A 72089-nucleotide genomic window follows, 5' to 3' on the forward strand; every position below is an offset into this window, starting at 1 on the left:
AAGTGATCTTGCCCAGAATTAGTGGAGATATTTCCCAAACTGCCACTTCCATCACTGTGACCTTTCTGGGGTGATCTTGCAGAGGTGACTGGGGACAGATCATGAGTGCTCTGTCAGTGTAATTCCAGGGGCCAAGCTATTACAATGGATTATGGTATGTGGTGGGAGTCTTCAGTCAGGCCTACAGAGCTCTGATCTGAGAATCAGATCCTCACAACTCTACTGAAGGGATTCCATTGACTCTTATATTTTATAATGGTGTTTCTGAACTTCTACCAATCAAAAAAACCCACATAACTTTCTGGATAACAGTCCTGGAGTCATCTTGTGCAGTACTGCCACAGGAGATATCATTCACAGACAGTTTAAAAAACATGTTTCACTTTCAATATTGATTTATGGAAATGATTTGGGAATAGGCAGGAAGAGAGGTGACAATATGTGCTTAGGACAGAGGGGTTCTCAACCTGAGGACAGGGGTTGCTGAGCAGTGGGGAGATGAATTACTTGAGTATTATTTGCAATTGTAATGCTAAAAAGTACAAAGTACGAAGTCCCTGGAAAAGAAACAACTCTAAATCACTATAAACAATAATGGGCTGTAAGTTAGGTTGTGCCACTCCTACGAAAGAAATCTTGGATTAATTATGCAGTTTGTGGAAACAGCTGCCATCTTGATAGTGATCAGAAAGCATGACAAGCCTTCCAGTGTAGTTGCACATTGCATCCAGTAAATCTAAACAGGCTGGCTGCTGAAAGGGCAGCTGCCCCATTCCTCTTGTTGTGAGATCCCTTCCTCTGCCTTGCACCCCCTGATGCTCATCTGCCTCCTCAGCAGCAAACTTACCCAGGAGAAGGAACAGCTGTTTGTGCCACAGGTGTTACAAATTACGCTTTTTAAATGAAATTCTTTTTACAGGAACAAGGTGTCCTCACAGTGCATTTGGGGGCTGCAGTGGGGACATGCCCAACATAGCCAGTACCTAATGTGCATGCTTAAGCCCCTAAAATAATCCTCCTCTCCTGCACCCCGCCTTCACCAGGATCCTGATTTAGTAATCTCCATTGCACTTCAGCCCCTTGCACCACATGCCTGATTGCAGTCCCTGTCCCTGGTTCCCGTCAGCAGGTCTGCACTGCACCATGTGGTGGGGATTTGGGGAGAGGGGTAGAGAAAGTGGGAGACATTGGTTTGCATGTCCAGGGCATGACAGGAGGGCTCAGGCAGCTTGGGGTCTGCCTGCAATGGGACAGCAGCCTGGCAGTTCTTCCTATTTCCTCTGCAACAGGAAGGGCTCAAATTTTGTTGATATCCTTTGGTCCCAACTTGGCATATTCTCACCCAGAATACAGAGCAACATCCTGTCCCACCCTACTTCCCAATCTCCTGGGGAAGCCCCATTGGCCTGGACCCTCTGTGCCTCCCATCTCCTGGTTCATGGCCCTCCTCTCCAGCCTTCTCTGAATCTTTGCACCCTACCAGAGGCTTTCTGACCTTTTCCTTCTGCTAGTACTGCTGTGCCGCACACTGGAGTGGATGCTGACAGATATGGAGCAGGGAATCCAGATCCCAGTCCATAAAGTACAGTTCATTACATGAAGAGCAGAGTCTGAAGTTAGTCAGCAGAAGGTGTGCTGTGCCACAGGGTTACTGCTCCCCTGCATAGAGAAGGCAGCTGCTCTCTTCACCAGATGACTAACCTTCTTGGGATGTTTCAGACTTGAAAAAAATCCAAACCAGATCCTAAAAAGGTTGTTAGGCTTGAGTTGGCCAGACAGCCTCCATTGTGCTGTGAATTACTGCCACACATGCAGGGAAGGTGGGAAAGCAGGTAGGGTGGAAATGTTTTTGGCACCTTTCCCACCTCCAGTGAAAAATTTACTCAACTAATGGTAGTATTACTAATTATTCAGTACTATTAAATATTTTTTTTCATGATCATGTATAACAGCAACATTCTGTACTTCACATGAGGAATTTCATTTTTCTCTTAGAGTGCTGAAAGGGACCTTGAGAGATTGTCTAATCTTTTCTCCTGCCCAGAGCAAGATCAGCTTCATCTAAAACCTTTCTGAGATATGTCATATTAGTTTGTGATTTCACATTCACTTTCCCAGGGTCTGTCCTTCTAAGTTTTGGACCTGAATGATGTCATGGAAAAAGTAATTGTGGATTCTGCCAAGAATTTGATAGTTTGCACCTAGAGGCAGTGCAGTGCCCGTTGTGACATCAGCTATAATCTCTGGCAGTCCTCAGAAAGCTTACCCCCTGCACATCATCTGATTTGAGGGCTGAAAGAGCTGTGTCCCTGGCAGCTATTGGGAACCCACGGAAGTCAAGCTGAACTAAGGAAAGGTATGAATTTGGACAGGCTCAATTAAACTGCATTAAGGTGGATCCACTTTGGGAAGAACAATCCTACTGGAATTCTGTAGCTGCAGACAGCTGTGTGCCCTGGGACAGCTGTGCACCCTGAACCAGCTGTGAGCTCTATAGATAGCTGTGCACCCTGCAGACAGCTGTGCACCTCGAGATAGCTCTGTGTCCGGCAGAGCTGAGCACCCTGCGACAGATACACACCTTGAGACAGCTGTGCCAAGGCAGAACTCTGTGCCATGTGAACACTGGGACAGCCTTCTGACACCTGTGCATCCTGCAGACAGCTGTGTACCATGTGGACAGCTGTGTGCCACATGGACAGCTGTGCTCCTTGCAGACAGCTGTGCACACTGCAGGCAGCTGGGCTGCAGAAGAGCCTTCTGCTCACCACCACCTCACGGTGTGCCACTGCAGGCACACCAGCAAAGCTGCTTGGCAGAATCTTCTCCACCTCATTTCTGTCAGAATGAGTTTGGTTAGAAAGTACCCATTATCAAAGAGCAGAGGAGAGTAATGACAAAAGCTTAATTTGAGGAAAATGGTTTAAGGAGCAGCATCAGAAACTGCTCTGGCTGCAGATCAACAGGATGGTAACATCTGGCAGAGGTGTCCCCATGACACAGTGTTTCTGCACAGCCTGATTAGAACACTTCAGACTCACATCCTCTGGTGTGCAAGGAACATGTTCCACCTGATTAGACAGGGGGAATCCACCCATCAACAGCACCCACTGAAGACTGCAGATGCCCTCACAAGTGCTGCTGCACACATGGTTTTGAATTGTGCATACTTGCTTCTGGTTGCTCTTCTAGCCTTCTCTACTGAGCTCTGGGGTTTGGAAAAGGCTGGAGAGGAAGTGATTAACTTGGTCTTGCTTTCTGTTAAATCTTGTTCTCTACTTGGCTGCCAGAAAAATCTTGTATGTGTTATCTTAGAATCATAGAATATTAGAATCATTTAGATTGGAAAAGACTTTTAAGATCATGGAGCCCAACTTTAAACCTAACTGCCAAGTATACCACTAAATCATGTCCCTAAGTGCCACATCTATATGTAATGCCCATTATCAGGCTGCTGGAACTCTGGCCTAGGCTAGCACCCATAACTGTATTCAAGATGACCCTTCAAGCCAAATTTTATGTGGGATCTCAGTTCATCTTTTACACCAGCCTTCAGAGCTCTCATGGCCCAGCAAATGAAAGGGAAGAGCACAGACCCAACCGCTTGCTAACCAGAGTAATAACTTGAGATGCTTATTTAGATTTATTTTTCTCCCCTTCTATCATTCAGGGTCTTCTTGGCCTCCACAGGAGCTTGAAGATCTGCTATTTACTGATACAATCACTGACTCATCACAAGAGTCTGTGTTGCTGAATACACATAAGGAAATGGCTTGCACAGCAGTCACAGACATGCACACTAGCCAAATGTACTCTGGGTTCATGGCCCTGGAGACTGTGTTTTATAAAAACACTTTAAAAGGAAGAAGATTTGCAATCACTGTAAAATAAATAGCAGATATCCTCTGCTATGAGACAAGACCTTGCATTTATTTACCCCCTGTAGATAGACATTGAGAGAGAAAGCCAGCAATGATGTCAAGAATCTATAAATATCCCTGTTTAATGAACTAAGCAAAAGGAGGGTTGCATAGAAGGGGGATGTCTGATACTTTAAATAGATATACCTGTGGACAGTAGGTATACTTGATATATATATATATACTTGATATATTTTGCCACGCATGTTCTCAAACAGATGTAATATTAGCAGGGCTTCAACAGATCAGGAGGGTGAGATCCACAAATACATTGACCGGCTTAATCCAGCTTCTGCAAGGATGCTGATGACCTCAGACAAACCAATCAGAGTTGATTTTCAATACCAGAATCAAACTGGAGTGCACCAATCCACACATCACTCCTCTCAGTCTCCAAGGAGCTAAAGAATGGTGTAGTTTATAATCTAGCAATGGATCACCGTTTGCAACAGCAAAGCAAACAGGAGCCAAACATTTCCAACTGAAAGAGTAAAATCCACACACCTTTCAGTTTTCATTTTGTAGTTCCTTTCTGTGGAGAAAAAAATACAAAGTTTCTGACATGTTTTGATTGTTCGTGTTCGGTGTGAATTCTCCCTTCATCACAACAGCATCATCTCCCACACAAAACCCATCCGTGACCACTTAAAATGTGGTACTGTCAGTTACCACTTGGTTTTCATCCATTTGTACCTTTTAAGAGTCTTTCATTGTCATGCCTTTACAGCACAGAGGTTTCTCAAGGCACTCTTTTCTTGTGGCTGACAGACACAGTAACATCCCCACACCCCAAATGAGTCACTGCCACAACTTCAGCATCACCAAAAGTGCCACCACTATACTCCATCCAGCTGTAGATGGTCTGTCCACTTATCCTGCTGTTGCTGTCATTGCTTAAAGTCCAAGGTCCCAAAATTATGTAATTACATGTGGAACTCAACTTGCAACTTTTTTTTTTTTCCTGAAGAGTTTTATACAGTCCTTGCATTGCAAAGGAAAAGTTTAGAAAAGTGACTTTAAAAGGTAACAGAAGAGATCATTGTGCACTGCTTAAGGATGGAAAACAGGTAGAAGTCATTCCTTTGCAAGCTTGGTCTGTAATAATCTGCTCTTTGATTTCTTTCTTTTGCATTGGTTACAAATACTGATGGAAGGTATTGTCTCAGAGAGACAGACTCCTCCTTATTCCTACGACTTCTCTGTAGAGATATTAATAGAGGCAAGGAACAGGTTACTATTAGGACAATCATGAAGTCAAAGTGGCAGAAGTGAGGAAGTATCAAATCTTGTCTGACGATGGACTTACTTGTTAGGATACAATCTTTCATTGCCAATTACTTCAGTCACTTTCTCAGCCTTCCCTATCCCCATACACATTCATTATGATTTTAAATATATCCATTTTGAATCTCCCTGAGGTCTGAGTCACCTGAGATGAGCTGACCAGATCGTGATGCTCTGCCCTGTCCCAGGTAAGCATAATAGGGAGAGATCCTCCTCGCAGGCAGCAGCCCACAGTGGTCTGTGCAGCTTGGAGAGACTGAGCTACCCCTCCATGCTCCACATCCATTTGAAAATGGTCTCCCCACTGGATTTTTCACTTTTCAGTTGTTCAAGTCCCTGGCCTTGGAAGGGATGAGGAAGGTGAGATAGGGGAAGGCTCACAATGTCTGCCAAATTTCCGTGAGGAAGGAAAACTTGACCTAGCTGAGATATCCAGCTGTGAGGAGGTGATCACAGCTGTGCTGCTGCTGCTGATGTGAAGTTAAACAAATCTCTGTGCAGGGAAGGCTGATGTTCCCCCTTGCTTCTGCTCAGTAGTTTGGGCAGCTCCCCACATGATGTACCCTCTTCTGTAGTCCTGTCCCCTGGCACCTGGCTTCCCTTGCACTGCTGCTGGGCACTCGGGGCTCCACCTGCACTTGTGGATGCTGCAAGGCAGGGGAGCTCACAGCTCCTCCCTCTCTCTTGCAAGTGTAGCTGGAAGCCTCTAGGCATGGGCTTGCAATGCAATCTCACAGTCCAAAGGCATCTCAGGATCTGGGCTCGTTTTACTCCCTTGATCAAGTGCTTGCTAAATCACTGACATGCCCTTGGGAAGCAGTATCATTAGATGCATTGTAAAGTGCACCTGAATTCACTGTTTGCAGCTTTGCAGTACATATGATGCATTATTTAGCAAATTCAAATGTGTCTGCTTTTTCAGTAGACCCTTCTCAGGGTTATACTTGTGCAAATCTGGAGTAGCTCTTCTAATGTCACTTAAATTACTCTCAGTTTATACAGGGGGATCAAAATTTATTCCACGAGGTTTTGCACTAGATCCAGTTACAAATGATGGAAATTCCGAATGCAAGGAAAAACCCATTAAACATGAGAACAATTTTACAAACAGAGGCCTTTTTAATGGGAAATAAGTGGAATTCTAGATTATTTATTAGGAATGCTTTTGGATGCAGTCAAGATTTTACTGCTCTGGCAGTAAAGGGATTCAAGCACAACATACAAAAGGATTGCAAGTCCAAGAAAAAAATGCAACTTATTAGCAATATATTAGAACGTTTAATGTGAGAAAACTTAATAATATTGGAATCCTTCCCTGTGTACCTTTAAAAATCACACTGGATGACAAATTTCTGCCTACCTGCTGTGTGTGTATGGATAAGAGTGAAAGAAGGGAAAAGGTGCCTGGGAACAATGGGGATACCTGACACATGGGGATAACAAAGTTATGCAAAGGTGAAGCCTAATTCAAGAAGGAGAGATCAGTAAAAAACTTTAAAAATCAAGGTTAGTTATTCATGTCTTGCCACGGACCTGTGGCCAGTGTTATGCTGCCCAGACCACATAAAAGTCACTTTCTGACCTTAAAAGCAGAGGACTAAAAATCTCTCAATATTCCTCCCACCACCATGCTGCTTCACCTTTTCAGTCCCTCTCTACACTCAACCAACTTTTCCTTGCCAGTGTTCACAGCTAAATATCTACACGGTGGTTTCTCCTGCAGAGGTGTTCTACAGAAATATAAACCTAATATTGCAGAAATAAAGCCAGACAGGATCACGGTTCTCCTCCTGTTTTAGTACAGGCAGCCCTTTACAGACTCCGCATTCCCAGCAATCCCTCTGGAATGAGCTGGCTTTTAGCCAAATGCAGCCTGGTGAAATCCTTTGCATATCTTAGGGCTGCTGTGAAAACTGATCCTTCCATCTTTAACTGCCCAGTGCCAAGGTCACCTTTGTCCCCTTGTCTTCCAACTCGAATTTGGAAGCCTGTTTCCCCTAGCCTGAAGGCACATAGTGGGTGCATCCCCCAAATCCTGAGTCTCCAGCTATGACCAAGAAAAATAAGCTGCTCCAGTGTCCCTGAGTTGTGCCAAAATCAAATCTGTGTGTACAGTGTTTTGACTGAGAAATCAACACATTACAAAGTCAAAAATATTTCTCATGACAATAATCTTGTGCTGGAAGGTCCATTCCATCTTCCAGGTTTGGGATAAGCATTATGCTCAGTGTATGCTCTACATGAGAAGATGTTAAAAATATCTCGGTTTAGAAAATTTAAGATTCACAATTTTTTTCCAAAATTAAGCCAGAAAGATCCAAAGAGTTGTTACAAATCCAGAAAAAAAATTAAAAACCTGATCATATTTAAATGCTTTTGGTTCTAAACGCTGAAAAAAGAGTGTCTTGAAGCTTTCTCATTTACTTACCCAAGTTTTTTCTGTAAGTATAATGAGTTTGGAGAGGAAATATTTTGTTTTCCTGCTAAATTCCAGGAATCCCACTTTAATGGCATTTTTCAATTCAGTCAAATATACGTCGTTGTTAGTGTGGCCTCTGTAATCTAATCAAGCCATCTAGCTATCTGACATGATGGATGGAAAGCAGGAATATTATATTTACTTTCCCATTGAAGGATAAGGGCCAAATTTTGCTCCCACTATCAGCACTGCATATTCAGTCTACCCCTTGTTATTTTCCTCTTGCTGTACTTGAGAGTGGAATTTAGCCCTTAGGGTTAACTAATGCCAAAGGCAAATCATTTGCTTTGCTAATGAACCAGTGAGCTTCCCTTCTTCACAGCTACACAAACAGCAATCACTTCATTCATTACACTTTCAGATAGCTGCATTTTTCTAAAGAAAGAAAATATAATTAAGCAGTATGATAGTAATCGTGCCCTGGAATAGCTCAGTGCTTTTCATAGAATTACCTGTATTTGAAGCACTTTTAATCAGATTATTCCATTACTGAATGCTGTATAGATAAAAGGCCTCTACCTAAGATCAGGGTTAAGTCAGAAAGTTTCCTGACAAAGACTACTTTATGTCTGAAAGCCAAATACATTAATTTGTGTGTGCATATATGGTTTTAGATATATATATATATAAAACTGCTTTTGGATATAATTCATCAAAACAAATTTAGCTGAAATATTTCTTCTGGAAACTTACATTTTTCTGTTCTTTCACCTTTGCTATAAATATTACTTTTCCACCCAAAGAAATGTACACATGCAAACAAAAAAAAAGGATCAGTTTCAAATCTCTTGATGCAATATATCTGTATTTTGTTGGGCAAGATATATCCCAGTACACTCAGCTAAATCCAAGGTAGAACTATTCTCAAATACATTTTTAAGATGTAGCATTTGGCAATAAAAGTCTCTTTCAGACACATAAGCCAGTCTTTCTGAATTTCACTGAAGTCTAAGGTTGCTTACCACACATGGTATTAAAATCTGAATTATATTTATGACCAAACATTACTGAGAGCTCCACACTCCAAATCTGTTTTGGGAAGCATCTTAGTTTAAGTGCCTAATCATTATGAATTCCTGAGCCATTGAAAACCTTCATACTGGCCTTGCTAGAGCTGACTGCTTTGCAGTGATCTGTGAAATAAACCCAGCTTTCATGAAGAAGGTTTTCAGAGGTCATTTAAATTCTTTATGAGAGAATTGTTGACTAAGAAAAGGTAGTTGCTTCTAGATGGAAAAATTACAGAAGCTGATTTTAACATTTTGTTTAGGGGGAAACTCCAAAATTAAACATTTCAAAAGTACTGACATCACATATCTAATGAAATCAGTTCAGAGAAAGATTCATGTTGCTTTTTAAAAATAACTTTTCAGAACGCCCCTTTTTTTTAAATATATAAAAAGTATTTTAAGGCTTACAAATGAAAGGCAAAATGAAAAGTTCTAAATCTTTTCATGAACAGTGCTTAAGCAATCCCCAATTTATCTTTATGTGTTTCATTTTAGAATAGAAATGTTTTTGATATCTTATGCTGAATTTCCCACAAGACACAAAAACCAGATTCTAGCTCAGTCACAGACTTAGATCGAACCGTATACGGTTTCTAAAGAATGAAATCTAACTTTTGGCACCTATTCACCAAGAATACTCAAGCGACACAGTGTAATACTAGAAGTTACTTCCCTAAGCTATTTTTTTCTCCTCTAGTATTAGGTATTTTCCTCAAAGAAAACCTCTTTTAACGGAATGCACGTTTGTATGTGTTTAAATGGGAAAAAGCATCTCATTTTCTTAACTAATGAAAGATATTTTTTCCTGACACTTGATCTGGTTTTTGGTAGAGCACTTAAAAAATAACCATAGATTCTTCATAAACAAATCCTGTTGTTTGACAGCTCACCAAAATTTCAGAGGGGGATTCACCCTTCAGACAGGGGAAAAATAAGATACCCAGAGCTGAGCACTCTGCTTTGCACAGCTTCACTGCTGCTGGAGGGGTCCTGGCACAACCCAGCCCTGTGCTAGCAGCACTTGGGGTCTTTCCCCCAGCAAACCCTCCAGGGAGCCTGACTGGGGTCCACCACTACAGATGCAACCTGAAGTACATCCTCACCTCAGATTGGCTGCAGACAACACAACAACCCATGTGACTTGTTCAGGTGACTGAAGCCCTCCTTGCCCTGGGAGTTTAGCAGTGCTCAAGGTGTCAAATCTCATTTCTGGCAGGAGGGGAAAAAATCCACAACGCTGTTGTGAGATACTTTGTTTGGCTGTAATCTGCACATTTGCAAAGAATGAGCAAAACTCCTTTTGCTGGACACGGCAGAACGAAGTGTCTCTGCTCACAGCTCTGGTTCTCTTCCAAGCAGCCCTGTGCATAGGTGGCCCTGCCTTTTCAGCTGTTCTCCAGGCCATGACCCAAAGCTTAGCTATCGTATTCCTTGTTTTGGTCGCTCGCAACTTCTCTCATTCATTCTGTGCTCACATATGTTACAGCCACACAGCTGAAAGGGACAGGAGGACCAAACCACCTTGATAGTAAAGTTACCCACATGTGTAAGTTACATGGGGTTACACCCTTGTGCCAGAAGGCATTGTCAAGCTAAACTCAATAAGCTATCTCCTTCTAGGGGTTAGTGGGACAGCCTTGTTTCATAAAGGCTGCCTGCAGAGCTCTGTTCAGGGATCAGGGGGATGCCTTCACTCCATACATGTGTACATTCAGCCCCCACTGCTGATTACTCCTCTAGTAGGATCATGCTGTACATACTGGCCTTGATCCAGCAAAGTACTTAACCAGGTGCCCAGCTTTAAGCAGACAAGTCACAATTGCTGCCGTTACAATTTCAGGCTAAGTACATGCTTTAGTGTTTTACTGGATTAAAGTCACAGGCATCACTTATGAGACTTTTATATTTGATCTCTGCTGTACCCACTGTAACCCCTGACTCAGGTGCTGACATATGTTCTTCTATTCTGTATGCCTGAAGCTTAGAGGAAGACCATGAAAGGGCTGTATTTGCCCAATGGACTCACGAATGACCGGGTTATTCTTCCCTGGAAATGATCTCTCAGAGGTGAACACAGGAAGGTCAGGAGTGGCTATGAATTTTTCAAGCTAGGTCTATTGCCCTTGCAAAGTTTATGCCTCCTGATTGGCCCTGGTCTCAAGAGAAGCAGCATTTTCCAGGTTGGTATAATGAAATTATCCTCTGTAAAGAATTTCCTCTGTCTAATTACCTTCTTGCAGCTGCCATAGATAGAGCAATAGACATGTCTCATGTCATAAAGAGAAGGGTCCTGGTGACCTTTTTTTTATGGTGTGGCTGAGAGCAAGAGAGAATTGTAATTGCAATTCCATATTCCTGACAACTTCCAGATTTCATGTTGAAAAATACTTTTTATCCATAATTTGTTTTATCTTTGCATCATCCTTGGGAAAGCAAAGCTGTTGGCTCTGCGCTTGGGTTAGTATCACTCTTCTCTGACCTGACCCACCCACGCAAAGTCTATAAATTGAACCCTCATGAGCAGTGTTTGGCTAAGGGGATCTAAAGAACAAAGTCCTCTGGACACCAGGAGAGGCTTGACTCCAGGCAGTAACAAAACTTAATTTTCCATTTACCTCCAGGCATAGTTGGCCCCTGTCAAGAGGCATCTCCAAGACTCCTCCCTGGGTATGTGAGAGCAGCTAAACGCCGTTTGCTCCCTGGAAGCATTTCCCAACAAAGACTGGCAAAGGCAATGGAATACGCCAGTCATACTCTTTCCTAGAAGGGCAGTGGGAAGGATCATGTGTTGACCACATCTGACTGAGAGCCAAGTCCCATATGAATCCAGCTGAGGGATAGAAACTGTTAGACCTATGCAGCTATAGTATGAGATCTCACAAAGTCCAGCTGGTCCTAGTCCTTCATCTGTGTGTCACTATCATCAGTCTAAATGTTACTGGACTCCTGAGCATTAGGATTTTGCCTTCCTGCTTTTTCCCAAGCAGCCCAATATCTCTGTTCTCAAGCTGGCTGATGGACATCGCCTCTGTTTGTCCTGTAATCCTTGTCTACCTAGAAGCGGTGAAGAGTCTTCTACAGATCATGTTCATTACTTAGGTCCTTCCCTTGCTGCTGAAGACAGGAAAGCCAAAGAAGAAAATAATTGCACTCTGTTGCCTCTCAGTATGAAAGCAATCACAGGGCCATTAGCTCCTTTTTTTTCAGAATGATGTTTCTCACACTGGTCCTTGTCTGCACTAAAATCCCAGCCCTTCACCCATGAAATGTTATAAAAGCTTCTGGATTTATTTTAGAGGCAAAAATTTAGATGCTGGCTCCTTGAATGGAAAGGTTGTGCCTATGTAGACCAGCTGCTCAAGTATGTGTATGTGTATGTGTATGGTGTGCACTATAAAGAATTTAGGACTATTTTCAGGTGTGCCTAAACTGGTTACAGCCCTAACCCTGTACCAGCTCTGCAGCCTTGAGATCTGAGTGCAAAACCTGCAGGCACAGTTGGGACCAGCTACATGAGGGGCTGGTGGTAGGGCAGGCACTGCACACAGCCTTAAGCCCAGGAGGCACAAACATACTCAGGAACCTGTGAAAAAAACCCAAACAAATCTTTTTACCCACTTCAGGGGCCACTTTACTGTAAATATACAGAAACCTCCATAAAGTAAAATGCAGGTCATGGACACGTGATTGGGATCTCTAATCCATGTGATATCCTGAATGGAAGCAGTTCTGCCTTAACTCAGGAAATATCATTCTGGTTCTATTCCATGACGGCATGGGCTAGAGCATCATGGATCTGTCTCTGCATAGCTTTGCAGTGCATTATGTGTGAATAAATATATATATAGATGTAGAGATAACGGAGGTATATGCACATCTATGTGTGTCTGTCTCTAGATATGTATGTATGTGTCTATGTAATGAATGGGGAGATTTCACAGCAGGTCTATCTGGAACAAATCTTTCTTCTTCAGGAACTGTTTGTATCTTATCCGCTGTTCTAAATGAAGATAAAAGTGACTTTTTTTTTTTTTTCTTCTCAGAATTGAGGTAGAAGAGGTATTCAGTCCTTAGGGGGAAAAAAAAAGTCCAAAACATGAAATTTAATGGAATTCAAAGGGTGACAGAGAGATGACAGTGAGCATGTAAAAATGAATGATATTGTCCAAGGCCAGGATTGAGGGACAATGGCCAGGAGCCAGCAAGGAGCCACGCAGAGCCTTGCAGGGCTGCTGCACCTCTTCTGGATATGGAGAGAGCTCCAGAGCAGCCACACCAGTACTGGAGATGGCTGTGAAAAGTGTGATTTAAGTTCTGGTACTCATTCCCTTTGTTTACCAATTAAATGAGGTGCAACAGCAAGGCATCATAAAAATACCAATGCTAAGACTCCTAATTTTTCTCCCAAGCAGGCATCTGGATTACCACATGTCTCTGCAGAGTGCAAAGCCATGCTGCCTGTGTGTGGGGACTGGGTAATCCCAATACAACTGGCTAGTGACCAGGAATGATGGGGAATGATTAGAAAACATCTGCTCCCCTGTCATATCCTGCACTATCTGCATTCCATCTGCTTTGGCTGGACATAACTTTTAGTATAAATGTCTTGTGAATCTGTCCCTTCGGGAGTAATTTTATTTTTAAAAGGATATGACAAGTGATGGAGAGAAAACAGCTAAATAAATCTGTTGTGGTGATTGCATTCCATATTACTAGCACTTCTTGAACACTTTTGAGGGAAGACAATTCTTTGTTTAGTTACTTTACTGAATGAAATTATTTCTTCTGCTTGAAGAACAAAAATTTATTTATGTCCAATAATGTAAAAGGTCATTCTTCACTGAGCCTATAAACTGGATCATTGTTTTGGCAGCAGCTGCTGCTAAACTATTAATGTCACTGGTAACATGAGGAAATATACAAATAGAAATGTCTTCAAAAAGCTAGAAGAACTAGACACGGATGTAAATTAACGTGTGTGAACATGTAATCTTGTCTCCTGCACTCTAGGATTTATGCCCCAGTGTGCTCTGTGTCCAAGGGCAGCAATTTGATGTGAAGCTGGTAGGTCTGCTGTTCAAGTGTCAGCAGACCCTTGTGCTGGATCCCAGTGCTGGTCCAAGCCAGCCCGAGCAGCACCCCAGGATGCCCACCTCGCAGTTTGCAAATCCAGGGACTCTAACTTGTGCCTGCAAGAGCCCAGGACTTTCCAAACCCAGTCCGTGGGTCAGGAGTGTGGGGAATAGGGATGGACTGACACCACTGCAAGGCAATTCAAGGTGAGACAGGGGAATAAGCAGGAGGGGAAGAAGGGAGGTTAGAGTGCTGGCCTGGCCATGCTTATGGAGGTCTGGCTCTAAGGACGGAGTGGGGACAGCCCACCAGCAATCAGGGAATGAGGGGGCTGCAGTGCCTCTTATTTTCCCAGCAAAGCAGCTCATCTGCTGTGAGAGTTTTAGCAACAAGCTGTGTTAATCCCCTTAGCACCCTTCCTTTCCCTATCCTCTCCAAAATCATGTGTTTGTAAAGGACAGACCCTGCACTGATCAAGTACTTTCCTGCCTCCCTTGCTGGTAGGTATTTGGGCACAGACATAGCCATATAAACTTCCAGATTTCAGATTTTCACTCTGAGTTATCTGACTAATATTACAGAATATTATTCTGAAATAAACTGCTAGACTGTGTTTCTTCTTCAGTCAGGGAGAGGAAGATGAATCTTTTTCAGATGTCTGGACTTCAAAGTTTTCCTTTGAGAAGTCTGGGCTGAGCCAGGATATGTACCGTAGCCCAAGGTGATTTCTAAAGAGCAATCCAGAAAAGCCATGGGATGTCTTCACTGTTAACTCTTGCCTTAGCCTGCATTATGCCTTCACAGTCAGTTTTTCTTTTTCAAATTCAGACCAAAAATATAGGCAGGCTGAAATAGGTCCTTTTTAGAAAAAAGCTAAGTGAAAATATAAAATGAATAGGGATATTCTGTCCTAAACTTCATATTCGATCCAACCCAAAATTTCCCCATTTGATAAATTTTAAAATGAAATATTTTCAAATAAAAAAGTTAATTGTTATAGAAAAGTGAACAAAGAATACTGCCATATTTTCAAAATTTCCCACGCATTTTTTAATTGGAAACTTTTCCTCAGCAGAATAAAACCCCTGAAACAATTTTGCTCCCTGTGTAAACCTAAAATTTCTGAATTTACCAGGTTCGCCGAAAATCCACTACAGTCCAGCATCTATTTAGAAGCATGTAACTCCTGTCATGTCTTCATTTCTCTTTTAAGTGTCACCATCTGACACACACACTCAGTGCTATTGAGAACTGAAATTCAAGAGACCTACTTCAGCGGTTTACAAGTGATTATCCCAGGCTATCTATGCTCTTCAGAAGTCACCCTTCCTCAGCTCCCTATCTCCCCAGCTGGGCTCTGGTGAGCCCCTTCAAACATCAGCTGTGGGCACAAGCAGCAGCCCCAGTTGCCTGTGCTCTCACAGACAAGAAAACTTTTCTGAATCAACTTTGCTCCTCTCCATGTTATCAGGAAACAGGAATGTTTGTGATTATGTCTGGTGAAAACTAGTGCTGGAGGAATAGTAAGGAGTAGGCAGTCTGGGTTTGTGGCAGATAAGCACAAGGAGTTGTACTGATTAACCAATGTTTATCCAAGTTATTCCAACTTCTACAGTGAGCAAAATGAAGCTGCAAATCTCTCAAAACCCAAGCTTCCTCCAGAGGTTTGGGACTGGTCTGGAAATGCCACAAACCGATTTTTCGCCAAAGACTAAAACAATAAAATCTATATAAAAATATTCTCACAAACATCAGACTTTGCAGTTCAGAGGAAAACGGATGCAAGTTAGAGGACCCTGGTGTGCAAACGCCAGCCCTGTGCAGGAAAGCAGCAGTAGATACTGAGAAAATACAGAGGAGAGAAGACAGAAAACTGAGCATTTTGAACCTTAGCTGACTTACAGGAGGGGAGAACCTCAGGCTTGCCAAATTGCCCGGGACATCTGCACCACCATCCCAGCTTCAGTTATATTCAGAACCAGGTGCTCCTAAGGAAGAGAGAAACTGCCCACTGGAGAAGCTGCTTACTAATTTACTTTATTAGCAGTTTTCTGCCAACACGTTTTATAACGTTCCCCAAATTCTTGTTTAGGAAGCTGCATTAATATAATTGTGAATATTCCCATGGTTTTGAGGAGCATCCTATTTTCCTCTGAACCTTTGTAATCTCCAGGCATCAAATGCAACATGTGGAGAAGACATTCTTTTAGATACATTCAAATATTTGACTCAACTCCACAGAATATCTATGCACATCCAGGATATTCCCGTGTTAGGAGACACAGCAACAGAAGCTTTGTGATGATCTGGCTTCTATAGAGCCCTGATAGTCCTGTCTACTTCCACAACATTCCTAGTTTTTTATCTCTGCTGTAAAGAAAGTCCCGTTATTTTCAGTATCTTCTTGCCCAATATGTTTTCCTATGCTGTAATCTCTCTTCCTGCCTCTAATCACGCTTCTGATTCCAGAGCTTCCTTTTGGGATGGTGTCCCCACTGATACATGTGATAGCTTTATGCTATTGACTGGATTATTCTCCATCCTATCAATAGTGCTGAAAGGAGCAATCCAACAGGCTGTACACATCAAGCAGCCCATTCTTGGCACTGCCTTGGCACTATCTGCTTGATAGCTTTCCTTTCACCATAAGGAAATACTCTTTGGCCTAGTGCTTTTCTGGTGGAACTATATGAGATAGGAGTACGAAGCCAGTGCAGCAAACACCCTGACACAGATAAAATTATAAACTAAATGAGTGCTTTCTTCTTTGGTTCAGAAATGGTTTGAAGGGCTTGGAGGAGACGTCAGAGACTGGGCCCTGATGAGGGAGTCACTTTTTTTAACAAAAGTAACTTGCTTTAAGGCCAGCTCTGTATCTGCACAACACCTTTGGTCAGGAATGTGGTTTTTTTTACTTATGGATAGATGTGCAACCTTCAATGTGAGTGAGATTATATAAAAAGATGTCTTACTTTGGCACAGTGTATGCCCAGATGTCTAGTGGAATGAGCAATCCAGCTTGAAGGTGCATTTCTACAAGGAAAACAAAGTACAACAGTTGTGTGATATGTGTACTACTTCCATGTTCCCTTAAAAGCAACACTGCTGTGTGTAGACAAAGCCTGTGCTAATAAAGGTTTGGTTTGTTTCTGTGTTTGGGAAGGCAATGAGGGACAGATGGATTGATTGCATGATGTTTGCAGTTCAAACTAGATTTTGGCTTTGGACAATTATGAATGTGAGCTTCCTTTTCCCCTGAATCCTCTCTACCCTGTATTTCTTTATTTTTTTATTTTACTTCTTCATGAGTGGGTTTGTTGTTTTGTTTTTTTTTTTAAACTGAAATACAAAACCTGAAACTTTTTATTTAAAATGCTCTTTTTAAAACCCACTCATTTTTCCTTTCATTTCCATGAGTCTTCTTGAAAAATGGAAGAGAGGAAGAAGATTGTAAAATTTCTTTATGAAACCAACTGGTATTTTTATGAAAAAAAATGACTTCTCTCTCCAGATCTCATGGAATATTTCAAAAGCAACAGGCAAGGCAGAGATGGGGGAGCTCTGAAATCTTTTCTGAATGTTTAGCAAAGTAAAGGGTAGGTCTCAGATCACCTCATCCATAAGTCATCTCTGCACGAGTCATCCCTGACCTGAACCTCATCACAGGGACCAGAGGTGGGAGCACAGACCCTGCCAAAGCTGAGTGGTCTCTCTTGTAAATAACTGCATAACTTAACCCTTGCCTTCTGGGATGACCTGCCAGAAATATATGAATAAGTAAAATAAAATTATTTGCAAGGGAAGAAGGAATATCCAAGCAGAGTTTTGCAGTAAGGAAAATAGCAATCCTAGACTGGGAATTGCCATGCTGAAATCAGGCAAAAAAAAGATGAGGTTAAAAACTGGAAGCAGCATTTTTTTTCTAACCTTGGCCGCAGCTTTTGCTGTGGATGGTGAAAACCCTGTGAAGGCTGTTCCCAGTGCCTGGAAAGTGGGCAAGGCACATGCAGAGGGCAGGGGTTTCCCTTCTGCAGGCATCTGGCTCCTTTCAGGCGGTGCAGGAAGCCAGGGGTCCCTGCATGGGCATGGGCGGGGTACAGTCTCCCTGCCAGATGAGAGAAGGGGGTTGCAGAAAAGTTTTGTATCACCCACCCGTTCACTCCACTACCTTCATCTAGCTCTGCTGGAGGGGAAGGCTGCCCTTGGGCACCACAGAGACCGCAACTGCTTTAAAGTCTGGTTAAAGGTAACTGTGTCACCACCTGCTTGATTTCCCCAGGTTGTAAAATGATATGTAAACAGTGCAGATTATTTCCATCTGCTGGGGCTGTGGGGAGCAGGAGGCCTTTATGTTTTATTTACAAGCCTGTGTACTGAGGGAGAACCAAATTGCTGGAGAAGTTCTCCATGAATGGAGATGTTGCTTTGAGTTATAGCTCATTCCCAGACAGATCCGTGTCCATTCTCACAAAGACTGCTTTTTTGCCTGAAAAGTTTTTCCTATCAGAAAATGTGGTTTCAAGTGAAAGTAGTATTTGTGGTGAAGCAAGAGGGACCTGGCCATAGTGACAGATGTTTTTCAATATTCCAGGGAGATGAAATGAAGCAAAAAGAAAACTTTCCTCCACTTGAGCTTTGGAGCAAAATAAAGTTATTTTGTTTCAAAACATTCATTTGAGATGGAAAAAGCTGCTCTCATCAGTTTTGCTGTTGTTTTTTTTCATCTTTGTTGAGAATGCTTCAAAAAATGCTGTTTCCATATCCCTAATTCAATTCCGAAATTCTTTTCCTTTAAAATGGTTTAGTAATTTGGTCTGCTGGTTTTGTTCAAACAGGAAGCAAATCGTAAAGCAATTATGTCTCCTGCAAGAGAACTGGTTGTCCCCTTGGTCACTGCTAGCAGAAGGACACATAGGTGGGTGGCCCAGGCTCTAAGACCCTCCACCTCAAGCTCTGCTGGGGTGCAGCTCTTAGCCCTCAGACAGAAAAGCTAAGAAATACACCGCGTGTTTCATTTAGAGGGCTCAAGACAGCCTGGTTCAAAAGCTCTCATGGTGCTTAACTCTTGCTCCTTTTCACAATAGGAACCAAACCAAGTTTCAAGCCCAGATTCAGACCTGAGCTTCATCTCAGAACTGTTTGGAACTGGCAGTCTGGTTTAGACCTGAATCTAATTTGTAACCTCGCCTGCTTCATCAGAAATGCCTGCACGTCCCTGCAGCCCCAAGGCAGTCCGCTCCTTTCTGCGGCCAGCTAGGAAATCAAACTCAAGACCTTGTCAGGGCTTGATGAATGGGCTTGCTATGTGAAAGATGAAAAAGAGAAGGATCTGGAAGCATGGAAGCTGACAGACAGATGGAAGTTAACACCTGGAGGATGTGGGCAGGACCCTTGGTAACAGGAAGAGTTCTGTCACCTTCACTCCTGAGTTGACTAAGAAAAACTGTTGGAACAGGTGTTGCAGAGGGGAGAAGCTGTCAAGGCACTGTGGGGAAGAACTGGAACCAACTGCAAGGGAAAGGAGATGTTGCTGAGGCTTCTTTGCAAGAGAATCCAGCCCAGCCCCAGCAGGGCAGGGACCGCATCTAGTAGGAGAGCTGCGCAGGGGAAGAGAGGGAAAGATCACCCTGAGAGCAGAGAGGGTGGCACAAAATAACTCCCAGCTTTGCTTCTGCTCTCTTGCAAGCATGTTATGAAGCCTGGAAGCTCACTGAGCAGTTTAGCAGAGTAGGACCTTGGTCTTCTTTTTCTGGGCACTGTGGGGTGGTGACATTAATGTCTGCTTACGCTACCAGCTGCAATCTTGATGAGAAATGCTGCCAGTGACCCTGCTGGTACCCTGCCTTTTACCAGCCATGCAGCAATCTGGATTGCCTGTGTTCCTCACTAGTAAAAATCCTTCTGCCTCATAACCTCTACTCTGAGGCTATGCACAGCTCCATGGGAGGCTCCATGTTTTGGGAAGAGATCCTGAGGGAGGAGAGAGCAGTCAGACTTCTGGTGCCATCCCTCTCAATCTGCACCTGCATCTCCATCATTTACCTGCCTCTGCCCCTCTAATACAATGAATGGAGTGAAGGAAAGGATGGAAAGGAGGAGAAAGCAACCTGGAAGGGATCAGTATGTGTTGCTTGGTTGAGCTGGTTTCACTGATTAGTTGGCTTGAGCAGTTTGGATGTCTGTCCTATGCTGTGGGAAAGTCTGTAGTGGCAGATGGAGGATGCGGTGCTCTGTAGTTGTGTTTCACACCATTCATCAGAAGGGAGCCACTCTGGTCAAAGTAAGTGTTACTGCTGGGGGTAAAGCCCAAACCATTTGCGCCTTCCAGCTTCCATTGCCCATCTCACCTGTGACACTGGATTATCCAGATGAGGTGTATCCAGAATTAGAGAAGCCTTGAAATTAGTCTGCAGCATCTTGTATGTGCTTTTCTTACCTGAACCCTCCCCCATTAAGCACCAGTTTGAAGTCATCGGTAAAAGGTGTTTCCAGCACGTTATTTCACGGGCACTCCAACGAATATTGGCCAACCACCAGAGCTGGCTGCTAAAGGAACTGTGGCTTGTTTTCACCTGCTCCTTTCACAACCAGAATAAAATGAGAAAATGATTGCTCTGAAAGAAGCAGGCAGTGAAAACAGATGCAAGGCTGAAGTGCTAACTCCTCTGTCAAGTTAATTGTCTGCCTCTTGCAACTCAGTGCAGCCCAGTTTTGAAAGCTCTTATAGAAATCCAATTATGTGTTGACTGTGGAATTTTTATTGATAAATAACTTAACAGAGCAATGCAAACTGAGGAGAAGGGAGGGTGGTGAAGGGGTGTTATTCCTACAGAAAGAGTGGGGCCAGGGGGGAAGCTTAAATTCATGATTGATTTTTAGGCTTTCAAAACTACTCCCATGTGGATTTCACTAGTAAACCCTGCCCTGGCAATAAGCCATCAGGAATAAAAGCAGACCCAAGAAAAAGAAAGATATGTGCAGATGCAAGCTTTATGCTGAGCTTACAGAGAGAACCTGCTTCCTTGTGCAGTGAGTTATTCACTTAACAGGCCTCTGGTTACAGGATTTCTTTATTGAGGGCAGTACTAGGCAAAGCTATTACAGCCTGGTGTCTAGCAACTGTGAGCACTATGGCTCAGTCTTCATTTTGTACACTTTTAAAGGTCAGCCTACCTTCCAAACAGCATAGCTGAAATCTGAACCTCATTTTAATTCTGAATTTTGCAGTTTAGTTTCAGTAAAGATGTTGAAATCAGTAGGAATTGTGGATGCTCTGGGAACATATGCTCATCTCTAGGCCAGCAATGGAAATCCCTAGATGGGGAAGAAAGAAAGGAAAAGACAAGGATTTCATCGTAGAAAGTATTCAGGCTGCCTAAGAAGAGTAAAAGAAAGACATTAAATTAAATCACCAACTAGAAACGAAAAAGTAAGCCTAACTCTCATCATTTTATACCAAATAAAAAGTCACAGAAGATATGGCAATTTGGCAATGACTTTTTTTTTTTTTTTCTTTGGCTTTTGCTCCATTTCAGAATGAAGGTTAAACATGCCTTCTGCCCACCTACCCAATACAAGAACCTGTGGACTGGCTGGAGGCTACGGCCACTCTCAGTTAATTTCAGAGGCAATAAGCCACATAAAAACCATGTGCACAGGTTCTCCTGAGCATATTTATTTTCATTCCTTTTTGTTTCAGCCCTAGGAGAGTGTCTTTTTCTGTGATGGAGTAGACCTTATGAGATCAATTTGCATGAAAGACCTAGCAGATTGGATGATCACTGGGAATTGATCCAGATTTGGAGAGTCTGCAAATGAATGCTGGAATTTTTTCAAACACATCTAGACTTTTTAGCTGCTTTCCCTTTTGGTCTGACTGGTGGGAGCTGAAGAATGACCTCCTTTGAAGGATTTCTGCATTTCTTCTTTCATATCTGGCATACAGACAGAAAATTAGTAGTGCATGAAAATTAAAAGTAAAAAAAATAACAAGGTTTTCCCAAGTTCAAGGTCTGGATTTAGTGTGAACCATAACTGGGTCATGCCCTGGGCTATTTGCATCCAAGTATTAGCCTTGAATTCATTTGGTGTTGGGGCAAAGGTCTGGGCTAGTTCTGAGCACTGCATTTGCATTTAGTCTAATGACATTCTCCTGGCCTCACTGGCCTCATTAATTCTGAATGTGACATTGTGTCACCCATGAGCTGACATAAACCAAGGAAACTCTTAAATGGGCAGTAAACAGAAGAAGTGGGCTTGGATTTCACATGATGATAGGAAAGTGGGGGTCACTGTACCTGAACCCCTCCCCAGTCACTCCTAAGCCCCTTCTTTCTTTCCTTTCAGCCCTTGCAGCAGTGTGCAGTGAGGAGGAGGAGGGAGGGGGTCCAGCAGAGGTGTGTTGCTGGCAATGGAGGCTCAGGCATCAGTGGGGAAGAGCTCTTGATGGGTGTCCACGCTGCCAAGGGGGCATGTGCAGCCACCCAGCCAGAGGTGTCCACCACAGGGCCTGCCAGGGAGCCACTGAGGCCACCAAGGATGAGGAAGACCATGCAGCCACTGCAGCCCTGTGCTGTGGATAGCAAGGATCTCTGAGGAATTCCTGTGGTTAGCACTCATCTTCTGATGAAGCACTTAGATGGATGTTTATTTCTTGCTTTTATGGATTTTTTTCCCCTTCTCCCAAGAAAGTGATTATCCAAATTCCATTAAAAATACTACTTACTTTGAAAGTTCCTTTCCACAATTTCTTCCTGGTGAGGAAATGGACACTGAGGACTAACCAAGTAGGGTTAGTTTCTCTGCATGAGAGGTTAACCTCTCACTGCTATTTACCCTTTTCCATTTTCTTTTTTTCTTTTTTTTAAACAGAATTATAAGATGAAAAAATTGATAAGATGGATTTATTCATCAAAATGGACAGGAAAAACAAAGCAAAAATTTTAAACTGGGTTTGTGCATTTAAAAGATACATCATTTTTGTGCCTTGCTTAGCTCAGCCTTGACAGAAGTGGCATCTCTTTGAAGCACTCATATGGTTTACCATTCTTACATTAAGGTATTTATCCTCCTAATATCTTTGTGAGGTAAGGACATGCTGTCATCCCTATTTTACCCAGGAGGTAAAGGGAAGGTCTGCAGAAAGACCCCGGGAGGCATCCTGATGTGTACCAGTGGCTGTGGAGTGAGTGTGTGCTGGACACTTGTTGGCACTGGTGGATGACACCATCACAACCTGCTGTATAAACTCAGCAGCCAAAGTGCAGCTGCTGGCAGAGGATGGGCACAGTCCTCCCCAGCCCCCAGGACCACACTGCAAGCAAGATGACATCCATCAAGCTGGGACAGGGTCATGACTTACTGTTGCAGTATCTCACAAGTCTCTATTCCCTCCCTAACTGGGAGTACTGTTCGGATGGTTATACCTCTGCTGAACTGCTTTGGGTTGCACAGCTCGTAGAGCACCTCACAGTGATGGGAGGCTCAAGGATCACTCTCTGATCCTTGAGTGCAGATGTGTTTAAGCAATAATCAGCCTTCTTCCAGAGAGGAGTTGTGTTTCTGAGCACCGAGGAAAGCAGAGAGCCCCTTGCAGCTCATACATCATCTCTCGTCCTGGAGGTGAGTTGAAGGCATTCATATGAGGGCACTCGCTCCTCAGGTTTGTAATAATTCCTGACAGCTCAGCAGTGAAATACTTTCCAGAGTGGGAGTACAGATGTGGGGTGATATAGATCTAATTTCTCACGTAGCCCCAGTCGTGTAAATATGTGGATTAGAATACACAGGGTGATGATGAGCAGATTACACAAATAGGAGGCTTGTAAGAGGTTTGCCTGTAAGGAAAGCAAGTCTAATAAAAGTGATGGGCAGAGCAAAACTGGCTACATATCAGCCACAGGCCAGGTGATTCTTAGCTCTCCCCCTGTAGAGTATCTTGTGATCTTTCTGAATGAACCAGAGGAGTGTAAAACACCTCAGACACATGAGAGGGTGCTGAGGCTGTTAAGCCAGCAGCTGAGGACCTGGCCATTGTCCTACTCACAAGTGAAAGGATCTTGTGTGAATGACGATTCCTGAAGACACACTCTGCCCTAACTAGAGCAGTTACACATGCTGGATGTCCTCATTGGAGCAAGGATGCTAAAAAAGTTCAGCTTTAGAAACAATCATTCGGGGAAACTGAGGAGGTTGGTGGTGAAGGGACTCATCCATCACAGGAAGAGCAAAGTGGTCCAGTTGTTCAGCCTTGATAAACAGCAAGTGGTGAGATCAGGAAGAAGATAATGACTGAGAGTATGAATGGAAAGTAAACGGAGAGAGACTGGGGTTTTGGCAGTTGATTTAGGAAACTTAGGGAAGGAATGAGATAATTGATTTAGAATTAACTGAACTGTAATAGAACAGTAGAAAAGGAGGGAAAAAAAGGATAATCAGTACAGAACCATTTGTTTTTTCTCAAATTATCTTACTGATTCAATTACCTTTTTGACAAGGAAGGTTCCTTTAGAAGGAAAAAGGAAAGTATTTTACTTCTAAAATAGCAAACTGGAATGCTGGAGTACTTTTGAAGTTTGCTTTGTTTTTTTCATCTGAAACTGTTGACTGGATTCAGCCAAGCATTTGTCTAATTTCAATCCCCCTGTGCTTTGGTGGTGTTCATTGAAACAAAGACAGCTGTCACCCTCCAGCATTGAGGGACAGATGTGGAGTGGTTGTTGCCAACATATAGTCACCCCAGAGAAGAAGAAACCACAGGCAGTGGCTGGGAGTGACACAGCAGAGCCCTGACTGTAACACATCGTGTCCCAAACCAATTGGCATCAACTATACAAGAGCAGGTGTGTATGTACACATCATATGCTATAACTCACTCTACAGCTCCTCTCTTCCTTTCTCTGCATGACAGTCCGAAATGGAAGGACAGCGTCAGGGAGATTAAGGGCCTTCAGAACAATTATGGTGAACCTGAAATTGAGGAAGGATAAAGGAATTGAAGGAAAAGCTGGGAAGCAATGCTTTTTAACACACATGCAGGGCAGATCAGAGCTGGAACTAGAATACAGTCTGGTGGGCTGTACTGATATTGTGCCTGAATCTAATTCTTCTGGTGTGAACTGCGTGAGGATGATTAGACTAACTTTAGAAACAATAGCTGAGCTCATCTTAGCTAAAATATTGCAATAACTCAGTAGTTCTCTGCCCACACAGGGTTCTGCTAGTAGGTGGTACTTGATCCTTATACAAATATAAACTGTCTTAGAGCCTAATAAGTCCATTTGCTACTATTTAAGTACATATAGATTTATAAAACACTGGTGCCTTATAGCATCTATTTACTTCTAAACTAAGTGAGTCTTTGAAAAAAATTCTTTCCTGGATAACAGTTCTTTAAATGCCTTATCAGCTAGGGCCTAACTGAGAAATATGATCTCCCTCAAGCAACTCTGTTTTTTTTCTACAGTTTTATGCAGTACTGTGGGGAAAAGCAATGATGGAGCATGAGAGATCAGCTAAAGAGCCCTTTTCAGCAATGGAGAGCCATTTGCTGTTGGCTAACATGATGCTCTCTGCCTGTTCCGCAGCAAAACCTGGTGGTGATTTGCAGTTCCCCAGCCCTGCTTTATTGAATCCAGTCCCAGGTGGCCTCCCCACACGGAGTGCTGTGTAATCCCCAGCCACAGCCTTGATGCAATGTCTCTCAAGAAAGAAAACTATGTGAAGTACTGAATGACTGGCATGAATGAGATGCAACTGATGATCCCAAGCAAGCCATTTCACTTCCCTTTTTGCAAAGGGAAGATACTACCAAAATCAATGTTTCCTCAAAAGGCTTTGATCTTCACACAGCTCCATTTCTGAATGAGAAAAAGCCTAGCACAGCCCTGCCTGGGCGTTTGCAGTGTCCTCTATCCTCCCATTGGAAGGGCTCATCTACTTCTCATGTGTCCCTTCCAAGGACTGAACTCTCTCAAATTTCTTTGCAGTGCCATTTCTTGATTAATATTATGGGTAGCACTAGGTAAGGGTTGATTTACATGCCAAGATCAATAGCAGATTTAATAAAATTCCCTATACTTTTTAGCCAGAACACCAGGGGTCCAATTTTATTGGCCTGTTAGTTTGCTGGCTGCCTTTTACACACAGCTTTTATGCACATGTAAAATGGATTATGTGTATGACTATATACACATACAAATATACATATACAAGGAAATTTATGTATGTGTCAATACACATATGACTATTATACACACATTTCACTTAGGAAAAGTGTTCGGGATAATTATGGCTTCCTGTTTCTTTACAACTGAGGGGGCAGCAAGTGTTGAAGCATGCAGTGGCCTTGCTTGAATTTACACACATACATGCATATTTCAGATCTGCTTCTTGAGTGGGTTCATTTTCTTAATATTGATAGCATGCCAGCTGGCTGAGTCAAGAACAAATGGAACTGAAGCTACAGGGTGACTTGAAAGCCAAAGTGACAGACGAAAATGCAGTTAAGTTCAGTTCCTGTGCTGCCTGCACCTCACTCTCCCACTCTGTCTCTTCATCTCCTGCTCATGGTGCAGCACTTGCTAACTGCTACCCCTGCTCTGCATTTGCCAGAGCTGTCATGGTCTCACTGCTGCGTGGGTCATGGCTATGCAAGAGGGAAGATGGAAGGGGATTTTTGAGCCTCTTCATCCCAGCTTGGGTGTTTGGAGACGTTTGTCGCAAGAAACGGAGGTGCCTGGGCCTGTGCTGAAACGCGCACAGAGACCCGGACCTGACCAGGGACAATCACCACCACCTGAAGCTGGATGCAAATCTCTTTTTTCATATCTAAAATGCTGCTCATCTTGGTCTGCTGTGTCCTTTACTCTGCAGTGTTTATGCTTATGTTTACCCATATGCTTATGTTATGAAGAAGTTATTAAGTTTAATATGAATCAGGAACTAGCACACTCAGCACAACCCATTATCTAGGGACAGTCCGTTTCCTACTTGCTGGAAATCAGGGAATATTTACTATGGCTTCTCTTCAAACTGACCTCTCTGAAGCAGAGTGGTTTGGGCTCTTCACCAAGGGGCCTTTGGTGATTTGTGTCTTCAGAGCTCTGAAGAATTCTGTGATTCTGTGAAACTTTTGCCAGACAGTTCCTACCTGGTTCTGGGACAGTTTCCAGGAGAAGACATCTCTGAGGGGAGCACAAGCTTCCACTGCCCTGAAGCACTGGAGTGTGTTGGTCACTGAAGGGGTCATCCAACACTTCATTTCTGTAAGAAATTTCCTCAATTACTTGCTCAAACAATTGTTTAAAGTGATTTGTTTATGCAAGTTTGGACAATACATTAGAAAAGCAGATCCCATCCTCTCTATAAACTCCTGAGCAGAGCAAGTAAGGGTAATTAAAAGCGATGAGGTAATGCAGAGAGACACTTAGCACCCAGTCTGCTGATGATGCAGCCCCTGAGAAAGAGGGTGAGAGAAAACCATTCTTATACATCCCAGATGGCTTCTGCTATCTGCCTAGGTAAATCCCATCCTCTCTAAAGTGGAAGTCTTCCCTAAATGCAATCCACCAGCACCTACCTAGAAATTCCTCTTTTCTATTTTAAAACTCTCCCTTATTAAAGAACCAAAAAAACCAACCAACCAAAACAGAACAAAAAAACCTCCAAAACAAACAAAAAAAACCAGCAAAGCCACACAACCTCCCCCATCACAATCTTCCATGCACTGGAATATTTTGCTGCACAATCTGCTGAGAATGATTCAGTGCCCAGAACTGCTCCCAGTGTTGCAGAGAAGGGGGATGACATCTATCCATGCCTGGAGACCGGGCACATCTCTAGGTTTGAGAAACAGCAAATCTTTAATGGTTTGTTTGGTTACTCATCATGGTGTATTAATGTGGGCTTTGTCTCATTAGCCTTCTCTGCATTTTACTCTGCAGGTCCCAAAGGTTGTTCCTCTGTGGAAGGACATTTGCCAAAGTCTGAGCAACTGGGCCTGCAGGATGAAAGCTACTAATAATCTAATTTAATTCCTCCGAAAGCAAATGTTCAAAGAGTTAGTATCCACAGGTCCTAAGTAACAAGTAAAACAAAGTGATGAAAAGTCCAAGGGGAGGATACTTGGCCAAGTTCTAGTCTTGGTTATACAGTATAATCCAAAATAAGTCCACAGGCTTTGTTCTCCATGTCATTAAATCCACATACCTGAAACTATTTTTTTCTAGATGGACAAAATCCCTAGCAGTCTTTTGGAATTGATTCTGCTTTTACAGATCCTGGTGTGTGTGATGAGAAAAAGCATGCAGTTGTGCTAGAAACAAGCTCTCTGTGTTAAAAAACCCACAAGAATTAGATCAATTTCTTATACAGATATAGCAGTTTCACAGATATATCTGATTCATGAGGCAGATAAAATAAATGAATATGCTTTTCTCAGTTTTGAATAAAATTGCATTAAAAACTATTTCTTCACCTCTGATTGCAATGAAATGAGGAAAAGCCCCCACTCACCAAGGACTAGCATGCCTATACTGCACAGTATTTGCTTCTCTGGTGATCTGGATCCTGACTTGACAGACCAAGAAGGACTAGAGGTCATGGATGTACTATGCACATCTGAATATGGGCTCCTTCATGAGCCCACAGGATACCAGAAACCATCTCCGCTACTTTTTTGCTTGTAGATGCCCTTTCTTATTTCTAAGATGGATGAGACTTGCAATCTTAGGTTTTGCTTTTTTCCTCTGATTAACATCTCTCCACTCTTTCAGTTCACTCACCAATTGAGATCCCAAATATTGTACGGCTAGGAGAACACCTCATCCTTCCTCTGTTCCCCTGACTCTTCTACCCTTTCTTTTTTTCTGATGCAGTGTGCAGCTGCTAAAATTAAAAAAAAAAAGAAAGAAAGAAAAAGAAAGAAAAAAAGGGGTATGGGGGAGAAAAAGCTGCAGAACTTTAATACAAAACAGGCAGAATGACCAAAAATACCACATTCATAGATTCATATCTTGAGCCTAATTCAAACCCATCACAGAATAGCCCCTGAAGGGAAACGCTCATAAAAGATTCATCCAGGTTGGCTGCTGCACATATTGCTTTCCATGGTTTTCAGGCACTGGATGTTGCCAGAGCATTGTCCTTGGGCACCCTCATACCTTCACCTTCTAAGCACTAAGGCTCCCTGCTGCTAGGACTGATATCAGCAACACTGCAGGGATCCCTCAGTGCTTTGGTATGGCTGCAAGGAAAAATTGGTCTTCTGTTCCTCTTAAGTTCCTCTCTCCCAAACCATGGTTGTTAGAAATGATAAAAAAATTATTTTTCCCAAGTACGGCTGATGTTTTGCCATTTGTTTCCATTACTAATTGGCTCAGGGAAAGTCAGTCATCATAACTTTTTTCAGGAAGACTATTTCCACAAAAATTATTTGATTTGGGAATATATTTAATTTCCAAAAGATAAAAACATCTACTTTTGAAGTTGCACTGCTGTGTTATATTATTAGATAATATTTGAAATAGTGAAATCAAAACAAGCCATTTTACCTTATCAGAATTACAGGTTTCAATATTATGAAAATGAAACAATTGAGAACTATTGAGAGAGAACAAAAAAGTCAACTTACAGCATTTGGACTTTCCCACTGAAGTTTAACCAACATGGCCATATTCCCGTTGAATGTTTGGATTCCAAGAAAATCAGTCTGACAAAAAGAAATTGTATACAGATCTCTTTGCTAGAGAGCAGGCAAGAATAATCCTTCCTCTCCTTTATCTGCTACCTGCCCTCCCATGGTACTGTGGGATTGCTGTTTGGGATGAGCCTATGCAGATCCCCAGAATAAGCACATGCAGGTGCTGTGGGGCAAAGGTGGAGGAGTGGGACAGGCCCCAGGAGTGATTTCTTCCTGTGAAGTATGTACTTCACATGAACGTTGGGAAGCCCTCCAAGGGAAAGGAGACACTTCAGAGCAACAGAGGAAGAAATAATGCTGGCAGGACTTGGGATTGTTGATCTGCTGATCAATATCTGAGAATGATTCCCCAGCTAAGCCAAATAAGCTGAAGAGTGGCAAATAAAATAATAAACAGCAGCTAAGTGATAACTTGTCAGAAAATTTAGAGGTGATTGAGAATTTTCTGCCGAAGTATTTATGTAATTAAAAATAATTTCCATGAACTTGAAGTCTTTCGGGGAAGTTTGCAGAAATTTTTATACTATCTGCAGGGGGTCAAATAATAATGGAAAGATTTCAGATTAAATTGATCTGCTCAGTGCCTGCCCAAGCTCCCAGATTCTGCTTCATGCTCTCAGTATCTTTTATGAGCTAGGTGCTCTGGCGAAACTATAAACCCCATGAAACACCTTTGGCTGACATGTTCCAATAAGTCATAGATGGGCCATGACAGTATTGCAGTATAGGAGATGCAGGCTAGCCTGGGAAACTCAGGGTGGGGTGGATTGCTGGAACTACAACTCCTATCAGTCAGTATGACACATAGGCAAAGCCAGCTCTCTGTCAATTTAAGCAGAAAAAAATTACTTTGTCATTTCCTGACTGAATCCTTTCCAAACTGTCCATTCCATTAGAAAACACGATATTCAGACTTCTTCTGACCTGCTTTGGAATAAAAACAAATGTCAGAGTATTGGGAATCTCTCCTTCTTTCTTCTGGATGCCAGTCCAGTTTTCAAGCAGCTCCACGTGCGGGCAGCACAAAGCCTGCACACAGCATGTGAGCCACATGATGCCCTGCTCCATATGCCTCTCTCTGGCAGTCCTTATCATGGAGTGATGATCCCCTTGTGGGTTTCAAAGAGAGGTAGAAATGGAGTGGAAACATTGTGCCATTTAGTTCTGTGCTCTGTGAGGATTTTCAGAAGAGTATACAGATTGTTCATTGCAATCAACTCCCCTTTATGCATTGACATTAAGGGAAATCAGACACTAGAAATATTCATGTCATGAGCATTGTGCAGCTTTTACGCCTTCTCATCCAAGGCAACTAGATTGCTGAAGGCCAGATGGTAATGTGAGATACACTGTTGTAAATCATGAGCCTTTCACCAGTCACACAGTGCAGCAGGAGCAGAATCAGGCCCTCCCACCCAAGACACAGTATTGCTGGATATGTAGCTGGGGACATCCATTTGTTTGCAATTAGGTGCTGGCACTGGGAAAGCCCTGAAGTCACCATGGTCTCTGGGCCACAGATAAAGCTTTTGTTTTTGCACAGACAAAAGGCAGAGCAGGCCAAACCAGTGCAGAATGTGTGAGCAATGGGAAGCCTGATGAAAGGCCATAAAGAATGTCCAAAGTCAGCAACAAATAATATGGCAGCAGGAAAGAGAAATCTTATAGTAGTTAGAAGCGAGGAAGGAGTGAGGGCAAGAGGAGGGAGAGGAAGGGAGGAGCGAGAATGGCTGGGTGCCCAAAACAGTGATACACGGGGTGAGTGCTGCTAAAATGCACATGGGAACAAGCCACGGGGGGACTTTGTGGAGGGAACTGCACAGCTCAGACCTGCTCATCTCCTGCTTGCAGAGCATCGCTCTCTGGGCTTTATCTCTTGTAACTGAATGACTGGGAAGCCTTGCTTTTCCTTGTCCCTTCTCCATTTCTTTTTACAATACTCCACCCCTCCAAGGAACTGAAAACCTTTCTGTTAACCAAATCTTGCGCATGGTGGAAGAGATGAATGTGAAATTAGATGATCTGTACTTCTTTATTTGCTTGACAAGCCATCCTGCATCTGGAGTGATGTTTGTCCAACACACAATGAAGAGACAGAGACTTGCATTTCTTGCAACATGTATGCTTGACTAAGAGCCCAGCAGAGCAGATCTTCGACCATGAAATCTATCAGGTAGGGACTGTCTTTATCCTTCTGTGTTTGTGCAACTCCTGGACAACAGGACCTTGTCCAAAATATGGACTGAGAGAAAATCAGACTGGGAGATGAGATGAAAGAGGAGGGGAGTACAAGCTTGTACAACACATAAATTCTGGAAATGCCCCTTCTTGGCAAGACCAGATAACTGCTCTGGAGATCCCAAGGGGTGGGGAGGGTGGTACCAATAACTCAGTAACAGGGTTAGGGCACATTGCTTAGCAGGCAATAATGCAGGTAGGAGAATCACTGGAACAACCAGGCCGAGACTGAAAGTTACTATGAAGACCTTAATTTTGAACATGGACACATAGCATGATGGTAGTCATCCACTAGCTTTTGTGGCTGTAGAACAGGCCTACAGGGTCAGATTCCTATTTGCACTCATAATATTTATATTTTGAAAGAAAGAAGTATTTCCTCTCTTTTTTCTCAGTTCCCAAATATTATGTGCAGAACTATTTTACTAGTGCTCTGCCCTTTGGAAAGGCTCTAATTTAGAAAATGCAGGCTAGGCTACACAATGGGGCTTGGCATTTGCTCCTGTAAGTAGTCTTCCCTTTGCATAGGAATTGTACAGTATAGTCTGCAGTATTTTAAGTCTCTCTGTGGTGCTCAGAGGCAAAACAGACAGTGTGTGTGCTAGATACTAAACTTACATTGGCTTTATGTGTTGGTGTGGTACTTCAAGTGGAAGGACTTGGTGATCTCTGTTTTGTTACGCACTCTGAATCACATCCAGAGAGTCTTCTCTTCAGATTTGCTGTTTTTACAGGCAAGGTACAAACATGTTTCACGACAGCCAAAGTCTTCTTCCAAGCACTGCAATAAATCACATGGCATACTAGGCAGCTGGAATTGATTGTTGATCTTTGGGATGGAAGAATCACACATGTTTTGGAGGTTTCAGTTAGCTACAGCAGCATTTTAAACCTCTGTCCTTCTGTTCTTAGGTTGTGCTCTTCCACCTCTCAACAGTGTGCTAGACTTCACCTTCCGTTCCAGCCACGGTGGCCTGACTTGGGTTTGCTGAAAGCCTAAAGCACTACCCTGGTTCTACCAGCTCACAAAGCCAGTGTGTCAGGGTTCGGCTCTATTTGCTGGCAGTAAGTGGGAAGGCAGCAATAAGAGGTCGCTGTTTTTCCTCAGCAGCTACCATGAGGAATGGCTGGCTGTAGGAGGAGCTGGGAGCTGAGGACAGGCTAATGTGTCAAAGGGTGTTGCTGGTGCAGGCAGGGGAAGATAGATCAGACTTCACAGATGGGAATGAGCCCCAGAGCATAAAAGACAAACAGCTCTGCAGCAGCAGTCATGCAGCTTTTCTCCAAGAGGACCCTGGATCCTGCTCTGATACAGTGACTGCAAAGGACAGAAGGGAAATGTCCTTCCACCCCTTTCAGAGACTGGAAATGGATGACTGGTCCTAGCCTGAGAGAACCAAGGATGAGGAAGCAGGAGGAAGGTGCTGATAACCGGCAGAGAATGGCTTTAAATCAGGAAGATTTGCCCCTTAGGATGGGACAACTAGGTTTGAGAGGAAAGAGAAAGTCCCCCAAAGAGCCAGGGGAGAGAACAAATGAGAAATAAGGGTAAGAGGCAAAAGGGATAAAAGAAGAAACTTCAGAAGTTCCTCCAAGATCATCAGTGCGAGCAGCGTGATCCAGGGGGGAACCATGTTAGAAAACTTCCCCTCCCAGAGTTGGAAAGTGCATGGACCTGGGAAGGGGCTGCAGACTTCTCTCACTGCCATGCCTCTGCCCCTGCAGCTGGAGGGCAACCTTTGTGACCAGAAATAGAATCCTTTTACCTCAAATCTGTCTCCTGTGTAACAGCAGGAGTCCTCCTCAGTCTTGGTCGAAATGGAGCTGGGATGGCTGATATGCAGGTGTTATTAATCACAGACCAGGTGAGGAATGCTCCCTTGGAACTGAGGTTTTCTGCATATGTATTTCTGAGGCCAGAGAGATCCTTAGCTCATCTTGTCTGACACTATTGGTAACAGAGGCAAGAGAACTTCACCCCATGTCCCCTGAGAGCCCAGCGAGCTGTGTATGGCTAACAACACAATGGCATTCAGCCCTGATCTGAAGGCATAGGAAGGATTAGGGCTTTCCCTCCCCCCTCTCTGGGGGAATGTGTTCCAAAGGCTAATCAGTTCCACACTTAAAAATCTGTTTTCAGTTTGAGTTTATCTGGCTTCAGCTTCTAGACCTTGGGTTTTTTGGTTTTGTTTTTTTAATTTTGCCTTTGCTAGTCTCAAATCTGCATATTTGTTTTGTCTGAAGGACTCTTGGGATGACTTGAGAGCAAGTAGCTTTTTAAAACAGGCAAATGCTCACTAGAAGCTAGGAGTGACCCTTACCATGTAGCATCCATGGTAACATCCTCAGTGGTAACATCCCAGCTGGTCCTACAAAGCAGAGGCATTTACCATGTTGTCTTCTGACCTATACCATGCCAGGACCTAATAAATCCAGCCCATAATCAGTGTCAGGATGGCTGAGGCCATGAATGCAGCTGATTTCCTTCAGCTTGCTAATATTGGAAAGCTGCCTATGAAGAGAGCCAGATGTGCTAATAAGGTGGCTTCACCTCCAATTCCTAGGCAGTTTATGAATACACTGATGTGATGCTTTAGTGAGGAAGTAAGAACCAGAACTTTCACATTCAAGAGAAAAGACCTGATGAGAGGCATGGCAAAGGGCTCCACAGAACATGGGGTTTGTGCTTAATGTGTAATCTTGTAGCTAGTTACTCCCAATGCATTTCACAGTGCCCTGGGAATCTCTCACTAACCATCTGCACTCAGAATTACCTGCTGAGATTTTCATAGTCTCTTAGTAAATCATTGCTGGATTTGCAATGGGATCATCAGTCAAACAAGTTTCCTTTTTCCTCTTTTTTTGCATGTCTTTTGCCTTGCGTCAATTTGGCCAAGAAATATTTATTGAGCAAGAAGCTTGGTAAGGCTCAGGTACTCTTTCTCTGTTATATTAAACTATCCCTAAACTTTGCTCCAGCCAGAGCTGTACATACTGCTGGGATTCACTTGTGTTGTTGCTGTGGATGGATGGAGGAGGATGGGCATGTTGGAGGAGGTCAGTGTGGAGAAGCCAGGGTGACCTCAGGAAACATATTTCCCCTTGCCCTGAGAACTCAGAGGTGGGAGAAAGGCAGTGACAAGACAGTTTTCAACTCATGGTTTTAAACACGTAGCAAATTTCCTACAACATTATCCAAGGTAGGATTATACCACCACATTCTCAGGTCAGTTCTACAAGCCTCCAAAACCATTCTTCACCTCCAAACTGAATATTGACCCTGCTGTGCCATGGGAAAGCAGCCCCAAGGACAGTGTTTCTCACATCTCTTTCATCAAACGCATCCCCTGACACCCTTCAGGCTTTTCAGAGAAACCTTTATCCCTTCCTCAGCACAGATGATGATGACGTCCCTGTTGCTGGAGCAAAACCAGCTCACAATTCTCAGTTCCACTGAAGTCAAAATGCTGCAGGGACAAGTCTGGGGAAAAGGAGTAAAATCAAATTTTGGGTTTCTGTTTAGGGAGCAAATGGTAGTGTTTCCCTTTGAAGATGGCCCATTTCAATCTGCTGGGCTGCTTCTCCCTGCAAGACCCATGGGCCCTTTGCCTCAGGTTCACTGCAGAGTCTGAGTCATTGGGGCTATATGGAAGCATCCTTGAAACTGGACATTTACTTAAACTACCTCTGAACGTTTTTTCTGAGTGGAACTTGTAGCTGTTTGTATGTGCGGAAAAAAATTAGGAGTAAAAATTTAATTTGGATAGACATTTTTATTATGAAAATTTTAAGTGCATACACATTTATGGGAGAAATTACAACAATATAAAAGTGTTTATTTTCCAAATTTTCTATGAAAGGAGTAATTTCAAAAGCATAATATAGCTCCTCCATAAAAGCTGCCTTAAAGAAACACAAATACAAAACCCTTTTCACATTATTTGGGAAGATTTTTTTTTTTGCTTAATAAAAATATAAAGTACAGTATTTACCACATTGTGACAATTCTGACAAAATTGAGTTGTTAAGGAGTGGAAGATGGGAGGTTCATGCAGTCCTTTCATTATGATACATTTTCTTCTCTGTGGCCACCAGGGTTTCATCTTTTCAGACAAGGCTTGTCTTGGTGGGATATTGGTAAAGAAAAAAAATCAGATTTTAGGTGATGAGTTCACAAAAAATCCTGGCTACTATAAATCACATCACTCAAAACTACTTGCCAGAGAAAAGGAGGACCCTTTAGAAGCTAGTAAATGGCCACAAAGAATTCTATAGGAACTGCATTTTCAACAGAAAGTGTATATTTAACCTCAAATATAGCCTTCATTGCAAAATAAACAGTCACCATTTCTAAAACACCTTAGTTAAAAACACATCAGAAAGTCACCCTTCATCCTTCCTCAGGCAGAATTCAGATAACATGTTCATACATACAAGTATAAAGCTAGTATAAATAAAAAATTTACACAGCAATAAATACCATCTAGTCTTAAAAAATAATCCAACCTTGGGATTTGACAGCTGCACGTTGAAAATACCCACATGATGATTTCACATTTATGGAAGCTGCTTTTTCAGCACAGTTCAGTGCCATCTCTTTTCCATCCTCTTCACATGTGGTCCCTATCTCACTCCCATCTCCTCACGCTTCCTTTCCCTGATTCTGTCTTTGGTCAACAGTTAAAGGCAGAAAAGAAAACTAAGTTCTCTCCCCAAGTGAGACTCTGCTAGTGCTGCTTCTCAGCCTGCTCCAGTCATGGTGTAGGGAAGGAATGACATGTGGTGCACTGGGGCAGCCCAGTAACTGATTTCTCCAGAGTGAAGAGCATGGCTGTTCTTCCCAACGCATCACGCAAATAATGTCAGGCACAGAGCAAAGCTTCCCACTCAAGGTTGAATTTTGGTCTAAAGCAAGAGAAAGCTTTTAGCAGATTCTCATTTAAGTCTCTGCCCAGGTCTGTGCCACGTCTGCATTCATGCTGTGCTCAACCTTGCCCAGGTGAGAGAGGGACATGGTGCTGGCCCCCGAGAGCCAGCCCCACGCCCTGAGTGGTCTCAGCTATGTTAGTAGTGAAGCGTCACCAGCACAGAGGTGTCAGGGCCCAGGTCACTGTGTGGGTCTCAAGAAATGTCAGGGGCAGATGGCCCACAAGGCACCCAGACAATCATCACCTGGCTGTAAATGTTTTCCAGCCTTGCATGGAGTGCCTTTCCTTCCTGCTGCTACTCATGCACTTCTCCCAGGAGCTAATGCCCTTCATTTAGCACAGTCTACCCCTGCAGCACTCACTGGTTTGCACCCAGAAGAGAAGGTTGACAGGTCACCCCCTTTCCTGCTGTATCTCCTCTACCTGGCTACACTGTCCAGAGCTGGGACCCTGGGGTTTGGCTGGGGTGCTTCAGCACTGCCCATCTCAATGCTCCTGTCAAAGCAGTCTGTTTGCCCAGGCTGTAATGTTCCCAGGGGCCTTTCCCTGATGGTGCTGACCCCAGATCCACTCCCCGTTAACAAGGACCGCAGCAGAGCGCTGGCAAAGCTGTACAGTCACATCTACCCACTCATCTTCTCACCAGAAAGCCAGTGTTTCCCCCAGAAAAAAAATGGTCATGGCCCCTATTATCATTAGCAAGATACGCTGCTGAATCAAAATCAGAGAATTATTTAAGTCTCCATTTACTCCAATGGGAATGAATCAGACCTCAAGCTGTCCTTTGATTGGAATTATGTGTGAAGAGTGCACCTTCCTGGGTGAGAAGGAGAAGTTCGGTGTCTATGTCAAAACCAAGATTCTTGCACACTTTCCCTGCAGTCATTCTTGGCCATGACACTCACGAGTCTGCCTCTCACAAACCACTGGCAATTGCAGGTGCATATGTGGGACAGGAGATGGACCCTATGATATAAAGTATAGTTCCAGGGAGGATACTAGAAACTCTGGTTTTCTCATAAAATTTCTTTCTGTCTTTAGCCTTTAAAGAGAGGATCTGATCATACTCATACTAAATCAACACTCCAATTCTCGTCATATACAGTGGTACCAGACCTTTCAAAACAGACAAAAAATACTTAAGCACCAGGTTGGTATGATGACAAGAGAAGGAATGTCAAAATCACACACACAAACATTTTAGGCACAGCAGTTGGTTTCTGCTTTAAAGCAAATGAGGTGATGTGGTCCCAGCTGAAGGACTCTCTGCAATAGCCCTGTTTTGCAGAGAGGAAAATACTTACAAGATTTTTACCTGAATCCACATGGAAATAAGGTAGTCCCTGGCTAGCCAAAGTGACACTTTGGCATTAAAGATGCCTACCACAAAAAAGGAGTGCTTAGTGAAACACTTCTTTGTGTTCGCAGGGAAGAGGGAAGATTCCTTTTGAAGCAACCAGCTCACTAAAAAAGACAATCTTACAACATTTTTTTGTTTACAATACAGACACAGATACATACAAACACAAGCATTGTGCTGCACTAATGTGCTTCCCCCCAGATCCCAGTGCACACCATAACATCATTATCAGTGCTGCAGGTGTCTTTCCATACACTATATAACAGATATTGTGTATACAGGCAGGAACCAGGAAAAAGAAATTTCTAGCTTAGAGAGGGATTGGTGCAAGGAGTGGTGCCTGTCCCCAGCTGTACTTTGCAAAGGAAATTCCAGAGGCCATCCTGTTCACCAGCAAATGAGGCCATGACTGCTGGTGAACAGTGAGTGTTGGCCTTCATTTCCACACCCAAGAAATACCACTCCTTCCAAAAACTGGACAGACCCTCTCTTGCCCCAGGCATCTCTTTTTTTCCAAAGATATTCAGATATCCTCTTCTGATATCCTTTCCAGATATCCTCTTGTGCGCATCTCCAGAGCAATCAAAGATGTGACTGCCCTCAGGGAGGTGTGACTGTTCAGTAGCAGACCTACAGCATCACTGGCGAAGGGTGAATGCATCTCAGCCTACTTCAGTGCAAAACCACCCAGGCAAGCTGAAGTCACCTCCTGTGGATGGGTGGGAAGAGATACCTGGTGCATGGCAGCATATCTGACTTCTCTGGTGACTTGCAACATGGTCGTGTGCTTAGAGCTTTAATAACCCATTCCTTCTTCTTTTGCTAAATTTGTCATCAGAAACACAGGAACATAGGAAATACCAGATGACATCAGATTGCTGTTGTGGCTCCTAACACACACAACTACTACAAACCAAGTACTAGCACCTTGCAATACCAAACGTGCATTGGCTCAGCTGCTCACAGCTGTGACCAAAGTTTCTGATCTTCAGAGAAGGGTTTTAGCCCTCCAGCCCTGAGTTTAATCCCTCACCCCAAATGCCACCCAGGGTAATGCTGTCTACTTTTATCTGATGCTTTTTTAGCCTTCCTATGTTCTTGGCCTCTGTGACTTCTGGAGGCAAGGAGTTCCTCCACTACTTACACACAACATCATTGCACTGTACAGTTCATGTCCTTCTCGGTTTAAAACTCCAGGAGACTTGCATGAACCAAAAGAAAGTTAAATAAAGCATGACCTTTACATAACAAAGGTAATAAAATATTATATAACATAGGGTTAGTTTAAATTGGTATCTGCCCCCAGTGCTAGGTAATAAACCAACGTGTAAAAAACATATTTTTTTCAAATAGTTACATCTTAACTATATAAAAATAGCACTGTGAAAGCAAGTCAATTTGTGCAAGGGGGGAAAAAAACCCAAACAAGAAAAAAAAAAACCCTTTGGAAATGCGTGAAGCGTTGCTTTTGTGCTGCATGATAACAGTAAAATGTATTCATTCCCTAATACTGGTTATCTGCTCTCTGGGTCCTACAGTAAGAAATCCTGTAGCCGGCTTACAATGCTTGCCTCTTACATCTTGAACCTCCTGTTGATGAAGAACAGAGTGAAACACTATTAAGGTTTATTTCAGTTGCAAGAGCTTTGATATCAGGCCTAGTCAAACAGCAAATCTGTGTTTGGACTAACCCAAAGGCATTTCTTTTGTAGCCCCTCCAACTAGTATTTGCTGAACATTTTGGGAGAAGTTCTCCACAAAGAGCTACTGAGACTCAACAGGGTAAACCCAGCAACGGGTGTTATTTTGGGCAGGTTGTGCTCATAACAGTTAGTAAGGTGTTCAGGACTAACATAGGAGGAAGGCTGGCTAGAAAGCTTATTCTGGACTTGAAAGCCAGAGAAGAGAATTATCAGTGGGCAAAGAAACTCAGCAAAAAAAAAAAAAAAAACAACAGCAGGGAAAGGAGGGATTAATCATTTGTGAGCAGCCCCAGTAGTGGAGCAAGTGGCACTGGGAATGCCTCCTCTACCTGCCCCTAGCCCACAACTGATGGAGATCACAGGTTGCAGCTCCAGAGAGTGCCAGGTCTCTTGAGGATTGAAAAACACAGAAGGCAGCCTGTGCTCTGCTCTTGGTGTTTGGCTTCCACCATGAGGTGATTGGACAGCAGAGGCACAAAGTGTGCTACCCATCCAGGAGCCATCCCCATGGCCTCCCTGCTCTGGGACTCTCCCTCTGTAAACAGCTGGGGAGCACAGCAGAGCTTGTGGTGACAGCCGCCCAATGAAGGTGGGGTGACAGGGAGGGTAGGCAGCCACGTGCTGCACAGTAAATGTGTGAGGCCTGAGGTGCTGAGGTTGGCAGCTCAGGGTGGGATGCACACACATTGAGTCTCCCAGTCTCAGTGTGAGCATGGCACCCAGGAGAGTGCGGGTTAGGCAAGTTGTACAAGTGTCTTGTGCACTCAGAACAAGGAGGCAGTTTGTATCGGTGGCCTCCAGGTTTTTTGTGAAGTGACCCCTACTCCTGCTCCAGGCTGATCAACCTTTTGCAATCTACATGAGGTAACTAAGGCTGAGTTACAAGTGTCAGAGGGTAAAAACCAGGTATTCAAAAACTCTGGTGTCCCAGCATGTCTTGTCAAACATCCCTTTCAATGTCTGCTGGACAACTAAGTCTGTGTGATCACAGCCAGAGACAGTTGTGGCTACTCCTAGTAAAAGTAGTCTCAGAAAACTCATCCAGGTACAAAAAACGAGTAAGCCATGAGGAAAATTTTCCTCTTTGAAGATATCTTTTCCAATATCCCACAGCAGTAACCCTACTTCTTTTGGTGCATAAAGGCAGGACAAACCACTTTGGTGAGATAATAAAAAACAACTGGGACATCCAGAGCACTGGTATATTTAATACCATTCTCTGGGACTTGCCTAGCATCTCCCATAGGAAAGGTATCAACCCATGCACCAAATCATGTTGTCACCATGTGGTGCTGCTTTTGTCATTAAGAAACACCAGTAGCAAATTCATAGCTATTATTTATATTTAAACTCTGTCAGTTTGATACTGGACCTAAAAGAAACAGAGCTCCCAAACCTTTACCCTGGTTTTGACTTTGACTTTTCAGTGTTATTTTGGCCTCTTTGTGTGTCCATTTTCCCACTGTAAAATGGGAAAATTTTCCCACATCTGTTGTGGCTAAAATTTCCCCTTGTTTTTCAGAGTTTTATCTATATAATATTCCTTTGCAGGAGAGGTAGAGATGTCATTTTCAACAAATATAAGGGGAAATGGAGGTCTGGATAAGCTAATATATTTGCCCAAGATCCCATATGATGATCAATGGAAGAGCAGGGATTTGAACCTGAAGTATCCCAGCTCAGAAACTAATGCTTCCTACCATTCTTTCTCCCTGGAGACTTTAGTGATGTTGCACGGGAAGGGCAGAGGGGGCCCCGTTTCTTCTGTTGCTTTTTTTTATGAGTGCGATGACGTGGTCTAAATTAAAAGAAAAATACAAAAAAGACTGCCATAAATTATCCATATACAAAGGCCTTATTCACATTTATCCTATGGTCCTTTCGTATCTTGCTGATGGGGTGCAAATGATGATAATATCCCCTTTCATATACCCTCTGCCTCATAGGAATGCTAGGCAAACGAAGGTGCCCTGGTGGCAGGACATTTGAAAACTCTAAGGCCGGAACAACCCTTTTACCCAAAATTCCTAACCCTCCCCAAATGCATCAGCAAGAACCAATGGCTACTCTAAGGAGATTTGCGGGCATTCAGTGCCTTAAAACAAGGCTATAAAGACAGTCACCAACATTGTCCCCCTCTATGTGGGGCCTTCACCCCACACACACTTGGTGGAGTTCTGGGAGGTTGTTGTTCTGGCATCTTGGACTCCAGGCCTTATTTACAAATGAGGTCAGAAATTAGGAAGAACTGCCACACTGGGGTTTACCAACACAATGTAGCGCTGAGAGTTTCCATTCCTTTCTCCCAGCAAAGGTTTTTCCCATGTGACTTTGTTATCTTCTCCAAATCCATCAGCTCTCTTCTCTGCACCTACAGTAGTGGCTGAGTTTAATGGATTCCACATCTTGGACTGAGGGAAGTTCTGCAGTGGGACTATATTAACATGACAGTGGACAACATGGTCTCTGTTTATTTTGGGCTCTGTTAACTCTGTAAGGACCTGATTTTGCATTATCCATTTACAAAGGGAGAAGGGAAAGGGAGTCAATGCACTGTAAATGATGACTAGGATTGCCTGGAAGTGATAGAGGATTTGTTAGCTATTTCAAGAAAGGACTGATTTGCCCCTTGTCTGTAAAATGGATGAATGTTGAATGATGTTGGCCACAGCAGCTGTTCAATGGTTTTTAAAGCCAGTTAAGGAATTTGAATTCTTGACAGCCTGAATATATTTTACTGATGTCTCATGAGTGTGTATATTACATGGAGATGTGATGAATATAAAGCAATAATAAAGCCTAAGCAGAATTAGTGAGCAAAATAATTCCCTACTAGAAACCATCTCTGGTTTCACAATTAGCTTTATTGGATTACTATTCTAGGAGCTTTTCCTTGCCCTTAGCTTCAGATTATAACACTGAAGATATTCTCATATTGAAGTGATGGTATAGATTAAGATGTCTTCACAGTTTGGATTCTACTTAAACAATTACAAGAGCCCTTTCTACAAAACGTATTGATTTTATTCCAGAAAAATAAATTCCCATGTACAATTGGGTTTTCATAACATGAAACAATTAGCCATTTTATTGCTAGTGCATATAGGGTAATGTCACATTTAATACAATTTCAGTACAAGTGAAAAAATATAATATATGGCTGATTGAAACTGATAGCTACATTAACATTTATAGATCTATATAGATTCATTTTACAAGCTGTTAGTAGTTTAGAGGGATATCGGTGTTTTAAACTACCAACATTCATATGGCTCCAATTCAAATATATGAATTATTTGATGCACTATAAATATATTCCGAAGTACGTTTCAGAAGAAGTCAAAGCTGTGCACTAAAATATATCAAAAACATGCCTTGTGAAAATGCTACAGACAGAGCCCTGACTGTCTGCGGAGCATGAAAATGCCACTGGTGCTAGCATTACTAGTTGGAAAATGAAAACAATGCAATGATTACAGGATTAGGTGATGGAGATATATGTTTTCTGTCATTTCATAGAGCTGGGACCAAATTCTCTTTTGTTACTCAGTGTAAACCAGGATGAAATACACCAAATTAGCAGAATTGCTTTTCTATTAGCATTAGGTAAACAAAACCCAGAATCTGGCTGGAGATCAGGCAGACTCATTGGTTTCAGTAGAGCCGGCCCCACAACTTCGCTAGTGGAAGTGAGAGCAGATCGTGTTCCAGCTGAGTTGTTCCCCTAAGTCAGACAGGCACACAATCACATTTGCCCAACCCTACACATTTCTAAAGTGCCTCCTAAGTTTCAGGTTGGGGATGACAGCAAACAGAAGCTCAAGCAGGAGCTTGAGGACTTTCCCAACTTGTAAAACAGAGTAGCTCAAGTCCCTAGGATAGTCAGCATGAGCCACATCCTACTCTTAGGTTCAGTTGTATCTAAACCCAAAGCCATCCTGGCAGCATTAACCTGGATTACTTCTACAGAGAATTTGTCCAAAGGACAAAAGGGCTGAGTGGTGGCAGCATAGAAGGCACTGAGCATTGGATGAGATGGGAGGAGCTGTCAGGGCTGGAATCACAGGCTTCTTTCCTTCTTCCTCCTCACTCTTGGCCCCAGTGTGGTGATTAAAGGGACACATGGAGGGATCTCTCTACTTCTGGTAGTGTTTTTCCCCCTTGCTTATTGTAAGAACACAGGGTGTGTGTGGGGGAGGATGACAAAGAATTTTATTTTTTTTTAACTCTACCCCTTGTTTGGCAGATGCATTTACAAAGCAAACAGTGGAGGGCATTCAGCTACCTGTGCCTCACATCTGCCCTGGGGCCATACCTTCCCCAATAAAGCATTGCTTTTGCAAATTGCTGGATTCCAGCCCTGCCTTCACCCCACAGATGCAGGAGGGATGGTTTAGCAGGGTTACAGCGCAGTTACTGAGGGGTGGGAATGTGGTGGGCAAGGGTGAGAGGGATACTGAGTGCACAGGTAGGCTTGCTGGCCAAAATGTTGCTGCTGAATCAACAGCAGCCCTGCTAGATTAAAAGTAAGGAAATGCTTTGTACCATCACCTGTCTCATCTTCTAAACCTGGAAGGCTGGAGCCCTCCCCTGCAGCTCAACATGGAAATTTGCTCTGTGCTGCTCTTTCTTTCTTGATGTAAAATTGAACGGATATGGACTGAGTCCACCTCCAAGTAGACATGATCAACCACTTTCGAGGGTAATAAAAACAGATTTAAAGAGTCTGAATTTACCAAGTTTGGCTGGTTTGCCTCTGGCCTTATGGGAAAGCCTTATTCGTGTCAGCACATCTCGCCTCAGCTGACATTATTAGCACTCCACACTGGCCAGCAGAGAGACAATTTTTAGTGCCCTAGGCCTCAGCTGCCTGTGCAACCAGAGTCCTGGTATAACATGGAGAAGGGGCTCCAAAGACACTGGAACGATATAGATTCTGAAGGAATTGTAGTTTGGCTTGGGGAGGAGGGGGCATAAAGGAAGAATTTTCCTTGGGAGAACGGCTTTTTTTTAAAAAGAGGATGAGTTTGGGACCCCAGAACATATTCATTGGCATTGATTTTGCCTCAAACCCTGGCAAAATTCTTAGTTTAACATCTAGGATATACTAGAAGCTGTTGTTTTAATACAAATTAGGTCAATTCCAAACCCTTCTTCAAAACAATATCTGATTTCACAAGTACTTTGTCCACATGGTAAAAGCCAGCCCTTAATGTTCTACCCTTTAATAACTCAGGATGTTAGCTGTTAAGTCCATTTGTGTCTTGCCTTACTTGTTTAAAGCCTTCTCCAGATATTCCTGGATCCACTTTAACTTGGGATCAATGCATACTTGCTTGCTGTTGCTCTTGAGCCTTGCACTGCCAAAGAAGAAAAGTCAGAGTGAGTCTGATGTGCAACACTCCTCAGTCACACCAACCACCCACCCCTGGGTGCCTTATTTTCCTTGGGTGCCAGTGCTGCTCTCGGTTAACCCACCCTCAAGATACATTTTATAAATATCACTGGTTTGGAAGCACTGGCACCACCTGTCTCCTTCGATGCTGGCTCTTGTGGTCTCTAGTGGGAATCATGCGAGAGTGGGACAAATACAGAATTTGAATTTAGGATTTCCAATTCATACCTGGGCTGTTCAGTGCCAACAACAGGAGAAATTTCATTTGGAAATACTGACATGGTAAATTTAGGTAATTTTTGTAAGGAATTGATTAAGAACAGCTTTCAGACTCAACCCAAAACTGAAGTTTCACGGGTTTTGAGGACAGACATGAAACCATACCTCTTGAGTTTTCTGAAAGAAAGGGTCTGGTCACCTGTTAGCTTTTTGTATTACACTAAGACTGAACTAACAGGTTGCAATCAGGAAGACAACTGTAAGTATCATAGTGCCAGAGGCAGGTTTCCCCTCATGTATTCACTCAGCACTAGAAACAAAGGCAGAAACTTCCTGAGGGGGTTCTCCTGGATGTCCAAGCTGCACTACCCACACCAGACTGTTTAGCTAATCTGAATTCAGCCTTGAATTTGTGCTTATCTGCACCTTTCATTCAGAAGCAGGACAAATAGCTTTTCACCAGCAGGTCTCGCCCTCCAGGGATCTCAGAGCCTCTTGAGTGCTGTTATCTCCCGCCTTCCCTGCAGCACCCTGCCTCTGCCCCAGCTGCTCAAAAATTTCCCCTTTAAACAGCCTGCCTGCCATGGAAAAGTGCAAAGAACAGCAATTTTATGGAAATGCCCATACGAATAAGTTCAGTACTTGCTTAAACATTTTTCTGGATGGGAGCCAAAATGTTCCTCACTTTATAAAATGAAATCTGCAGAATATAAAACTATGGTATAAGAAATAACAGGTCAAAAAGGCTCCTTGGTCTGAAGTTATGCAACAACACAGTTGTAACATAAACACATCGAAGATCCGTTTTGCAATCCCTGCGCCAATAAAGAGATGAATGAGCTTAATTCATATTTCCCTTACAGCAGTGCCAAGCTGGAGCATTTCCAGTGAAGTGATACCAACAGAGTGCAAGAATGGATTTGCTGATGTTAGCAATGCCTGGGAATTCTTGGCCTCACAGGACACAGAATCAAAAGCACACGTAACCAGTCTCCAGCCACATACAACACAATCTCTCTCACCTAATATTACCTCTCACCTAATAGTAAGACATTGACTTCTTTAGACATTTATTTCTGAGCCTGTCAGCCCCTGCTCCCTGTGCAGTCACAGAAGAGATGTAGGCAACTGTATGGAGTATTTAACTTGGACTGGTTTAGGTGTCTACTTAATGCAATTAATTGCATGCTAAAAATGCTTATTTCCCTGCACTGAAAAGCAAGGAATTTAGTGTGGGCTTTGTAGAAGTACATATTGACAGAGGAGTTCCCTGGATTTGGAGAGATGACTTCTGATAGAATGGAAGACAAAAACCTGCTCTTAAGACTTTTTTTCAGGTACAATTCCCCTCAACCAAAAAGGAAAATGTATTTGTGCAAAAAACAAAACAAATAAACAAACAAAAACAAAAAAAACACACAAAAAAACCCAAACAAAAAACCACCCCAAAACAAAAGAAAAACAAAACAAAACAACAAAAAACCACAAAAACACAACCAAAAAAACCCAAAACCAACCAAACAACCCCCCCCCAAACAAAAACAAAACAAAAAACAACCAAAAACAAACCATAAAATATTTCTTGGCAACTATATGTGTCACTTAGATTCTCTATTCCTGAAAACAGTAAGTTTTTATTTATTTACACCTTTACTGTATAATGCTTAAAACCATCAAGATGAGAAATTCATATGTTAGTTTTGATTATATTTTACCTCCTGTTTTGATAAAGACCTAGTTCAAACTCATGTTTCAAGAGTATTTGGAGGGAGGTTTTTAAGTACCTTACTTTTTAAAGTAACAAAAAGATGGTAAACTACAGGTTCATGTGTTCTGTGTACCACAGAAAAACACATTTGGGGCAGGAATGGACAAGAATATGAGATGATTCTGTTTCCGTATTTCGTACTCTTATCTATCTTTATTGACTAGAATCCTACATTAATTAGGAGATAAGTATATACTCTATCCTCTCTTAAATGCTGTCATTTTCTTGAAATTACTCCAAAAAATTCAAAATCCTCTACAAAGCCTTAGCACTGGGACCCTTATGACATCCACTGACAGTCCCAGAGCACAAATCCACACACTCTTGCATTTTGGATGCTTGCCTCCAAAATTGTTTATAGGTAGAGATTGGAGTTAGTCACAGCTGGTTTTGCCATTTCTGTGAAAGGAAATTATTTCTCAGCTGAGGCTTACATTTTTCTCACTGTCCTCCACCAAATCCTAAGGCAGAAGCACACATGATAAAATGTGTATGATATATCCAAAGTGGTTTAAAACAGAAAAAAAAATCATAAATAAAAACTGTTTCATGAATGGATACACACTCATACACATTCCTGAGAAATCTCATGAAAACCACACCAGTTTTCTGAGTGAAGAAATGTTTTGGATGACAAAAATGGATTTTTACAGCATTTGAGTGGCAAGAGGAAGGGCTCAACACATGGGTCAAAGACCGAACTAGTAATGGGACTGCACAGACAACAAATCTAGTCACTGACACCCTCTTACAGAGGTCAAGAGAAGTTGATAGTAGTAAAGCTCTCATGCTATGAAAAGATGAATGTTATTTCTCTTCTAAAGATTTTTAATTCTGGGAGGGGAGGAAGGGGGTCACCCATGAACCAAAAAACCTTTCCTAAAACACACATACACACACGAATCTACAAAAGCAAACAGAAAACCCCCCATTTTCCCTGAAAACCAGGGTTTCTTTTTCAGCAAAAATGAAGAGGTTATTTTCAATTGGGAAGCCATAATTTCTATCCAGTTTGAATTTACTGAGACAGTCACTGTCTGTTAAGTGTTCCTAGATCAGGCCATCACATATTTAGGGTCTGTGCCTCCTGTGGAGGATACATGAAATACAGGAATTCCTTCTGCTTGTTTAGCTCCACTCTATGGTGAAGTGAAAAATTAGAAGACTCAGACCCTACTGTAAAGTCTTTACCCCAAGGTGTGAAGCTCCACATTGAAGGCAATGGACAGCCTGTCTGACACTGCTGCTCACATACCCACGGGGGAACAGGACAGGGGATCACGGAGTCACAGGGAGATCACAGAGATAGAACACAGCTGAGAAACATCCAGCTGGGCTCCTTTATGTGGGGTAAAGCAGAGTCCAGCTGTATCTGACATATGGGGTGAAGAGATGAATTCAGAATCATGGGATGAGACGGACTGAAACGCAACTACCAGAGCAGGCACCAGCTCTGTGACTCTTCTTTTTGACACCCGAGATTTGCACCCAGATGAAAAAAGACTTACACAATCTGAAGTGAGCAGTTAGGTGTGGAGAGGATTTTGAGGTGCTTAATGTTGGCTCTTGCCACGTTGCTCTCGTAGAATCGACAGGGACATCGGTAAGTCAGGCTGACGGGTTTCTCTGTGAGACAAAGGGAGGGAAAGGACACGTTACTCCCTCTTGCTCCCAGTCAGCAGCACAGATACACAGATCAGGGCCGACAGAAAGGAACTCCCTCCAAATATGCAGGTGAAAAAACAGCAGTAGAAAAGCTGTAACTTTGGGAGAGCATTTGCTCACAGCTCAGAGCACAATCCTTTTAGCCCAGTGTCCAGCCTTTCAATAACAGTGCGTGGGATTTTGAAAGACAAAAGAAGCGGGAAAGAAAATGAAGATAAGTAAAGTAGAAGAGATTAGAATAAGGAGCCGCTCCATTGTGCAGGGATGCTCCTGGTAATTAGACAAGATAAAGGCCAAAAGAGGGGGCACTTGTCCTCAGTGTTGTTCTACTCAAACGATTTTGACCCGAGGCCAAATTAGAAGGTAGCCAGAAGAAAGCGGTGAATTCCAAAGAGTTCAGATCAAAACGGCTCGGCTCAGGTGCAGGCTTTTCACAGGGGACTTACTGGCTACAGAAAAACCCCGGTTTTGCAGGCGTTCCCAGGGCCCAGCTGACCTTTCCCCACTGCTGCCAGCTCTGACTCCCAACCGAGGTACAGGCACAAGAAGGTGAGGCTCAGAGGTGTGAGATCCAAGCGGTTTTACAGAAGAGATTTTGAGTCTTTTGAATTTCCAGCCTGTGGCTAAATAACAGCAATCGAGGAGACAGTTATCAGGCAGGGCGCCCTAAATACACTATTCTGGGGCCACCGGACTGGAGGAGAGTTCTGTCACTGGCATCATTAGGGACAGAATTAGGTTTAACGCCCTAGGCTAAAAATCAGCCATGTATATGCATGCATATACATGAGAAGCCTGGAGCCCACTACAGCCTCTGCTACCCGATTTGTCCAAGGGAGTACTTGATTACTGGCAACGAAGTGCACATGAGTAAGGTCCTCACTCTAAGTTTCAAAGCTCCAAGTGCAATAAAATACAAACACAGAAGTCTTGCCTGGAAGTCTAGGAGGAGATGTCTAAGATTTTAAACAATTTCCCAGTGGAGCAGTTCTCAGTCTCTGGGAGGAATTAAATTCATATACCTAACCCTGGAGGTCTGGCTCATGCTGTAGATGGTCAGATCTATATCTGACAGGGTTTGAGATACCACATGGCAATCTGGGGCCCTGTTTGTTTAGCCACACAGGATTACTTGCAGCATCCAAATCCAGTTCCCTTAAAGGCAGATGGGGAGCTAAAGAGCAGAGACAGGCTTGGAATCTCTAAACAGCTGTCTAGGAAGGTGAGAAAAGAAACAGCTTTCAAAGGGTAACTGATCGCACATTTATCGATGCCTGTCTCTAGCACACATAACCATAGACAACAGGGTGAAATTTTCCTGTCCTCAGGAGGGAAACCCTTTTTTCCAAGTGCCTCTACCAAGCGATAAACCAGAATCAGACACCATATGAGAGAAATTAATCAGTGGGAGTAGAGCTCCTCTAGATTCACACCAGAATCTGGGTTAAGAAAATTGAAGGACTTTTCTATCAGTGATCCCATCTAGGACTTAATAAAAGGGAGGAGAAGCTCCCATCTGCAGGGGGAGGAGGAAGGAGGGCTACAGGGTGAACGTTGAGAACATGTCTTAGACTGGCTAGTGCTAATGTGAAAGGGAGTGAGGAAGACACTAGGATTTTCCACTGCAAATCTGTGCCTGATAGCTACACATCTTTGAGCTTGTATTGGAAAGGGAGGCTGAAACAATACAGTCATACAACACACCACTCAGCACAGTTGCAGTGACACTGTCTCTGCAAGCTTGTACCAACCAAGTTTAAGCAAGCTTTAACCCAAACAACATGCAAGAGATGAACTGTTCAGATCTACGATTTGATAATGTAATCCTGTCCTCTCTGAGACTCAAGGCGGGATTTTCAATCCCATACCACTTGAAATCAGGAGCAGAGAAAGTTTAACCATGACTAACATGTCTGTAAGTCCTAAAGTTGTTTCTGGCCCAAGAAAAGGCATCCAGCACAGCAAGGAAGAAGAGAAGTCCTAGCATTCAGTGTTCAGTGACAAATCCCCCCCAGCACAAGAATCCCTTTGCTTGGTGATGATCAGCAACAGGCATTGAGCACCAGGGAGCATCAGTATAGGCACCAATCAGGTCAGCTCTCTGTACCACTAAGAGGGAACTAGTATCTCCTGCCACCGTCCCTTGGTTCACTGTGCTCTCAAGGCTGAAAAACAGGGAAAACTAGTGCATGTGGCATCTCCCAAGACATGAACCCCTATCTTCCTAAAGTAGGAGGGGGAAGGGGCCATTTGGGGGCCATAATTTAGGATGGAGACATTTCTGGTCTTACTTTGAGGCTGACAAACACATTCCCTGTTTCATTTCAAAATTTGAAACATTTTGTTCCATGCACATTAGAGCTGGTTAAGCCCATTAATTATTCTACACGTGTCATCATCATCATCATGGCTAGGCTTCAAGAACGAAGATTTGGGAAGGACTCTACCCACATTTGCTACAAGCGGGACTATCCTAAACATCTACACTTGTACTGCAAGTGTTAATGCTATGGGAGTTCTCTGATGTCTAACAAACACTGAGCACAAGCTGAAGCCATTCTCACAGTGGGGCAAATTAATATAGTCTGTTAATTGCTCTGTTAGATGAAAACATCAGTTTTCATGCAAAATGAAAGCTGACGGTACATAAAGCTTTTGAGACCTTTATCTGTCTGGCACATTCAGTTAAAATGGTAGAATATAGTCAAAAGTTACAGAAAAACCAGATGCTAGTCAGACATCTCAATGTCATTCCTTCAGCCTAATTTTACTTAGATGAGAAGAAAAAAAGAACTTCTTTTGACCTTGACTACAAGAGTTTGAAAGGGTTTTGGGTTTGGGCTTTTCAAAAATAATAAATAGTTTTATTGCTTTCTAACCCAAATTCGAGTTTCACTGGCTCTGAACTCCCACCTTTACTGGCAAATTCTTTCCAGAAAGCACACACAAAACCCTCTCACAGAGTGGTGACTTGTCAATGTTGGATGACACCTATTTCACCCCATAGGGATCTGCTTCTGTTCACCCACACTGAAACTGGACAGCAAGGGAAGAAGTGAGTTGCCAGTTCTGCAAAGTCAGTAACTTGCTGTGTGGGCTACGAAGCTCTGGATGGTTGAATAGAGAGGGAAGCTATATCCAGGTAAGGAGGCTGGACATGAACAGACAAAATATTTGATGGAAGCATCATTTTACTTCTGTTCAGTTTAGGATGCATTTGTCATTATCAGGAGATGGATGGTAACTTTTTAAGTCTAGAACAGCTCCATTTCCCTGGAAAGCAAAGCTAGGATAGGCAGATAGAACTTTACCAGATGACTAGGAAGAATTCAAGAGCTCACCTACCTTCCAGTACAAGGAAGCCCTGCAAGACCTCATCTGGATCAGGGTTGAGAGCACTATACGACATCCAAAGAAATAGGCAAAAAACCTCTCTTATCGCTGCAAGACGGTTGGGGTCACTGTCCTTACGCTAGTTTCTCTCCAGCTCTTTTCCTTACTCAGGTAGCCATGTCCCCACACGCTTACCCCCTATAAAGATACCCGCTGTCGCTCGCTGCCAGCAAGGGAGTGCAGCCGCGCTAGGAGTGAACCGAGGTGCAGCCGGGCAGCTCTGTGGGCCCCCCAACCCTGAGCCAAGCGCTGCCAGAAGGAAGGAGGAGAGGGAGAGCTCCTGAGCCCCCGGTCCCCTACTCCCATGCACTCGTCGGGGCTGGCATTGCCAATCGTGGTCCCCCGCATCTGTCTTCGCTGCCTGCCGCTCGCCTCCCAGTCCGCAGCCCCAGGGTGGTGGATCCCGGTTAACGCGGCGCGGGCCGGAGCCCACCTGGGCTGGGCCGGCTCGCTGGACAGTGCCCTCCGTGCTCCACCGGGACGGGGCTGTTGCGGGGACAGTACTGTGGAAAGGCATTGGGGAAATATTCGTACTGTGGAAAGGCATTGGGGAAATATTCGGGAGCAATTAACTCTCTCAGGCTAAACAAAGAGGGCACCGGAGGGCATCCTCGGCCGCCCTGGGTCGGGAACACCCAAGTTTCGGTCGACAGAATGGGAGAATAGGACGGGAGCGAAAGTTTGAAAAAGCGCCTATTTACCCAGCCAGCGAGGTTTCGATGAAGGGACAAGTGGTGGCAAATCTCTGCCAGGCAAGAAGCCAGACGCAAGAAGAACGTCCGGGACATGCCCAGAGGTTGAGGGCAGGACCCTCTCCCCTCCACGCGTGGGGAGTGCGGCTGACCCGCGCGGTCTCCGCTCCCCCGCAGCCCCAGGGTACAGGGCTCCTCGCGGGATGTGGAGCAAGAAGCGCGGGTTGCCGCGGTCTCCGGGGCTGTCCGAACCCGGCGGCTCCCACGGACTGCAGCCGGCAAGCAAGCCGGGAAGCTGCAGCTGTGGCCGGGCTTCGGGGTAGACACGCGGGACCGCGGGGACTGGTGTGGGGCGATCGGGCTGTGAGACGGCGCTGCGGTGCGGGAAGGATGACTGTGGGGGCCGCTGCCTTCGAGACCAAAAGCAGTGCCGGCCACCAGCCCGCGATCCCCCAGACCCCTCGTCACTGAAGATCCCTGCGCCCCCCGAAACCTCCCCGTGCACCCGCGCCGGGGGCGCGGTAAATTCCTGCCGAGTGACCGCTTTGGCTCAGCTCTGCACTGATTGAGGGAAGATAGATCACGACAGAAGACAGAAAAGGAATTGAACAACCGCCTGTTTCTAATTTCTTGTAACTTTAAGGGTTGGGTTTTTCTAAAGGGAAAGTCGATATGCATATTTTGCAGCCAAACCACCTCCCTGCAGACCGAGCGCTGCTGAAAGTCTTACCCCAGACGATTTCAATCTGGGGCGAGTTTGGCAGAGAGGACCGCTTTGGCCAGCTTTTTGAAAAAAGCCAGGGAGGGATGGAGGGGAGGGAGGGATGGGAACCTGCCCGCTTCCAGCTTACCACAGCCATCGCTCGGGCTCGCCAGACGCGCACATCTGAGCCGCGGTCGGAGCCCGAGCCGGGACAGCGGGCCGGCTGCGGGGAGTGTGGGGAAGAGCGGGGATTTCCGCGGGACCATCGCTCCTGGCCGGGCTGCCGGCAGGAGCGATGCCAGCGGCAAGCAGGCGGGAGAGCGGCGCGGCCCCGCAGCTCACTTACCCTCCGAGAGGGAGATGACGGCCAGGGCGAAGGCGAGCAGCGCCAGGGCGCGGAGGTCCATGCTGGAGCGGCTGGCGGACGCGGGCAGGCGCTGGTCTGCTCGTCCCGGCGGTCGCGGCGCTCTGCCGGCGGCCCCACCGCCCCTCCCGCTATAGAGGGGCCGGGACCGCCGGGAGGGGGGAGGGGAGCCAGGGGGAGTAGCTAGTCTATGATTTATTGCCCGTGGCATGTTATTACATCCTTCCTCCGCTAAAAAATGCTTGGAAAGGAACCAAAAGAGCGAGGGCTTCTCGCTCCGCTCCGGCAGCCCCCCCCCAGACACAGCGCTTTGCCCCCGCAGCCCTGCGCCCCGAGCCCCCCGTGGGACTGCGGTGGCAGAGCGCTCCCCGGGGGTCCCCCCCACCCGGCGGCTCGGGGCTGCGGCGGGGGGACGGGATCACCATCACCCCAACCAGCCCTAGACGGGAGGAGAAAGTTTCCTCACCAAACTATGCCAGCCCCGGCCCTTTTTGGGCACCCTGGCCCCGCTGTTCTTGAACCAGAGGTTCTCGAGCCGGGGAAGCGGGGGTGACGCGTCCCTTAAGCGTTCACACCAGGGAGAGGAGAAAGCTTCCTCTTCACTCTCTCTGGTGGGCGCGAATCTAGATTTACACTGGCGGCCTGGGTATAAGATCCAGCGCCTTATATGAAGTATCCTCCCAGAAGTTTCTGTGGGCATTTGGAGGTAAAAAAGAGAGAGACAGGTTTTCGGTTTTTGCCTGCACGTGTTTGGCCCCAAACACCACTTCTTCCCTGTATTAACTGAACCCAGCTGTACATTTGCTGCCAACATTCCACCTCCTTTGTATTGCAGATGCCATTGGGCTCCCTGGCACCTCGGCTGAAAACCCTGCTAGCCCTGAAGAGCCCGGAGGCCCAGGGGTGTCACTTGACCTGAGCTATTACAGCATTGTCAAGTGTAATCGACTTAAGCATGTCCTCGCTGTCTGCAGCCGAAGCCCACGGGGCCCTGTTTGTTGCTATTAAATACTTTAAATAAACATCGAGGCTTTGATTGAATTTGGGCTTCTTGTCTGCTTTTAAAACAGCCAACTTCGGTTGGGACAGTGCGGAGGCAAGTGGGTACAGTTAATCCTGGTGTGGAACTGTTTAAAGGACAAGTTCACAATGCCACCAAAGACAGCAGCAGAGTTGTTTTATATCCTGGTTAACTGCAAACTCTCCCAACCATAGCCCGTGAGGTTGGAAACAAGAGCCCAGATATTGCACCTGTGCTAACCTGTGGTTGTTTTACTGAGATTATTTCTAGAGGCCAGGGGAAATGCTTGCAGTGACACTGGGTGATGAACAGGATCCCTCCCTGACACATACACATCCAGATCCTTAAACCTAGTCAGTTGTATTTCTTAGTCTCTGCTTACCAAGGAGTGCTGATTTTTTTAAAACTGATCTCATTCCCACCTCTGCCCCTTTTTTTTACGTGAACTAGCACAGTAGTGCAGGAACCTGATGCACTGAAAGGGCCAATGCTTGTAACTAGCACTGTGAGTCTGGCTCCTGCTGCCATGACAGCTGTGACACTCTGCAGGGACAGGAGAAGCTAATCGTAATTGCAAACACTACTAGGAGTGCTGCTGTCCCACCAGTGCTATCACTGGCACATGGGGACATCCACACTGCACTTAGTAGATACACTGTTATGTCCACACTACACTTAGAGACTCAATTATTTAGAGTAATAACACTTAAAAGTAGTCGCCTGTCTGCTGTTGCTATTGCCACAGAGAAAAACAGCCCAAGGATCTAATTAGACTGGATGAATGTGGAACGAGATCAGAGTCAAATCTGAGTGGCAGTCTCCCCCTCAGCATCCCCAGACATGCAGACGTGTTGCAACTGAAGCTGAAAACTGTTTGGATCCTAGGAAATGTCTGGACAGACCTTCAGAGCTGATTCGAGGAGTCGCAGCACACAGATAAAAGGGCTCTCCCTACACCTCTGGAGAGCTGAGTGCTCCAGCATCAAACAGGGTTCACACCCTTCTCCTTAGGGCTGGAGGACGCCTCCGTCCCCCTGCACCTCGGCTATCCTTCCTCTCTGCCACCGCCACCTCTGCATGGGAGACCAAGTCTCCCGAGGAGAAGGAGACAGGAGTACCGGGATACCTCACTCGGCACCATCCCTCCATAGCCTTTCTGACTCCTCCCAGCCGGCCTGGGAGGGGGTAGCCTGGTGGGGCTGGGAGGTGGGGGGTCCAGGTGTTGGGTAAAGTCCCCGGAAGGTTAGCATGGGCAGAGAGGCCACCCCGCCGTGCTGGACCGCCCCGCATCGACGGCTGCCGGGAGAACCGCTGGTATTTCGTGCTCCGCGTCCTTCCTCCTCACGTGTGCACACACCCGCACGCACCCGCAGGTGTGTTCTCCACCACGCAGAAATCAAGACACCAAAGCAGGCTTCGGAGTCATTTTGCCAGGGTGATTTTCCCGGAGCAGCACAGGACGTGCCCCACCGGTACCCTCAAGCGGAGGGGAATTGTTTGGGTCAGAGCGCAGCCGAGCCCGCAGAGCGGAGCGCGGAGAGGGGCTGCGGGGACAGCGAGGGCGGGGAACCGCACCGACCCACAGCTCTGCACCGGGGCTGCCTTCGCGGCTTCACTGGTGTCATCCTGCTCTCGGGGTGAAGAAGAGATCTCCGTACAATAACCGAGCTCATCTGGATGAACTCCGAGCGAGTTTCATGAACGACGATTTTGTTTTTTAATTCCCGTCAAGCACAAATTGCTGCTTGCAGTACAACAATTCCGAGCTTAAGATTTAGCCAGCAACAAATAACAAAACAAAACAAAGAAACCCTTCCCCCTCAGTGGGGGTCTCATGGTTTACCCCTCACCCCAGACTACAACTATAAACTCAGGGAAATCTGAACGAATTGTACATTTAAAAGGAAAGTCAAATGACTTGCTAAGTGTTAAATTCCCTGAAAAGTTCGTTTCAACTTAATGTTAACTCCCACAGAATTGACCAGTGTTTATCTGGATGCTCAAAAAATCCAGGCTACAGCCCTTGATGATCTGGGTGACTGAATATCTCTCCCTCTCTCTCTCTCTCTCTCTCCATCCCCCCCCCCCCACCAGCTGCAGCCAGAACTCCCTAATAGCCAGTAAATTTAATCTTTTATCTGAATGCTAACAAAGAAAGGATGAATTCAGAAACCTTAAACAGACCCACTGTTGATTTCAACACAGCTTGAGACAGCCTTTTTTAATAATACAATATTCCAAATTTTTAGTGTGCTCGTATCAAATTACATTTCCTCTTAAATGAGAAGATGGCAACATTTCTGTTGCTTAGAATTTTAGACTGGCATAACCCAGCAATGAAATCATTATTATCTGATGTTGTTTTAAATCCCCAAAGACTATTTCTAAAACAAGTTATTTCTGGCCAATACAACACAACTTGTTAAGAAAATTTTTGATGAGTCAAGAATTAAACTGAATGTCTTCAGGTTGGGAAAACAGTACCCTTGTTTTCATCTTTTTCTCACTAATGCTATTTGATTGTGATCTTCCTTAATATTTCCTGGACTTATTATCTGTAAATAAATGCCACAGTGTTCACACAGAATCTATGTTTAAGTGGAGTTAAGATTAACAGCACACCTCAGCCATTTCAAGTAACATACATTACATTATTTCAGGTTCTAGACTTAAGGATAAATACATTAAGAATTCTATATATATTAGGCTGTTGGACTGCACAATTAAGATACAAAATTGACCTTATCTCTGGTTGTAACTTCATCTACTAGCCCACATGATAATAACTACAGCAGTTTAGCATCCCTGTCTCTAGATGCAGCTCTGTTTCTTTCTCAAGATTAAGTCTTTAAAACATGCTTAAACTGCTTATTTCCACATAGTATGATACTCTGATGGGAAGGAAATGAAGCTAAAATGTTAAAATTGGTATTAACTATTGCGTGGTATCGTTAGCATGCAAAGTTAGGAGTACTTGGAGATTTTAGGTGTTTCAATATTTTTATGTATTTATATTTTTTTGTAACTAAACTCTGAAATTCTTTGGTTTATCATACTAAAAAAAAATAAATAACCAAGGCATCCATATAAAATTCTTTCTTCAGTTACTGGCTATATGCCCTTAATTTACCTCCATCTTACTGGCATTCTTGTTTTGCTTAAGAAATCTTTTTTTTAGTAGCAGCCTTATTCTTGCAACATTCCTCCACGATGGTTTTTTTCCCCTCAAGACTACTTATCAGGTGAAAACTTGAAGGCTTTGCCATCTTGCTGCACATCCAAGCAGCTGCTAGAAAGGACAACTCTAGTGTGATTTGAAGATATTTCAGATATCTTCAAACAGATATTTCCTGTCTGACTTTCCTGTTTCAAGTGCTAAGACTATTTTCCCTCCCTACTGCCATGTCAGGGTTCTAAACTCATCCATCACATGTGTAGTGAACAGGACTTTTAGTATTAAGCATTTGCAACAAATCAATACTAAGAGAAGTCACTTGTTGGATTTGTCTGAAGAAAGAAAAAAAATTTCTCCAAATAACCAGATTTCAGATAGAATTGCAAGAGATCTGTTCTCATCGCAGTAAAATAGCCGCCAACATTCAGGTACGCAGAGATATCCATAACGTATTTTGGCCCTGAAAGATTCCTTGGAGGGTAGAGGGAGAGATCAAATAGAGGTCAAGTGAGTAACTGTTTATAGATGGTTAACTAGAATGACAGAGAACTGTGGTAGCTGCTTTTCCAACAGTGTTTAAAAGTTTAAGCTTGCTTCCCTGGGAGTTTTGCATGTGATTTCAGTGGATGTGAAACTGGCCCTTAAGGGCAGAATCCTCTTCTTTTATCCCAGCAGAGCACATCCCAAGTTGCTCTAACCTTTCATGAAGAAACTAAAAACGTGATAAATTTTCCTTGGGTTTAAGTTTTGTTATGAACATAGCTCTTGGCCCTTACTGTGAGGAGTTTCCTGAAAGCGTGGGGTAAAACAGAGCCAAGTTTGCTGTGTTCTGCCTCTCCCCTTGAGCACCAAGTTGACGCCGGGGAGGGGATTTTATTCCAAGAGTGTTTCAAACTGTGTGGCTTTGCTTGGGTTTCGCTTGGACTGTTCAGGTTCACTGAGTTTGCAGGCCACTTCGAGGAACCTAGACCTCAGCAATAAAGGTTCACAATTCCCAGCAAGGAGAGGTGTCTGGGAGGTCTGGCCAGGGCCAAGCTCAGCTCTGCCTTTGTACTTCCTCCATGGGAAAATGACATGCGGAGAACCAGAGCATTAGAACTGAAACGACCTGAGTCTGCAGGGAAAAGAGCAAGCCCAAAGGCCAGGTCAGAATGGTCAGGGGTCCTTACAGCACCCAGCTCATTTCTTTCGGGCTTTCTTTAGACTAATCAAATATGAGTTGCATGTCTCTTGGAAATTTTTTTCTATTATTTGCTTTTAATTTAAGATAGGCATGAATGAAATACCATAACCCAAATATCTACAGACTTTGGGGATTTTCAGACTCTGAAACAAACTTTCCAGCTGCATTCTCCCTCAGCAAAGACCAGGGGCCTCATGGTTTTGTCTATATTAACAACTTGCATGGTGCAATAAGAACAGATCTACAGAGGAACGCAGTCATTCCATTCAATTTTAAGGGTTTTTTCTTTAGCCTATCTGTAGTCTCATCCCAAGGACTGAATCTCTATTTAGCAAGTGGAGTATATGCCCTTCTGGAGTTCATTTTATGACTTTGTTTCATCCTGAAGCAATCTCATTCACACGTTTAGAGACAGCTCTGCGGGGCACAGTAAATAGGGATAGGGCATCACATCTCTGATGCTAATTAAAACCCAAATGTAGGTGCAACCTCAGAGCCACGGAAGCCGGGTCCGTACCCTCCCCGCACCCCGGGGTACCAGCTCACATCTCCTCGGGCTGCAGGCGCGGGTGGGCGCAGCCGCTTTCGGTGTCCTGGGGTGCCCTCTAGTGACTAGAGACCGGGCCCAGGCTGGGAAGCAAACCCATGGAAAGCCTTTCCTCACACCTTTTTTTTTGCATTTCGCTTTCGGTTTTTAAAAATCTTCTTTTATATTTTTCTTTTTTTATCTTTTGTTTGATTGATTTTTGTTTTGGTCTTGTTTTGTTGGCGTTTTTTTTCTTTTTCTTATTTTTTTCTTCTCTTTTTCTTTCCCTTTTTCTCTCCCTTTTTCTTTCCCTTTCCTTTTTTCTTCCTCTTCTTCTTTCTCTTTCCCCTTTTCACTTCCTTTTCATTTTCATTTTCACTTTCTTTTTTTTTTTTCGTTTTCTTAACCCTCCCCATTCTGCAAATATTCAGGAAAACCCATGAAAATTGGAATTTTTTAAAAATTATTTTTTATAATTTAAAACCTCAATTATTTTAGTGTTGTTTTGAAAAAGTCCTATTGTCAATTAAAACTGTGAATACAGGCATTTTAGAAAAGAGTAACCACTGAGTCACATCACACGAAAGACCAGAGTAATTGGTAAGATAAAAAAAAACAAGAAAAAAAAGAATCATGTGGGAGGGAAAAGATGGTGTGCTGTGTGCTCAAAGCCAGGCAGCAGTGCCTGGGCAGCATATTCATGGAATACACAAGAGTGCTGATGGGACAGATAATGTAAACTAAATTTAGTTTTCATTTACAGATTTGTTCTCTGGGCTATGGGCAGCTGTATTAATCTCATATTGAAGTGAGATCCAGCAAACAGCTTGTTTGTGGTGATGGAAACATTTCATTTGCTGGAACTGTTCTGACATCCGTTGTCTAAAGTTGACAGATGGCAAAAATGTTTAGTTTGCAATAAACAATCATTAACATCACTTAACATACATGTCACTCACATGACAAGAACATGTGTCTTACAGGTCCAGGCCTAACTTGGGCCTGGAAATTGGGACACACTAAATGCCATCATTTGCTCTCTTGCTGGAATGGTGTTTTACTTGTAGCTTTACTGGATCTTACAACCAATTGCTGATTGCATAACTGAGCTTTTCAAAGTCAGCTCCTAAACCTTTCCTCACTCAGAGGGAAACACTTGGACAGAAACAAGTCCCCAAAGTACATGCCCTCCCCAGTATGCTAGCAGAAATATCAGCTAGTCATTTTTCCTCTTTGGACTAGCTCTGGTCTTGTAGCCACAAGTTAGTTTTGTAGTTACTTTTCCTAATTTCTGTTTCAGAATTTGGGTTTGAATATGTATATCAGGACATTATCACCATACATACTGAAACACAGAGGGACTAAGACCAGCTGGTACTCCCACAATATCTTTCAACCTAATGGATCCACAGCTGCTTTTAAAACTTCAACCATCCAAAAGAGCATCAAAGAGTCATTCAGTTATAGGATCTGGAGAAGTACAGTAAAGCCATCTAGCCATTTCTTTCTCACAGTGCAGGGTTATTTCTGATTAAACATTTATTGCTATTATGTTCAATTGGCGCTTAAAAGTTTTTAGAGATTCAGCTTCTATTTCTTCCATCGGGAGGCTTTTCTGTAGTCCAATATGCCTTACCATCAGAAATCTTTTCTTCCTAATGTCTCTATTTTTAATTCCTTCCTTCTGGAGAGTAAAAATTCTACTTATACTAATTTATGACTTTACAATATTCCTCTCTGGAGATAGTTTCTATTTACTCTTTGATCTACACAACCAAATGACAAAGGCCCTTATTATTTCATTGTCCTGTATCATGAGTCCCAAAAGTGTTGCCCCTGTTGTATCTCAGTTCACAAACATGAACTGACATTTGCTGATGTGCAGGTGGTTTTATATTTTTTAGCATCTGCGGCTTTGTTAGCTCACTAAAAGCAGTTTGCATACTTTTTTCAACATGACAAAGACCATATAGGAAAGGGATTCATACAGACTGAATTTCATGTCAAGAAATTCAGCCATGATTTTGATTGACCAGACTGGAATACAGTTGCCCAAACAGTAAACATTTGACAGAAGCATCTGAGAAGGCCTTGTAATCTCATTTTTTGGAGTTCCTCAGAATTACTGACCTCAGAAAAATCAGTATATTCATGACTATGTGTCTCCAGGAATTCGTTCCTCAAAACTTGCCTCATTCAATAAAAAACACTGAGATTAAACAAGGCAATTTAGAAGAAAATCTGCCAGACAGTTCTGCATTTCTTCTAATTAACAGTGACTGCTCACATTTTCAGGAAAAAAGAACTAGCTCAAAATGCTTGTTATGTATTTAAACCCCCGCACCTTCTTGTTTTGTGACATGTACATTAAGCTAAGCTCTAAGAACGTGACATACATTAAGCTAAGCTCTAAGAGCCTCAGTCTTCCACTAGGGAATAAAGTAGGTGTTTAAATTTGGCATAGTCACCTTGTTCACACATGCAGACAATCAGTTCCCCAGCATCTGCAGCACAGTTTACTTACAGCTTTTTTGTACGTGCTAATTTAGCATGTACACAAAGCTCTGACAGTACATCCCAGGTGGAGGGCTCGATCCTTGGCCCCGCTCCCACTCCAGAGAGCAAATACAGCACAGAGGTGTCAACATCTGTTAAGAGCTTCACAGCTGGAAACTCCCATGTGCAGTGAAGTGCCCAGTGCAAGGCTGGCCAGTGCTTTCCCCTCATCCTGCCCTGCTGCAGCTCCCTCAGTGGTGAGTGTTTGGGGGCAGCTCTGCTGTTGGACCTGAGCTCAGTGCATTACAGAGGGGGAGGACTTCACTAACACAGTACAACCACCTAACATGCACTACGACATTTACAGATGCAAAGAATACAGAGGAAGATGCATGAGAGCAGTACAAAGGCCACATTATTTCAGATCAGAGGTGTATGTAGTCCAGAATCCCCTCTCCAGCCATGGTCAAAGAGCAGATACTCAAGGGTGGAGGCATGGCTGAAGCTTCTCGCAGCATGCCCTCTCGGCACATGGCCCAGAGTCTGGGCTCAGCTCCAAGAAGGATGTGAAGCTCCTAACATCCCACTGATTTCAGCAGTTTCAAGTAGGTCTCGCATCATTTGATTTTAGCAGGGAATCAGAAACTTCAGTAGAAAGAAAAAAAAATGTATATAGACTCTAGCTTTTTAAAAATTTTGCATCATTCTCCATGAAAAACAAAATCCAGCTTCCTTCCCCACCCCACCCTGATTATAAAGGGCTTTTTATAGCTCCTGCAATATCTGAAAAACTGGAATTTATAGAATAGTAAATGTCTGCCCCGAAGACAAAGTCAAGAACACCTGGAAAAAAGAAGAATATTGGACCTTCCTTTCCCAGCAGGAGCTGATGGTAGTATCCCTGTGCAATAAAGTACCTATCAATAACTTCACTGGAAAAGTGAAAACGATAGAGCTGCTAGGAAAACATGGACCAGAAAGACAAGGAATTCAGAGTAAAGAGAGACTTTAGGCTTGAAAGATCGGTCCTAGAATACTAAATCCGAGAGGTTAGAGGTTACAGTGGTGTTTCTCCCTATGTCCAGCTGGCAGATTACAGCCAACTAGTTTTTCTTGTGAAGAAGAACAAAATTAATTTCTGTAGTGTGCCCATCTAAGGGCATAAATGATAGTTTTTTGCAATCCCCCTTCCCAGAACAACACCAGAACAGCAAACATCCCCTGCTCCCATAACTGAGGAAAGGAGAAGGAATGTGCCTGGACCAAGCCACTCTGAACGAGAGGCCAGTATCTGATGTGCTGGCTCGTAAATGACACCAGAAGATTCTCTCTGGATTTACAGCCTCATTGGTTCTGTGGGGGCTGTAGTTTTCCCTTTTACATTTCTTGGAGGTGTTGCAGGCACTCTCAAACAGGAGATCTGATGTGGAAACAAAAGCCTTTCAGATCTCCCACAGAAGGTAGCTTTTTCCTCCCAAGCAAACAGCCTGACCAGGTGGACTGCCTGCAGCTGGGATGCAGGAGCAAGAGTAAGTTGTTTAAAGGTCATAAAACCCCTCGGGCTTAGCTTTTATTTGTGGAAGGAAAACCCAGGTGGCAGATGCTTCTCTGCACTCCTCCCAGCACGTGCCAGTGAGAGCAAACCTGCCTGAGAGCTGTCTACAATGCAGGTGAAGCAGAAATCAGCTGTGTTGGCTGTATGAAATACACATCTATGGAGACAATGCTCTTTATAAGGATGTCTTACCACCTCATAGATTTTATGAAAGGGGGGTCAGTTCCCTGAATGGGGACATCAAGTCACCATAGGTCTGTGGGGTGCCTGCCTGGCCTCCAGCTGCCATCTCAGAAATACTTGCACCTATAAGCTTCTTATCACCTGGCAGGCATGCTGCATACCTGAGCTCCTACAAACAACATTAAAAACCTGTATCTAGGCATCCAAATCCCACACCGAGTATTCTATCCTGGCTTTTTATTCCCATTTTAAGGATGGGGGAACCAAGGCAGAGTGTTATTCTGGACAATGGCTGCAAGAGTGTCCTTTCATTTGTCCTGAAGCAGTGTCTGCAAGGACAAACCTTACTTGCTGCAGATGAATGCTGCCAGCTCCAGCTGACTTCAGTGCCTGGTGTGAGAGTTCTGCTCTTTGGAAAACAGCTGCTCAAGGAGCACTATGGCACTAAGAGCTATTTCTGGAATTTGGGATTACACAGGAAGTCTGTACTAAAGGCAAGGCTAAGCCCAGGCTCTCAAGCAGTGCAGATTACTGCCATAGCTGCGGTGATCCTCAGCTACAATGGCTCCTTGTGAAAGCTGAGAGACTTGCAGATGTTGCCAGAGATCATTAATATTCTCTGTCTTCCATTTACCTTCTCCAAGTCATGGAACCGACCCCAAGTCCCTCATGGGACATGGGGCAAACATCCATACAGCACAAGCATGCTCTTGCACACTGCACTGAATTGCCCTTGGCATGCCCGTGCTGCCTGTAATCCCCGTGAACACACACACACTTATACATGCAGCTCAGCCAACACCACTTACTGCTCTGTACCTTCAGCTCTGCCTAAGCCTAACTTCATTTATTTCCACACTTGGGGCAAATGGGTATGGGATGTTGCAATAATCTATGCATCTTAAAGCCAATGGCCCTGGGAAAGTATCACAAGTGTCTATGGGGAAGTGTAGAGTTTCTGGCACATACATATGCAAGGCAGCAGCAACATAAACAACAGGCATGAAGCACATGGCACAGCATCTTCTGTCCTGACTGACAGAATGACACTTGTGCTGGAGCACTGATTGAGAAAATGAGGAATGATATGGCTGATCTGTATTGCCCCTGCTTTGCCATCTGACGCCTTGGGAGAAAATTGCTAGGAAGAGAGCAGCATTAAAAAGCAGCAAACACAGTTCCAGGCATGGAGAGTTCAAGGCTATCAGATCCTTGGTGGCCTGGGACTGCTGCTTGTAGAAGGGTCAGTACAGAAAGGATTAACTCACTGGCGAAGGGCCCAGTGAGTGTAGGGCTTCCTTCCAAAACCTCCCAGCCTGAAGGGCTTTATTCAGCCCTAACTGCAGATGCTACAAAACAAGAGGAATAGAAATTTCCCAAACATTTACTCTACTAGGGCTAGGAGGCTGGAAGAGAGAGGGGGATGCTTGTTCTCATCAGGGAAAACCACCTAAAGCAGCAAGGTAGGACAATGCTGAGAAGCAGGGGCACAGGCAGATGAACAAGAACTACCTGGTACTTGGACTAGGACCAGACTCAGAGATATCAGCTTTCTTAATGTCCACTGTCTGCAAGCCCAGAGGTTGCTTAAGGCATGCTCAGCAGCTGGTCCTTCTGTCTAGTCTCCCCAGTTTTTATCTGTGTCACCCTCTCATCCTCCTTCCCACGACTTTGCTCAACTCACACGCTTATACTTAGTTCATTTCCACATTTTTTTAATTTATGCTCTTCCAGCTCCCTACTTCTCCCTGCCTTTTCCTTCCTTTTCTCTCTTTATTTTTCTACCTCTCCTTTTTCTCATCCTGTCCTTCCCAGGTGCTCCACTCTACTGGAAGCACCTGATAGAAGAGTGCATCTCACACAGCCCATTACAGATGTGTAAGCACTAGCAACATCCTTGGGCATGTAGAATCTTTACCTTTACAAGATATTGCACAAGACATCCCCCAAAATCCTTCCCGAGCAAAGGCCCTGCATGCAGGAAGGAGGGCTCAGAAATATCTGCTATCCATGTCCTCTGCTCTTTGAGTGTGTCTCTCATCCATCAGATGGTACTTTCAGCATCTCTGTGCTCTATGACTAATACCAGATCCTCTCACATGTTTTCATTTTATTTCTAAGAGCTATAAAGCTGTGGAGCTTAAAAAGTACATCAAGGTTTGAGGACTCCAAGATTACACAATACAGGACGGATCTTCTGGTCTGAGTCCACACTCCATAATCATACAAATAATCCTCTTATTGCACACCTCTTTCACCCAGTCTGCTGACAGAGTCTTTCAAGGTCTGAATGCTTGAAAAGTTAAGGACTTTCTCTTAATTGCAGTCTCAATTTATTCTTTATCCATTTATCCCTAACTTGTTCTTGCATGATACAGTCTATGGTGTAATGAATCTCTTTTCTTTTACTTATAGACAATACTTTCAGTTAATCTTTTTGGGAGTTTTTTCAGATTTAGTTATGACAACCTTTTGGCGTTTTCATGTCCAGTGCAGTTAGTACAGAAGTCACAAGCAGGACTGTCAGCTCCAGCCTCATCATACAATCTTCAGTGTCATCCTTCATCTATTTTCACTTGAATGGGGTTATCTAGCTGGTGCCATCTCACTCTGGAAGGTTACACTTCATTTAGATGTACTGAGTAAATTCTCAGCTCCACTGATACTCCATCTTCTAACAGCAAGGATAAAAGGGCACAGGATTATTTATATTGGTTTCAGGCTCAGTCATAATGTAGGGTTTTGTCTGAGTGGAACTGCAGAATTGGAGCAGCTGCCAGAATTTAGGAAAACTGCAGGATTCCCTTCAGATCAAAGGCACACACTTTCTTCTTTATTCCCACAACCAATGCTAAGGAACTCTGTTGTGTGCTTCAAGAAAAAAATGTCATGTTTTCCTCCCTCATCTCTTTTTTCATTGGATCTGATCGAAAAGTTCTCATCAAAGCTTTTTCAGTAGACATTTGAGCTCTTGATGAAGAGAAAAAACATCTCAGTGCCCTTGGAAACATTCAATTTTTCACTAAGTAAACAAACCAAATTATTTTTAGATCAGAACAGCAGAGACAAGGGAGAAAAGGAGGATACTGGGTCACAGTGGAAAGACAGTATGTTTTGTGTCAAAATGGAATATTTTTCAACCAGTAGTACAAGTTCATCAGAAGTTCTTTAAATTCAGCTTCTGAAAATCTCCACTGTCAACCCAAAAACTGTTGAAAAATAAAAATCTGTGTCTACTTGCCAGTCTGTTGACTCCATTGATCCAAGTCATGAGACAGGCTTTTGAGTGGGGACTGGTGTCTGAAGCAGAGATACATGCTTTTACTTATGTTACAGAGTTAAAATTTTGTTTCAAAGTATCTCAATTCGATCCCACTTCTTGACATCTCATGGATTTTTAGGAAGCTGTCAGATGGCCATTTATGCAATATCTATCAGAGCAGGTTAGGAGAAAACTTGTTCCTCTTCAAAAAGACCCCAATTTGAGCAGAAACCTTCCTCTTATTAAGCACAGTGAACATCAGAATATTGCACTCAGAAGCTGACAGTCTGTGCAGTGCATAAGCCTTCTTCCTCTTCAAACCCCTGGAATTACCTGGCATCTGGACAATCTGTTTTCAGAAGTAATGGGTCTTGAGCCCTAATAAACAGAGATCCAAGTGTTGCAAGAGTGATCTGCAGCTGAGCAGATCCAGCAGCAAGAAGACACTTAAACCTGCCTAGGCAATCCTGGCATCCAGCAGCAGGCAGTACTCATGGCTGGACTCCAGGTGTCAGATACTCAGATATACTCACGCTGCACACTGGAGGGGCACAGTTAAAACAACACTTGTGTATTTTTGTAAAAGCCATCCAGGGGATATGAGGGCCACCAAATCCCAGTGACATGAATAAGAACTGTAGTTCAGCTTCCCATCTTGGATTCAGCTTGGTACAAGTTTTGAAGAGAGAAATAACCTGGAGAACAAAGGCAGGTGAATTCTGTATGGGAATGTAACGCAGGTCTCTTGCCAGGGTTTTGAGGCAGATGAGACTCTTTTTGGAGGAGTTTAATTTTGATGTCAGGCTGCTCTCCTTTTCAAGAACCAGTGATGAATTTTGCACCACTGAGTTATGCTGTCCTGTGTGACTGTAGCTCTGTTTATTTTGAAATCTTGCTGTGCTGGAGGGAATTTACAAGCCAGCAATATTTCTACTTTATGGCACTTCCTTCATCCACATTCCTTCGTCTGGTCATTTACACGGGCTGGGCCCACGAGGAGAGGTCAGGGGGGCACTCAAGTGGTATCTAGAGGCTTAGAATGGAAACATGTTTTCTCACACAAAAATAAATAAGGGAGAAATGTTTTCATTGCAGAAAAGGAGCAAAGGCTGGGATCGCCTCAGAGAGCTACCAGGGAACAGCAGGCTGCCCAGCCAAGGCAATTAACAGCATTTAACAACAGGCACACACTGTACATAACATGTCTATTCTAGTGACACCTTCTTTGGCTTTGGCACATGTAAGTTTGGTTGCTTTGAATACTCAGCAGCTGAAACGCAAAGCTGAGATGCAGTTACATCTGAATGAACAACTAAGGAACTGAGGGGCAGGTACATATCTCCTCTGTGCTGTACCTGAATGTAAAACAGTCACTTCCTGTGGACCACAGATGGGGATTTTACATTTGAAGAGGCAATAGAAAAAAAAAATTAAATTCTCCATGACAATTTTCTCTGTATATACTCTCTCTACACTGAGAAGTGGCAGATGACCAATTCCTTGACAGAAACATTTAAGGTCAGGTTGGACAGGATCCTGAGAAACCTGATCTAATTGAAGGTGTCCCTGCTTATTTCAGGGGGTTTGGACTAGGACCTTTAAAGGTCCCTTCCAACCCAAACTGTTCTAAGATTCTATGATGCCCCACCTCTACCCTTCTCAGGAGCTGATTGAGAATCTCAGCTTGGAATACTGTTCATGTAGAGTTGCCCAGAATCTTTATCTCATCTAATTTCTTCATTTAAGTCTGCAACAAAATGAAAAAGACATTTGTGAATTTTAGGTATATAACCCCCCAGCCAATCCCACTGAAAGATCAATCGATCACCCAAGCCTGAAAGATCTACAAGCATGGCACAGTCTTACTGAAATACCAAGAGCACCCAAAAGAGCAATGTGACCAGCATCAAAGCTGGGGTAGTTCTGGTTAGGCTGCAGTTTCCAGCTGGGTCAGCAGGGTGGCACACAGTGGTGTAAAGGACTGAGCTCAGCTGATGTGATTTGGCTGTGTATGCCTGCACTGTATATCTGACCCTCAGTCCAGAGGACCTCCCTCCTTCACATGCATGCAGACCACCACCTGCAGTGGAAGGTCTCAGCTACTTTAATTCTTTCCATACATTTGTTACGAGTCCTGTTGGTCTTGCTTCTGCCTTCCCACCCCAATACGACTGTATTTCTGCTTTAGATTACACAGGCAATTCCCACACAGGCAGTTTGTTAAATGTCCTTGCAATGACAGACAGTACCTTAGAAAGGCACAAAGTGCTGATTTATCTGAGGTTACTAGCTACAGCACGTGGTTTAAATCAGATCCTCGTCCATGAACAGTGATACAAGGGAGAACTCTACTTAATGGTAGTGAAGGGAGCACATCTCCCTTCCTTAATCACACACAGATTTCCAGTTGGATAGAGGCTTGGCTGCCTATTTGTCCTTTATTACATAAACCATAAACACACACTCATATACCCAGAACTTGTCCACTCTAATCATCTATTAAGAATTCCAGATTCCTTCTGCGCTATCCAAAGATCTTCTTTATTATCATATCCTTTCCTAAAAATTTATACAAGCTAACTTCTGTTCTCATCCTATTCTCATCTTTTCCCAACTGTACTAAAAAGATCAGGTTCCTAAAGAAGCTGGTTTTGAGGCTCTGTGTAGATGTTCTTAACTGGGTAGGTACAGCATTGTCACCTGCAGAGATTTAACCATTCAGCAGATTTGATTCTCTGACATTCTCTTTTACTTTCATACTAAAACAGCTCATGTGAATTGAACACTCTTCATTGGTTCCAGTGAAAAGCCAACCAGATCAGCTTATGCCATCTCTGAGCAGCATGAAATACATGTAGAGCACTCATATAGCTCTGTTTCACAGCTGGATAGTTGTGAGATAATCTCCCCTCACTAAAAGAGGTTCAAGGAAAAATGGTTGGACAATAGTGTTACCTTAAAGTGTCATGGCATTTTAACAGCTATGTCAAAACCTAAATCAGGTGGGACATTTACAAAGGTACAAAGCAGAATTAAGTGCTTGTTTCTCAGTGGCTCTCATGAGGAGTTGGACATCTCGCAGATATTTGTGGCTTTGAAGAGAGAATCCAAATACTGGACATTTGGGTCTTGCCTAAAATATCCTTACAAAGTTTTTTTTGGCAAAGCCAGTTCTACCAGAAAGATTAAAGAAAAGCTTGTAAAATTCCATTTACCATCGGATGTAACTCAGACATGACATTTGTAATGTCATCAGAGCAGGATTGCTGACGTGAACAAGAGTGTTGGCAGCGACTTCCATGGGACCAGGATTGGCTCCAGTTTTCACATTTCCTAGGCATTCTTTGCTAAATGCTATTTTATATAAAGATGCATTTGTTTGGACTCCAGATGTTCAAGTAACCTCCTGTCGTATTTTGTCTGCATCCCAGCTCTCCCATCTGTGATCTGAAGTGTTATGAGGTAAAAGTGGAAGGATTTATTTTGATCTCACTTCCATCTGTTTTACACTCCACTGACTCCCCTCTTGATTTGTACCAGTGTTTGAGAGCATGGCTAAAGTGCAGTTCTGCACTGCTCTTACCAGTGTAAACCCAGAAGGCCAGGACATTCACTCTGAACTGACCTTTAGCAATTATTTGCAGAGTTATTTGGGATAAACAGTTGTGATCCAGGAAATCAGCAAACCCCGTGCAGGCTCTTGTTCAGGGAGAACATCTGCTATGAAACACTTCAATTGTTACCAATGCTTAACAGATGGGCACTGCTGAGGCTAATGATTGTGAAATATGAACTTTACAATGTTTCTGAGCAACCCATGGCAACTTTACTACAGCACATCTAGCGCTGACATCTCTTTATGTACTTATCAGAGTGTTCTGAAGGCAGCCCTGATTTGGAAGCTCTGGGGATTTTGCATCAGTGCCAGCCTTGGTTACAGAATAGCAAATTTATGAACACTTCTTTTAATGGCTGGATTATAACCAAACTGACAACCTGATTTGGGCTAGAATGACCCACAGTCATTGATAGCAAAGGCTCCTTTTGGGTTTCAGAATAGATGTGGGGTTGGAGATCTTCCCCCTCCAGTTCCTAAAAAATATGCTTCTGTTCCAGGGCTTGTCTGCACTGTAATTTTCCATGACTGGTGCAGACAGTGGATGTCTGAGGGCAGAGAACCATTCTCAGTAGATTAGAACCAGCCAAAAAGTAGCATCAGGAATGTCTGTGTGGGCACTCAAAATCAACTTAGAGTTTGCACCAGCTTACATAGCACAGGCATTAGTGTAATGCTGCTGAGCAGGTAAAGATTCATCTGCAGGCAGCTAAAGACTCCTGGTTCCAGTATTTAATTCTGTAAAAACTTTGTGTTGCAGAATCCCAGCTGGAGGCAGCAGGATCATCAGCATAGGAAACAGGGAGACTTGAATTCCAAATGGGTGAAAGGTATCCTACAACCATACAGAAAAAAAGCAAAACAAATCAAAAAATCACACTGTTCAAGAAATTCAGAATGACAAAAACCTTCTGCTTCCATCTTCTCTGTGTCTTGGCAGAAATAGCCAACAGATCCAGGGCAGTGGGGGATGGGTTTTTTGTCTCCTTATGCTGCAAGAAAAAATCCTCAGAGCACTTTGTTGGAAAGAAATCATTAACACAGGAAACAAGAATTAACAGACTGCAATCATCTTTGTTACAAATGAGATGGACCCAGTTTGTCTCCCAGCTGCATCACTGGAAATCCACCAAGGGAAGCTTTTTGGACATAAAGATTCTCCAGGGCTTGGAGCACAA

The 72089-nt window shown here is 43.7% G+C and overlaps 1 protein-coding gene across 2 annotated transcripts; it reads right to left on the minus strand.

Annotated features, from left to right (window-relative positions):
• Positions 1 to 37319: 37319 nt before the first annotated feature.
• CXCL12 (C-X-C motif chemokine ligand 12) lies at positions 37320 to 53990 on the minus strand. 2 transcript variants are annotated; one of them, XM_027648099.1, is made up of 5 exons: positions 53877 to 53990; positions 48586 to 48703; positions 44969 to 45055; positions 41396 to 41493; positions 37320 to 39582 (listed from the first exon to the last, which is right to left on the minus strand). In XM_027648099.1, exons 1-5 carry the CDS (start codon positions 53935 to 53937, stop codon positions 39551 to 39553), a joined length of 396 nt encoding a protein of 131 aa, XP_027503900.1. In that variant the 5' UTR covers positions 53938 to 53990; the 3' UTR covers positions 37320 to 39550. The 2 variants fall into 2 exon arrangements, with proteins under 2 accessions (XP_027503900.1, XP_027503901.1); XM_027648100.1 differs by lacking the exon at positions 41396 to 41493.
• Between the last annotated feature and the right edge of the window lie 18099 nt (positions 53991 to 72089).

This window comes from Corapipo altera, unplaced genomic scaffold, assembly GCF_003945725.1.
Source record: "Corapipo altera isolate COAL_440 unplaced genomic scaffold, ASM394572v1 56, whole genome shotgun sequence".
Lineage (NCBI taxonomy): Eukaryota > Metazoa > Chordata > Aves > Passeriformes > Pipridae > Corapipo > Corapipo altera.

Bases quoted from the DNA above. Each gene is read 5' to 3' on its own strand.
- CXCL12 (XM_027648099.1), bottom strand. From the start codon at position 53,937: ATGGACCTCCGCGCCCTGGCGCTGCTCGCCTTCGCCCTGGCCGTCATC. The intron at 48,704-53,876 runs GTAAGTGAGCTG...TTTGTCTCACAG, and splicing joins CGTCATCTCCCTCTCGGAGG to AGAAACCCGTCAGCCTGACT. The intron at 45,056-48,585 runs GTAAGTCTTTTT...CTTCTTTGGCAG, and splicing joins AACTGCTCACTTCAGATTGT to TGCAAGGCTCAAGAGCAACA.